The sequence below is a fragment of the Lissotriton vulgaris genome, chromosome 4_1 (genome assembly GCF_964263255.1).
Source record: "Lissotriton vulgaris chromosome 4_1, aLisVul1.2, whole genome shotgun sequence".
NCBI classification, from domain to species: Eukaryota; Metazoa; Chordata; class Amphibia; order Caudata; family Salamandridae; genus Lissotriton; species Lissotriton vulgaris.
Window position 1 is genome coordinate 854,189,391 of NC_141691.1, and position 72,089 is coordinate 854,261,479.

Sequence of the window (72,089 nt, forward strand, 5' to 3'; positions counted from 1 at the left end):
GTATTCTGAGCCACGCATGTACCAATTAGGAACAGCGTCACTGTAAATACAACTTTTTCACTAACAAATTCCTTGATCCTAATTTTAGGTTTTTTAGGAGTGGTATTATACAGGGCTGGCCCCTGTATGGTCCTGACGAAACGCTAGGGGTAGCGTGAAACATGTTGACCATATACTGAACCCACCGACAATATTGGTTGGTATACAGTATAAACCCCATTTTTAACATACCAGTCTAGGAGCAGAATAAAACATTGAGGCCCACTAGCACGGTATTTTTAACACTCACACACTCATCCACTCCACTTTTTCCACACCACACCTAGTCCTTCACTTTAACAGTGCTCCTACGTAGTTCGCAAGTCGCAGCACGCCCCTTTTCGTAGAGAACTGGGATGACCCCAATGATGAAGCATGTCACCGTGAGGAAACTCCGGTGAGTGAGGGGAACACAAGAAAGAAATTTTTCTTTCTTCAAGAGCTACACTAAAACATTATTTGGAGGTAGCCACTACACGAGACAGGTCTCTGAACCCAGATACTGGATTCTTTTTCTACGTACTTGATATCTATGTCAGTGATTCGTATTATAGTACCTCCATTTAATTTTTATCTGTAGTAACACAAAGTAGTCCTCAAACGTTTTATAACTTAATTTCCCACAGTTAAAAAGAGGCATTCATTTCTAACAGCTTGCTGCAGACAATACCCCTAATAGGCTAAATAATGTCTCAGAAACACATAATCCATATATATTTGAACACAATACCACATTTTCTTATCCTAGATTCTCCTTAGAACCTTGGTTCTAGAATTAGCAAATATGAGTTTGGTAACGTTTTGGGTAGTCTTAATTTAAATGTCACTTGTATGTCATTGCACTCTGTCTATCCTGTTTGACATCTAAATATATTGCGTAGTGTCCAGAGGCTATATTAACTCCTTCATGAAATATGATTGCTATAGTTGTGAAAGTTCTTTTTGAAATGGAAATGTGTGCAGCTTTAAAGTTTGTAATTTCAATACCTAGTTCCAGTAGTTCCAGTTCCAGTAATAGTTCTATCCACTCTACATCACTGTAGCATAAGTATGATATATATCCCATACCTTTGTAGAAACAATGTTGACCTAATTTCTGATCTACAATTTGGACAGGTCATATATTGATGGGCGTTTGTAGCTAAATCTTCAAATGCCACAGCTTCACATTCTGATAATGTCAAGTACAGGAATCATTCTGAATTGATTTCAGTGCGAGATGTAAATTCACAATCTTCACAGTTATGGGTCCATTTATAAGTTAAACCAAATAATTAATTGATGTTCACATTTTCTTCATCTAATAGTCCTAGCGTTACCATTTGAAATTCTTGAGCATCCTACTGAAGATTTTGATATAACACTACTGATCCAGTTTGGTCATCTGTGAGTTTTCTTGTTCCAGTAGCAGAATGCAAAATACTTCGATTACTTCTTAATTCTTCAATTAAACTACACAGGTGCGAAGACATTCTTTTATCTACCTTTTCTCTAATAGAATTTGTAAAATGAGGCAAATGATATTGTCCATTTAACACTACATTTGCACAACAGTTCACCTCAGGTTTATTATCAAAGTGATAGCCTTGTATTTCCTCATTGTGCTCTAGTTTTCTTTTCTTTCTTCCTTCTTGATTTTCTTTTTCTTCATCTTTCTGTTATACTCTGATAGACTGTTTTTGTATTTTCCACGTTGGGCACAGTATTGCGTTTTGAACCACAGGATACTGACCTAAATGAGGAGCATATTGAGCTCTTAACCAAATATACTCCATTACACAACTCACATCAGCACTTACTTTCTTCTCATCAAAATCAATCAGAAATAAACCTGACAATGTTCTAATGCGCGACTAAGCAACATATGACATTACCTCTTTAAATATACTATTACCAATATTAACAAAACCTATATCTACACTTAAACCTTGTCAATAGTTACTGCATACGCTAAAGACATTGGGAACTGTTTTTGCTGGACATACAAGCCTTTCACAAGTAAGAAACGTATAACGCATCAACCAATCTGCTTAACTTCAGAAATATTATCAAATGTTATGGGTAAGTATTCCACATCATTTCTATTTGAATAATTAGCAAATTTCATAACTTTACCCATTGCACAATTCACTAGCCCTTCTTCAAAATTTAAATTACGAAGTAGGATTACATGAGAATTTTTACGGATACATAGCTGTTTTTCTATTCCTGAAGTTTTCGACAAAGGCTTTTCTAAACTATCCAATTTTGATTGCAGTTTTTCTGTTAGTAGCACTGGAACTCCTTGATGTTCCAATTTATCATTTTCTCTCATTTCAATGATCTCTTCTTTTTCCATTTGCAATAATTGTTCATTGAATTTACCCCACTCCTCAAGAGATGGCATGAAACAATAGACTTCTCTTCCTTAACAAAACTGTACATTATGTCAGCAGCTGAAACATTACTTGGAATGTTTTGTTGTTAATGAGATGGGTTTGCAATACTGTCTTTCCCTCTTTTGTGAGGCCTCCCACTCTTATATCCTTTAGTATACCTGCATAATGCATGTCTGATGCTTGGTGCATATTTTGGAATAACTCTTTCTATTGAAAGTTTTCCTAAATGTTCACATTTCAAGTACTCCCCAGTGAATTCCTTGATTCAGTACGTAGTCGTTTCTTGAATACAGGTTGTGCTTTTATAGGAGTTAGTTGTAGCCGGTCTCCAAAGACTATTTACTGTTTTCCTCCAAAATGTACACCCTATTCAGTTCTTATTATTTGCTGTATTCTTAAATGTATGAAAATTAGCATTAGGTTAGACACCATGATGACATCATCAATGATTAATAGCTTTAATTTCTTTAATACTCTTGCCACTTCATGACAAGCATCACCAGATAATTTGTTGTATTGTAATTTATTGTCATGTTCAACCGGCAGAATTAATAATTGATGTAGGGTAACTCCTTTAACATTATGAGCAACTAGCCTGTTGGTTCATTGACTACACACAACAAATTGGAATCTATTGTCTTCTGCAGGTAACTTGTTAGTGCTTTAATCAAGAAGCTTCCTCCAGTTCCAGCTTGACCACCTATGTACAACAGAACTGGTTTATATAAAGAACATGCACACTTATTATTCATGTAGAGAAATCCATGTTCTATTTTACCTTTTACCTCTTCAAAAATGGTTTTCTGATCTGCATTCAATTGTAGTATTAGTAGTTTTAGATCCATAGTTTCCTGCCTCACTTGCTGCATAGCATTCTCCGCGTAATTCATAGCTATTGCAGCCTCATTTTCAATGAGTGGCTGTCCAAGAGGATCTTGACTTCCAGGTGCTGGACTTTGACTGCTCTGAGAACTCTATCTTGATATCTCAGCAGCAATTATTTCTTCTTGTTCAATCTCTTCTCTCAACATTTGAAGGTACACTGGAAACACAGACCACTCAATGCTTTCTAGCACAGCGGTGAATGAGTCTTCATAACAGTCAAATTATCCAAGAAGCTCACTTTCAGGTTGCCATGGCTTAAATAACTGTAACAAAGCTAAACAGAAAAACTCTTTTTTGTCTGGAGTTTAGCAAATTAGCTTTTGATGGCTGTTTAAATTTCCTTTAATATGTCTCACCAAACATCCTTCACATCCAGCCACAGCAAATATACCTTCATCTATGTATTCACTGACACTACTTCAGAAAGTATAATGTTGAAGTATTTCATAAATACACATCCTTTCTAGATGATGACTTCTTCTTGGATAGTACTATCCAGCATGTTACTCTTCGGAATATCTGTACAGTGTGGCTCAAATTCTGCAAGAATTTGAATTTCTGGAAAAAACTTCAGTAAGATTATTAGCACACCCTAAACTCAGTGATGGAACTCCTCTAGATTTAGAAAACAAACTAGCTGCTCTTAACCAGTATGCACATTCATAGAAGCATATCTCTGTCTGTGAGAAAGCAACTTCAAACAAAAACTGTACAATTTCCTTGTGAGACTCTTTTCTGCTGAAATCTCCTCGCACATGAGTTTTCTCAGACTTTTCTTTATATAATTATTATTATTATTATGTTTCTTATATAGCGCCAGAATCGACCCCCGAAGGGGTATCTCCGCGCCTGCCTTGGGAACCCGTCCTGGCTTTTCCCTGTGAGATAGCCCCTACAGGGCATCCCCAAGGTGAAAGCCAGGCATCCCGCCACGGGGGGCCGTTGTGGAGATTAAGCAAGCTTAATGCCCAGAGTTGCAGAGTGTGAACCCATGATTAGGTCAGGCACCGAAGTGAGAATTATCGAGTCCATGGACATTTGAGCTCAAGACCCTGCCGCGTCGGGAATTGAACCCTGGTCCCGGGTCTGACCTCTGCTTCAGGGTCTGCCTGCTCTAACCAGTGAGCCACACTTCTCCACTTACAGATTAACAGCAACTGTATATCCATGTTTGCATCCCACATTTTCAGAATCACCGTATTGCAGTCATGACTGTACTTGAAAGCCTCTGTTCTTCTTAGGTAGTATGTATTGTTTGGTGATTTCCTTGTAAATGTATGTCTGCCAGCAGACAAAAAGCTGTTGACGCTTCTTTGTGAGGTGACAGGTTGTGGGAATCCGAAGCCATCTTGTGTAAATGTTCCCTTTTGCTCTGTATTTTCACTGACAGTATTTTCTGCATCAATGAATTTGGAATCATAGAACTTGTTCTCTTAATATGTTGTCACTACTCTCCTTTGGGGTGGACCAAGTTACAGTCTGCTAAATTAAAGATAAGACAGACTCATCAATGTCTGTTCCAAACTTTGGTGCATTTTTTACCCACAAAAGCACGTGAATATGAGGAGCACCTTGGGCTTGGTACTTTTTACCCCCCAAAAAATCAATCACTTCACCAAGAGGAGGTTTTGTTTTTTTCAAGATGAAAGCCATTATTGCTTGAGTGTGATTAATATATCTGCAAACATTTGCAGGGTCTAGTGAGCACAGTTCTCCTGACATTCAGATCAATGTCTTTTATATTTGAACTTGCCTCCTGCAAGAATTCTAGAAGGTCATCCCATGCATATTCAGCACAACTCAGCAACAGGAACCAAGTATGTGCTCCAAGGTTCCTCAATATGCACTTCAGTTCACCATGACGCTAATACCATTATTCATTTGTCCCACACTGACATGCCATTAGGTTTATTAAATTATATTCCAAGTGCTCATCTTTTATATGAACTTTCTCCAAAAGTTTTCTTGCTGATATACTATGCAAATTAACTCCTGTGCATATGAGAGGCCTGACAAGACAGTCTCAAATAATATGGAATACACTGACAAAATCTAGGATCTTCTGAATAAATTCTACTACATCTATTCTCAGCTGCAGGTATTTGCACAGGTCGTTTGTTATTCCTGTCCCCACTCCAGAAGGAAAAAGATATGGGAAACTCTGAACATCCAAACCCTTTTCCCACACATTTAATGGAGCTCCTTCTGCTTTCTTCATTCGAAACAGCTCAATGCCATTACCAATAACCTCTTTAGAATGCAAAGGGTGGATGCTATAATGTTCATACGTTTCAACTCTTCTGGACTGATCCACATTTTTAATCTGACCTGATGATGTAAATGTCTCATCCTCCACATGTATGATATCTTGCAGGCTTTCAGCAATTATATAGTAAACATTGTGTTTTACTTTATATAAAGTTACTTTTTTAAACTTTGGTAACATCTACTAACTCCTGCCATATTTTCTTGTTCATGGTAGGCACGCCTCTTCCAAGAATTTTCTAGCCCTTCCTTTAAATCTCTATCTACCCTACAGTTTCAAAGTTTTTCTTGACATCTAATGGCAAATACACTACTCTACCTTTTAGATCTTTTTTGCAGCTCTTTTGCTGGTAACTTGCCTGCATTTAGTTCCATACGTACTATAGCCTGAAATGGATGTATATTTTGGATAAGAATGGACTCATAAATATTTAAACATTGAAGTGCTTCTGGAACAGGAACTATTTCTAGCTTGTTATGCACAGTTTTAGCAGGCATTTTATTATCCTCTAATTTATTGTAGCAGTACTTTCATATAACTTGTCCTGTGGACAAGCCTTATCGTTCTTCTACAAATAAGCACAGTGGACAATGTTGCCAGTTATCATTATTCTCTATTTCACTTTTTAAATGAAAGAAAACAGTCCAGTTTTATTTTTTGTAGTGAGTGCATCGACAGCATATACAAAAATATTCTGGGTTTTCAGCACATACTGTCCTAGATGTTGTAATCTCTTCTTCAAAACTATCAACTGAAGTACCTGTCTCTTGTTATCAACTCCTTCTATTATCAACTCTTCCTGTTCTGGACCAAACTGGATACAAAGAAACAAAACTGCACATCCTCACAAACCTTTTCTACCTCTGCCACAAAACCATGCAAAAGTGCCCAATTAATTTCTCTTAAACATAAAGCAGGAGTTTTCACATAGTACAGCCTCCCAAATAAAGTTTGCATTAATGAGTTGTGTAGCTAACATCCTAAAATGATGAAAGGTGCTTTGGCACACTTTCTGTGAGAAAGAAGCTACTGATTGTCCTTCCAAATGTGTATGCTTTCACAGCTTGCAAGAATCCAAACCTTGTAAAGTATGTATTTTTTGTATAAACTTTCCTTTAGAAATATATGTAGGAAATGTCTCAATATATCAATGGATTGCTGTCTAATACTATAAACACTACTACAATTCCATTTGTATACAGGGGCCTAACTACACCTCCCTTGTACCTCTTCTGCAATAACTTCTTCTACATTTCCAAGTACCATCATCTCTTTTGTTATAGGACTGCAATTCTTCATTTCAAAACTGCTTTCATAAATAGCATGAACTAATCTGTTATCCTGGAGATAGCTTTCCTCATTAAAGAAAGGCTCTGCACTAGATTTATGCATCCATTCTCCACTAAAAAGTAAACAAATGTTACTTCTATTCACTAATCTTTTCTTCTGGTTTTGTCTCCTCATGCCCAACACTATTTTGTCAAGAGTCTTCATTCTATTTAGAATCAAAACGAAAAGCTTTTCCTCCAAATCAAAGGCCTCTCTCCTTCTTCTATACTTTTTCAAATTTCTCAGTAGATTTATAACCACTCTACTACGAAACATTCTGGCTCTGATTTCTGATTTTGTCTCCTGGTTATGGTGTGTCCATGTTTTTTAACAATCTTTTCTGTTCTCGCAATGTACAGTTAGTCCACTCTTATTGTTTCTCATATTCATAATTGTTATTCTTTTATTTTGCAGTCTTTGCAAATGCCAACATATATTTTTAAGAAATGACTTTGTCCTCTTATCGGTAGCTTGTTTTTCTTGAACTTTGTCCTCTTACCAGTAGTTTTTTTTCTTTAACCATTTTTCTTGCATTTTGCTCCTTTTGTAACTCATTTTTGAAAACATACTTTAGATGCTTCTGTTGCTTTTTCGTATGAGCTTTTAAAAGGCATTGTAACTGTGTGTAGTTATGTAGATATGCTTCTGTAAATAAAAACAAATATATTTGAATTTTTATGCTAGCCAATCTACCAGCTACTTACTACTGATTTAAAATACAACAGCTTTCATGTTATGTTGCAGTTTTAAATCTACAGATGAACCTAGATATGTTAGAACATGCACTTACTTCAATATAACAAATCCAGATCAACACACAAAAACCTTATTTATTAGTTACCTTTTAGCACCCTGTTATACAACACTGCTACAGCCTATCTCACTTCTCACTTATACATGGTGAAGGAACACTTTATACCTTCTGTAATAAATTTTAAAATAAACATCAAGGCAAGGAGGCATATTTACAAGCCCCATGCACTTTTCAGAGTGTAACTTGTTTTGACACAACGGGCGCCGTAATGTGGTGCTCCATATTTACAAAGCCATGTAAAGCAGCTTTCCATGGCCTTATAAATACAGACGCTTTTTAGGCAGCATTTTGCGTGAAAGAAGCATGCCATGGGTGTTGCTGTGGGTGTTCCCACGCAACACACATGGTTTCTACCACATATCCAAGTTTACAACAAGTCGTAAACCAGCAAATGCGTCAGAATCCTACACCTCCACAGGGAAGGTATAGGGATATGCAACGGGGTGAGGTACTTTTCTTTCACCTCCTTTTTTCCTGTTTCTAAGCGTGCTGCATTCTGCAGTACTCATGCAAAGAGGAAAATACCTCTCATATTTGTTATTCTACAGAAAGGTGTCCCTTCCTGCGCAAAAACAATCATCCCCACTACACAGGTACTCTTGCATCATGGTGCAATGGTGTTTCTGTTGGCACAAGGCAGCCCATTGTGCACCAGCACTAATGCACACAAATGGCACCGAAGCACACACAATCCAGTTTTCTTTCCTTAGTTTTTGTCTTATTAAATCCCCACTTAATAGTTGATGATTCCAGTTCAATAATATACAATACATAGTCCTTTTGTTTATTTCTTGAACATTTCCAAGTACATCATTGTTCAATAATGCAGCAGCCGACACGTGTTTCTTCCTCCTGGACTATTTCAAGGCTGTAAAATCATATATAATCATTAATTATACAAACTTAATTGAGACTGTTGAGTAGTGCCATTACCATATGGGTGTACCGTCCCAGATTCAACATGCATGAATATCTAGTGTGCATATAGAATGAGGAAACCCTATAAGGATGAGTACTGATGAAAGCCATCACCCTATCATGATCTTCCACTGTGTGCCTGTACAGTGGCATATGATAGATAAAAACTATTGAGTCACACCAGTATTAAAATAGTGATGTGTCCCTTAGTCTAGTTAAAGTAACCGAGGAGTGCTCCACTTTGTTATGGTGGCATCTTTTAAGACAGCAAAATAAATTACCTGTATTGGTATTCAAACACTCTCAGCGTGTCTAAGACTTCAACCTCCCTAAATGAGCATTTGTAAAAAAAAATTCCATTATAGGAAAACCCTCAAATTACGATCCTGTTGGTAGACCTATCATCTATGAAAAAATCTGAGATAAAACGATAATCTGTGAGTCATGGATTGTTTTAATCGGCAAGGATCCATAAGTGTGTCTTGGAAACGTTGAAACATGCGACAAACAAATATAGGCGGGCTTACACCCCTTTCCCAGCTAGTGTGCCTCATACTAAGGGCCAGATTACAATGTCATCAGGAAAGGCTCCAAACGGCATTCGATTTGTTGGAATCTGATTCGGAAGCCTTGTTCGTGACCGAATCGGTCACCTTTCTGGATGACCGAGCATGACGCAAGGGAGCCATCCGGGTTGTCCTAGTCGGTTCTGAACAGGATTCAGGCAGCCCGAGTCATTCGGAGCCGAGTCGTACAGCCTAATGGAGATGGTTAAAGAACGAGTGAGTACGATGTTCGATTCGGACAGCCGTTCCGAATCAGTTTGGCCAAGACAAAACAGTTGTGGGAATCGGGCTTCGGGGGCCTGTAGTAGGCCCCCTTCCACCCAGAGCCCTCCGAATCCAGCCCCTGGGGGTACCCATGCATGCATAGTGTTGCAGGCACCATGGGGTGCTCGCCACAGGGTGCACAACTTTTGCCAACCCCTTTTTTCAATGGGAGCGTGTGTTTAGGTTCAGAAACATAGGCTCCAATTGAAGTCAATGGGAGTCCGACCGAATCGTGTCCGGATGCATCCAGATGCACCCAATTCACCCGGCCGCACTCCCCTGATCCAAGTAGTTTGGAAAGCATTCTGGAACCGATTCAGTGGGAATGCTTTCCTGACTACATCATAATCGGGCCCTTAGTCTTTACATTGCCGGGGAGTTTAAAACAAATGTTTGTCAAGAGTTCAGAATCCGCCATAACTTGATTTGCAGGACCCCAATAAGCCGGCTGCAAGGGAATGAAAAAATCTCACCGTCATGGGAATGTAGAGGTCACGAGAAAGAGATAGTCATATCTCTAGTGAAAATAACAAAACAAAAGTGATAAGACTTCACTCGCTTACCAGTATCTCAGCACTCTGTTCCAAGATCACCGTGCAGATGAGGGAATCAAACTTCCTGTGCTGTATGCACGTTACATTAAGAGTATATAAAAATGGGCAAAGGACTAGTCCTCAGTCCTAGAAAGAATGATGGTCACCATAATGGCGTGGGTGATACATTTTAATAACCCATATAGTAACACCAGTGAAGCAAGTGAGTATGAGCTGCAAAACAGACTATAGCCTTATTGCTTTTGACATTATAAAATGGTCTTTCATAACATATAAATGGTGACTCAAGGGACACCAAGTAAACCTGTAATCTGCTATTCCAGTGCTTCGGCGAGTAGGAGCAGGGCTCACATGATAATAGAAAATCTGGTTCCCATTTCGAGCGGGATGTAGCCCTAGCATTCTACGGGTTCCCAGCCCAATTATTCCAACATGCAATGTAATGATATTGAAATGTCACCTGCATTAACAAAAAATCCATCTGTTTTGTTACAATCCTAGAAATCTTTTATTACTTCTTTTATTAAATAGTTGATAAGTCAAGTCAAGCGTATGGCCACCAATATGTTATGACCCCAACTGACAATGTGAGTGCAAAAGTGGATTGTCAAGAGTATCAGGCCATTAATATGTATATAGTAGGGTGAGATCAGATATGTTGAAGCATAATATCATCCTCCTCAATTTCGTCTTCAGAGACCCATAATGTGTCATGCATAGGTGTGTCATCGATGTGTCATTGTTAGTATCCCATAGTATTCAAGCAGAGGTGCACAGAATACATGCACATCGATGTAAATACAATGACAGTTTTTAGAATCATATGCCTCTGCAACTTGAAAACAGACACATTTATATGTTTTCATGGCATTTGTAGATGTTGTTTAGCATATTATCTTAACAGTAGCTGCAAGTTCAGAGAAACACATGTAATTCCTTATCTACATTTAATCCCAGTTTCACTGCAATGAGTTTTATAATCCAATTGCATTCCATTTGTCTCAGTCTGAGTGTTCTATCTCCACCTCTTTCTAGAGGACCTGCTTTATCGCTGCTCTGAAAGCTGTTGTTCATCAATTCATTTGTTCTATGCATCGGGTTAAAATGTGAGGCAATAGGCAAATATACAGTATCTCAACACTATAAAGATGAAAACACAACATAAGAGCTGTTGGATGCCTCTCTACTGCTGTGTTAGTGATGCATTTACTACCTCAGTACTGTTGTACTTAAATATATCAGATTTACATTTTAGGAAACGGTGCATATAACAATCTGAACGTTAATCTCTATCAAAGCGTATACCTCACTAATTCTTCCAGCTACATGCAAAGAGTGTGTTACAGCTTGCATATATAATTCACCAAATGTATCTAAAAAATTACATATTCTTCACTAAAACATGTTAAAACATGTGTTTGTGGTTGAGTACATGAATACTCCTGGGATGAATGAATTGGTGCATAGACAGTACCTAGCTGATTCTTTTTGGATACAGGTAATGCCTGGATGATTCCCTTAATATAGCAGTACTCCATGGGTTGTTCCATATCCGCATAGTTACTACCTGCATGTTTTCATGTATATAGCACTACTATCTGGGTGTTTGGATGAGTGCATGAGTAGTTCCAGAATCATTAAATACGTGCATGAACAATGGCTCAATAATTCAATACATGCATAGATAGTGTTTGGATGATTAAATGAGTGCACCTTTAGTTCCTGGATGATTGCAGGAATAGTATATAGGTGAATTTTAGAGTGCATGGATAGTAGTGCAGACATGATTGTTTAAGTACATGCATAGCACCTAGCAGATTGCATGAGTGAATAACTAGTGTTTCAGTGATTGCATATCTACATGGCTGCTGCCCGTGTGTTTTTGGTTCAGTGAACAGGTAGTGTCTGGGTGTTTTACAGGGGTAGTGCCTGGATAATTTAATAAGTGCATCAGTATTGCCTGGCTGATTACATGAGTGCATGACAAGTGTCTGAGTGATTGCATGACTCCATTATTAAAGCTTGAGAGATTGGATGAAAGTAAGTGTACTGCTGGCGTGATTGTATTACTGCAGAAGTATTCTATCAGTAATTATATGATTGCATAGCTACTGGATGTGTAAAAGGTTTACTCTCTGTGTAATTAGATGAGTGCATGAGTAGTTCCTGAGTGTTTGCATGAGTTTATGTGTGTGCTTTAGTATTTCAGTGACTGCATGAGTTGTAAGTGTGTGCTTAGATGACTGGTTAGTTGTCTGGGGGATGAGATGAATGTATAGGTAGTGCCTCCATAGTTCAATGACTACAAAGTTTTTGACTACCAGTGAATTCAGTTTGTAGATTATATTGTTTTTTAAGCTTTTTCTGGGTAGTTTTAACACTGTTAGGATTTATAAAAGCTAAGCACAAGAATGGTACACTACTCTCATACAAAGCAACCATGAGGGAGGCGGAGCCGGGAGCCGAGCGGACGCTGATCGTCTCGGCTCCCGGTCCACGAGATGCTCTGACCCGGCCCTGGGCAGTTACAGCCCTTCATTTTGACCACTCTTTTTTCCAGCACGAAGCGGAGCGAGTGGGGCAGGTGCGGAGCAGCAGCAATCGCTCCGAGGTTGGCGGACAGGCTCTATCTCCCGAGGTGAAGGAGGAGAGGGCGGAGGCGCTCAAGATGGCGGGCGGCACTGCGCCGTGGACTCCGCTGACTGCGGCTGCCGCTGGGAGGTAGGATTGTGTCCTGCGCTACCCCGGCTTGTCGAGACTCTCGCCGCAGCAGCTGGCATAATTTCCACTACCTTAACTTCGGTGGAGACCCCCACCGAGGGAATCCTCCCAGCGGCTGCCTGACTCTAAGATGGCGGCCGGAGGCGACTTTTGGATGGCGATCGCCGCTTCCACTGGCTCGCCCCAACTTCTCCCCCACCTCCTGCTAATCCTGTGGCCCTCTTTTGGACTTTTGGCCTGCCTCCCGACCTGCTGCCAGTTTGGGGCCACTGCCAGTGCCGGAATGCCCTGTGGCCCTGCAACACGGGCCAGATCTCCAGACCACTCACCCCCCCCCCCCATGGCACCAGTGTCCTGAATGTGCCGCTGCTCCCAGAGTCCACACTGCTTGCGGGTGAATCCACACACAACCCACCGGCAGCCGTGCAGCGCCCCATGGCCAACGCATGACCGTACCAACAGCGTCAACATGGCCTTCACCACCTGGCGCACTCTCTCCCCCACTGAGACGGCTGACTGCAAGCTCTCCAAGATGGTGACGCGCCTGCGGCTGGCCTCCAGCTTCATCTCCCACCTTCACTCCTGGACTTCTTGACTTTTTGTTTTGTCCTGACCATCACTTTGTGGCTGTTTTCGGACAGTTTCGCTGGACTCTATCCCTCCTCCCATTCCCTCGTCCATTAACCCTTTTCCCTGTGGATGATCCTCAAATGTTCCCTCCCTTTTCCGCTTCCCCTTCTCTCCATACCCTTGCATCCTTCCCACCCTCCCTTTGTTCTGTGACTGCATCCACACTTATGGAACTCTGCTCTTTGATTTATTGTAATAACTCTAATCAATGGTATTTGCTTTAGACCTTGCACCATATACCTTGCCTATGTGACTCTTTAGTATATCCAGTCTTATCCCCTCCCTATGTATATAGAGATAACTCTAATCAAAAGTGTATGCAGTAGACCTTTGTACTCTCTACCATTCCTATGTGTCCATTAGAATATATCCGGTCTTATCCCTCCCTATGTATATAGAGATAACTCTAATGACTAGTCTCCTATGTGACTTTTAGAGTATATCCATGTGTATCCCTTCCCTATGTATATAGAGATAACTCTAATCACTAGGACATGCAGTAGTCTGCTTTGCTCTCTTCCATTCCTATGTGACTTTTAGAGTATATCCAGTCTTACCCCTTCCCTATGTATATAGAGATAACTCTAATCACTAGTTTATGCAGGAGTCCGCTGTGCTCTCTACCATTCCTCTGTGACTCTTAGAGTATATCCATGTGTATCCCCTCCCTAAGTAGATAGAGATATGACTAGTATATGCCTAGAGTTTATCCATTTGTATCTCCTCCTTGTGTGACTCTATCTCTTGTACATTTGCAATTTTTTCTGTTTGTACCTTTTTTATAACGCATGTAATCCTAAGTCCGTATGCTTTCAACTGGTTCAAAATTTGCAAATCTGTTTTTCCGATTGTAACCATCAGTCCTTATGGTTGAAACTGGGTCCTATGTAAAGCGCTCTGACACCTTCGGGTAAAGTTCGCGCTATATAAAATCGCATAAATAAAAATGAAATGGCAACATCTTCAACTTTGCACTATGTGATCATGACAAAGGCAGCAAAGGAAATCATATCTTTCATTTTAGACTGCACTATCTCCACTTGTGAATGGTTAGTATCTGTTAACCAATTCCCTCCCTTTCAAAAAGAGATTTCTATCTAGGTGTGTTTGCACTGTTTTCACAAAGGTTGTGGAGAAATTGTGAAAAAAACAGTTCTTACCTATATCGAGCTTCATTTTTTTAAATTGAAATACTACACAACAGTTTATTACATAGTCCTGAGTAAGAAATTAAATCTTGCCATTATTTAAATTGTGCTATCACTCCTCAACTTTTTTTTTCAAAATGCTGTCTCTTTAACACCCTTCCCCCAATGCACTCTTAGCTCAGTGAACCTAACAATCCACTAGAACCAGTAAGTCACAAATTCACAGGACATTCTAAAAGGACCTTGCTATGTCCAAATGATATCCAGCACGTGTGTATTACTCCATGGATTCAAAAGCATATCAATATCTGTATTACATTTCTTATTTGAAATAATAGCCAATAATAAGATTTCTTCCTGAGGCATCCAACACACAACCTAATTTTATTCACTTTCATACTGACAGCATCCAATGGAAAAAAATAATTATATATATATATATATATATATATATATATATATATATATATATATATATATATATATATATATATATATATATATTCAGCTCAGCCTCGGAAATATGATATCCAAAGAACCGCACTCGTGGAGACCAAAAGATTGCAGTGCTCACACCAAAAGTTTAATCACACTTGTTGACAGACGCGTTTCAGCAATACGCCTTCCTCAGTGTCAGTTACACTGTGAGGACCTGCCTGGGATATAGCGTCAACACAATCATCAACATGGTAGATGGACTACCTCAGTCTAACGGGCGCGCCATCTTGGAATATGTTAATACAGTTCACAGTAAGGTGCATATTACCCTCTAAGGAAACAAATTAAATCAAGCCGTGGATCGGCATAGAACCCCGTGTATCTACATCCGGGGTGATGCAGGGTGCTCTAAATAAGGCCCCTGGTGAACGTTTCCAAAGTCCATCCCGCCATGTATTGGCAAGTACTCTAGTGCTTAGTATGTACAGAATCCCCATACATCCCTCACCCATCAATTAATAAACTTTATAAACTAAACTATAATAAACATATAATAAACCACTCATAAGTTATATCGCTGTTGATTTCACCAAGTCTCTGTACATCAGTTCGTGAGGGAATATCTGGAAAGTCTCACATTGCTTATTTCCCTAAATGAACTGACAATTCCTCTCCATGATTAAGCCCCCCTGGAGCCTTAGTCATGAGGTCGATTATGTACCTTGATTCTAGGCGTCTCAATGTTTTTAGCCTATCCCCTCCTCTTGGGTTTTCAGGTACAAAATCTATGCCAAAGTACCGTAGTTTAGTCCTATCCCTTCGATGAACCAAATCAAAATGTCTCGCGACTGGATATGCCGGATCCGCCTTGTCTATTGCCCTTTGGTGTTCGAGTACCCTGATTTTGAGTTGGTGGATCGTACTCCCGATGTATCTCAGTCCACACGGACTTTGGAAACGTTCCCCAGGGGCCTTATTTAGAGCACCCTGCATCACCCCGGATGTAGATACACGGGGTTCTATGCCGATCCACGGCTTGATTTAATTTGTTTCCTTAGTGGGTAATATGCACCTTACTGTGAACTGTATTAACATGTTCCAAGATGGCGCGCCCGTTAGACTGAGGTAGTCCATCTACCATGTTGATGATTGTGTTGACGCTATATCCCAGGCAGGTCCTCACAGTGTAACTGACACTGAGGAAGGCGTATTGCTGAAACGCGTCTGTCAACAAGTGTGATTAAACTTTTGGTGTGAGCACTGCAATCTTTTGGTCTCCACGAGTGCGGTTCTTTGGATATCATATTTCCGAGGCTGAGCTGAATACTATTGCGGGTACCCATTACCGCAAACTGCACCCGCTCGCGAGTGCCCTGACTCTTCAGTGGGACAGGGAGCACCATATATATATATATATATATATATATTACCTACTGGCGGTCGCCAGTAGGTAGTTATAGTTAGGACCTAGTTTCCATAGGAAATCCTCAACATTCTATTTGGAATAACTTTGGCCCTGGTTGAAGAATCTTAGCTAATTTCTCAAAGAAATGGCTCGGTGTGCTGCGCTCCTTCCCTGAAAGTTTGGGGGGGATTGGTCAAGTGGGGGCTGAGATAAAAGGGGGGTTCCAAAACGTGTTTTCTCCATGTTATTTTCCAAAGGACCTTTAGACTCGGCTACAGGTCGAACGGCTGAATGGATTTATAAGAAATTTGGCAAAACTGTAGAGTCCGGTTCGCAGATTACGCTTTTTTTGGAATGGTGTAAATCCGTTTAGTAGTTGCTGAGAAAATTAAAGTTAAAGTCAATTATATATCTATAGGCGCGCACGGGTGCGCGCACCCAAGTGGCTGCGCGTGAGCTGGATTTTTTTCTGCTGCGTGACGTCTGTTAACGTTCGATTCGAAGGAAATCAGGAAGTGTTGACCGCCATTTTGTCACTGCGAGTAAATATATTGTTCATTTCAAAGCGTTAAAACATGGAAAGGGGAGAAGGTAGAGATAGTCTTGCTGCGTAGGTTTTCTCGTGGTGTGCAGTAAGGCCCTTAAACGCGAAAAGATATATATTTTTTTTTGTAAAAAGTTGCAGGGTGCGCGCACCCGGTCGCGCACACCTATTTACAAGAGTGTGAAAATGGAGATAAATCAGAAGTTTGAGTGCTTAGATATAAGGTGGCTCTGAAAAGAGCCCTTGTGTTAATTGAGTGTTTTCTGCATTTATAAGTAAGTACCGATGCAGAGCCTGATGTTGCAGAGGAAGATTCTGTTTCCCTCATTCGTGAAATGAACACCGTCTCTCCTATAGACGTCTTGCATGTGGTAACGCAAGTTGTTGTGGTAAATAGAACCCATGCTATAATCTCTGAGGAAAGCAGAAACAGATTTATTTACATGTCTCCTTGCTTTCTCAGTTTGTGCACAATGTTGATTGGACCAATTCCATTTCTGTCTTTGGCATATATTGGAATATACCAAGGCAGTTCGAGGAAAAAGTGTCATCAATTGTCGAAAGGTGTCTTTTAGAAGCATTTCCAGACCTACCCCAGTGATTGTGCCTAGATCGTTCCCACCACAGTGCACAATTATAAGGTCTGGTTCTGGGAGATGCATAAAAGTTTTCACCAATGGAATCAATTGGTGACATTTCAATCCTCTTTTGCCAATCCACGTTATGTGTACATTTGGTAAACCAAGGTTGCAAATTCGTCTGCTTACTGCATATTTTTCACTCCAGTGAATATAACTGTGTCCTATTAGCCAGACCTTCATTTTCAAGGGATTTGTAGTCGTCCTCCGATCGGTTCTGGAAGTGGAATGGTAGTTAGAAGCTGAAAGTCAGGATAAAAAAAAAGGATGAGGCTGGGTGTGGTTAAAAAAATAAAAATGATTGGTTGGTTGTAATATGTGGAGATTGAAGAGTACGTTGCATGTTAATGTTTATGTTAAACGAAAAGTACTATTGGGTGTGAAAAAAAGACATGTAACAGAGCTGTGGATTGGCAGGTGTTTCTGGAGGTAAAACAGTCTTCTTAGTTTGCTGTAGAACGTTGAGACATGAACTTTTGACCTGTGCCTTCAGCCAGGTGCAGAATGAGGTGTTACCATGGCAGTTGGTGATGGGTGACTTTCATGTGACATTGAAAATATTGTGAAGGACAACCAATTGAAATGTAAATTTGATTTTATAATTTTGCGTGAGGAAATGTGATTGGCTGAAGAGAGTTATATGAGATTGTATTGACTGGATATCTGTGCCATTGAATTTTGGTTGCAGTGATAGAAGCTTAATAGACAGTTCCGTCAAACGAATATCTGTTTTGTGTCTGTCACTGTTGTACATCGTACAAAGCATTGGTAAAGGTAAGTCTGTAACAGTTTATTTTGTCATGTACCGTAAAATATAGTTTAATCACAAACAATGATTGATTTTCCTCGTAATAACTAATTTTTGGCTGTCATAATGTGTTGTATTTCTAAAAGTAATTTCTTCCATTTAAATGTTTAATACGCAGTCAAAAATATTTTTAATATAGAGAGAAATTATTTTTGAAATTTTGAAGCGTTTATATATAATCAGAGAAGTTGTTCAGGAAGTGAAGAAATTATATTAGCAGACAGAGAGATAATGCAGAAAGAGAGAGAAATGGTAAATTACTAGAGAGAAATGGTAAATTACTAGTGATACCGTTGTCAAAAAATGCTAATGGTTAATGAATTCGTAAACTTTTTGTCAGTCGACAAAATTTCAGGCTGGTTGGTGGCCGTGGCCTGCACTGGTGGGGGTGGGGCGAGAGGGAGGGGGAAGGGGGCTAAAGTGGTAATGATTAAGGTATTCACAAAGTTTCTGTTAGACGACAAAATTATAGTGCGGTTTCTGGTCGCGGTTTGCACTGGTGGGGTGAGGGAGGTGGTCGAGTGAAATAAAATGAAAAGTTTTGACCATGAGGTTGTACAGAGATTTGTGCAGTAAATGTGTTCATACATTGAGGTAGGAAACGGAGTGTATAAATATCTCTCTCAGTCCTGCTGTTTGACTGCATCTTCATGTCCCTTCTGTTTTCCATTTCCGTTGCCCTGTGTTATCTTATTGTCTGTGTGTCTGTCTGTGTCTGCCTTCAGTCCGGGCTGAGGAAGTTTGCTGTGGAGGCACACACAGATAGTCCTATCAAAGTAATTGGAACGTTTTCCAAAAAATAATTATATAATTGCATTGGTATTTTTAAAGCGCTACTGAATGTTTTCTTTCACAATTACCGCTTGGTTGCTTTCTCAGAGCCGAGGGTATGTCGTATTTCACTTGTTGGTGCCTCTGCATCTGACTCTGTTCTCTGGTGGCTGGCGGAGAACTGTTTGTTATTGTGGAGATGAAAGGGTGATAAGGAGAGAAATACGACATAGCGTCTGGCCTGTAGAAGCGTGGGAGCAGTGATTAACTCTGAGTGAAGCGGAACTGTGGCGGTGCTTGGTAACAGTAATACATTTTTTTTAACAGAGGTACAACTGTCTGTACGGTGCGCGACCTACTAAGAAAGAGTTCACGGGCCGTTATAGGCTTGCAGGTTCTAGTATCAGTAAGTGAGGTCGAGAAAAGAAAACATTCAGGGCTTTATTTATGAAGGCCTTGCGCCACCGGTGCGTCACTTTTTCCCATTTTAAAAAATGACGCACCGGCGGCGCAAGGTCTTCATAAATAAGGTCCTCAGCTAATACAGTTGAGGTTACGTGGAACACATGAATAGTTTTTCAATATATAATCATTTCAGTTGAGATTATGGATTAAAAGAGAAAACGTGAATATTTGAAATGTTTATTCAGAAATGCACTGTTTTGAAGGCAAATCATTATGTAATATGAGTACAGAAATTGCAAAAAACACAGTAATTTGTATTGTCAGTAGTACATGGAATACAAACGCTATAGTTGAAGAAAAATGAATATAGTTTGGAAAAAAAATTGTACACTCTTATAAGGAAGTATATTATATTTTAATAAATGGAAGAAGGTCTCTGGCCTTTCAGTTTAGGAACTATATATGAAAATGCTAGTGGTTATACATCATCAGTTTATCAATCAGCTGTGTACATGCGAAGCACTATTAAGTTTTTGTTATGTTACTGTGTGAGGGGAAAAAAAGGCGCCAAAAGCGACAAAATGGTGAGAGGTGCATGTATGTAATCTGTTGGATGGTGCGCAAATCACTATTGAGGAGAACTACTGTATTGAGATATCTTTGGAAGGTTGCAGTATTGCATTTGAAATACAGCACAAGTAACAATGGAAATATTGTTGAAAGAACATATTTTTCTGTAAAGTATTTTAAAAAAATAATTTTATAGAAATTAATGGAGCAGAGGCGTGTGAGGCGGAAATAAGCAGTTGAGAGGCGAAATGGCGTTTACAGTTATAAAAAACTCGTTTAAAATTTACACATTAATTAGGGCACATGTAGCATATATTAGCGAGTTTTGCATCGAGTACATTTGAAATAACCTTAGATAAGATATGCAATAGAATTGTTGAGATTAGAGTGTAAAAAAATAAAGTTGAAAATCGAGTAGCTGAAGAAAAAAATGTAGTCCACATAAAAGACCAAAATTTAAGCAGCACGAAATCATAATGTCCACTGTTAGTAAAGCCAATAGGTCTGTTCTTCATAAGAAAATATGGAAAAGAACGTGAAGAATATAGGGAAGCAAAAGGAAATGAGAACGTCAATGGCTTGCATAAGAGTTATCGAAGCATTGTTTAGGCAAAGTAGGTAGCTTCTGCTTGTAACAGGAAATCATTGTTATCATTTGAAAGTATGTCAGCTATCCAATGGAAAAGAGTAAAGCAGTATTCATGATCTGTTATTATCGGAGCTTCTTTTACCATCAGAGGACAGCTCGGTGGGTTTTCGATGTAGCTCTCTGTTAGGAAAGAGTTAACCATCCATTGTGTAGGCAAAGTAGGCAGCAAGTGCTTCTAACAGGAAATCACTGTTATCATCTGAAAACATGTCAGCCATCCAATTGAGAAGAGGAAAGGAACATTCATGATCTGTCATTATCGGAGCGTCTTTTACCATCAGAGGACAGCTCGGTGGGTTTTCGATGTAGCTCCCTGTTAGGAAATCTTGCGCCGCTACGAATATATTCCAATGACCCAGAACTCCTTGTATCGCTGCAAAGGCCATAAACCCTCCGTTGTAACAAAGCTGTTCATGATCAATTAACAGATTCATGAGGTGATTGAAATTCACTTCAGGAGGTACCAAATTGCAGAGACATAAATCCAGGGCCCACGTGAAATCACAGCTCAGGCAATGAAATACAGGCTGCACACAGGTGAAATACGAATATCGAAATGATAATCGATATGAAGTATTCAAAGTTGAGAGTGCTAAGGTGCCGTAGTAGAGAAGCATTCTCTGTCGAAATAGTTCTAAGTGGTCTGGCTCGTTTGCGAAGGCAGGAGGGACATCCATTTTGAATTCACCAAGATGGTAAAGGAAACGGCGCAGCACTGCCGGTTCTATAGCAACTCCACACCAATAGGTCGCCGGCTATGCAGTGGAGAGGAGCAGAATGACTTGATAAATTTTCTAGGAGTCTAGTCACTTAAATATTGCTTAGTAGTTATCAAAAAAATAGCCTGTCTTGAAGTGGAGGATGCGTTAAAAAATAAGGGAGTCATTTGAGAAAATTGTAAAGGAAGGTCAATTTTTTTTTACACCAATGCTGTTTTCTGTGAATGTTAGCTAAGTGAAAGATATGTGTGTGAGCAGATGCTACGTTCAGTTTTAAATGTGACAATGGAGCTCTTGTTCATGTCTTCCGATTCAAGGTCGGTATTCGCTGCCAAATGCAAATATCAAGGAACGCATGCGTGGGGTACATAATCTACATTCTTAAATGAAAGCAAATGGAGAGTTATTTTTACCGCGTTAGCATTGTTGTTTGAAACGTTACAGTGATTTTCATTATTTGTTAAGAAAGTATCACTGATGAAGAATGAAAATAAATCCTTATAAATAGCAGGGACTGGTGTATTTTAGAAAAGGTGTGTAACATTACACGAATTGTAAATAAATAAATAATGTAATTGAAAGTGTATGGTTTAAAAATGAAATGTAAAGGTTTATAGTTGACGTTTTGAAAGCGGTTCTAGAGGGCCAGTTGCATGATAGATTTAAAAAAATACTACGTTTTTCAAAAGTATTATGTAAAAAATATGTGTCTTTATGTACTATTTAGTTTATCTGCCTGTTGCCTATTCTTTGAGTTTTAGTAATGCTGTGTCTTATAACTTTACCAGGGGCGGTTTGAGGCTCATGGTGGCCTTGGGCAGGGAGGGTAGGTAGGGGGTTTGTAATAGGGGGTCCGGGTGGGGTGGAGTGCGGAGTTTAGTGAAGAGGGAGGGGGGGGGTTAGGGTGTTTGGTAGTGGATCAGAGTCAGAGGACGCCAAATTTTTGTTATGGGCTGCCACGTAAATATGTATCCATTCTCAGAGGTTTATTATATTAAGGATATATATTAACATGGTGGCCCTTGGTGTTTTGTGGAAAGGGGCGACCACTCGGTCCCCCCGAACGTATGGCAGAGTGCCTCGATCCCCCCGGGAAGCCATTTTTGGGCGGGAGGCGCGTCTCGGCTGGTATGCCCGAAGCGGCGTAGCCGGGGCGCGCTTTTTCCCGCCCTAGAGTGGGCTGGCCTAGACACTGACGCGGCCGGCCACGCCCTCGGGGCAGGCAGGGGCGGGTTTACGCCCGCCCTGAAGATGGATAAAAAGGGACGCAAGACCAGAAGACATCCTCTTGTTCCTGTGCTCTGAAGCTGCACCTCCTCGCTGCACGTGAGCTCGAGACGGAACGAAGAGCCAATTTTGACCCACCCACCAGCCCCTGAGGACAGCCAGTTGTTTTAATGAAATTGATCAATTATTCTATTTCGTTTACAGGCTGTTTTAGTGTTGTGTTGATGTCGAATGTGTAATAAAGATTGGTCTAATTTTACAAGTTTGTGATTAAAGAACTTCGGATTTAAGGTCCATTTATAAACAGGCTTTTTCGGTCATAGTGGCCAATGTAGTTTCGTTTAGTTAGCATTTGTCGTATTTATTTTGGTCGGGCGGTAAGGTCATGATCGGTGAGCACTAATTGGAAGATCCCTATGAGTGGGCGTCACCCAACACGGATGGGAGCGCTCGGGGGAGGTGGCCTTTGGCCCCTCAACGGGGAGGCGGTCCCTTCTAAGGATGGGTCGCCGAAAGAAGAGGAAAGGCGGTCAAGGCCCCTTCCTGTGTAGGAGGGGTTACAGCCCCCTCCTGGGGAATTTCCCGGGGCCAGTGACATCTGCGACGGCAGATGCGGTAAGTTGTGTGGGGTTGGGGGGAGGTCTACGATACCTTCTAGATACCTCACACGAGTCTTCGAACGACCTTTAACTGGCGTCGAGTTGATAAGTGCCCCCGTCAAGTCAAGGGAAATTGGTAGTAGTTGCACTTGAGTACGCCTCAGTGCTGTCGCCCCTCCCAAGTGGGGGGGGTATGTCTGGTTAGGGATCTTGACACCGGTTACGACCTTGCCGTTGGCCCTTAAACGTTAGGATGTATAATTTCAATATTTCAAGTAAATGTTTTGTAGGATGTTAGTTCGGCTAGGAGAACCTCTGTATTAGAGAATCTGTTAAGGTTAGCCAAACATCGCAATGTGGTATGAAATTGTACATTAATGTTTAAATGTTTTAATTTTTTGTTTTAATAAATACGGCCGGGAGGGTCACTCCCTCCCACTTCCAAAAACTTCAAGAACTGTTTCCGGTTTCCCTCCTTTGGGGATTGTGTTGAGAGGGGGTGGCGGGTATCTCAGCCATATGGTTCTGTGCAAGTGTACTGCTTGCATGTGTATAATGCTGGCCCTGTAGTTTTTGTCTATGGACATGGGGCCTTATTTATGACGGCCTTGCGCCACCCGTGCGTCACTTTTCCCATGCTAAAAGTGACGCACTGGCGGCGCAAGGCTTTCATAAATAAGGCTTTTGTTTTTTTGTGACTTGGCCTTTTAGTTATGAAAGCCTACTGTTGTAGGTGCATGAATTTTAACATGGGGAAAAGTGACATATCTGTGGCACAATGCTTTTATAAATGAGAAATTTTGTATTTATTTTTAATGGAGAGGATTTTGGGGAACTGATTAGTTATGCTTGTTCAATGCTATAATGATTGTATATTGTGTAGGAAATAAGTTTGTAATAAGTTAATAACATTTTATTATTTCCATTTTTAGAGTGTTTGGTGCCTGAAAGGAACAACCTGCCATTTGAATTGATAAATTGAGAGTATATATTCTTTTTTTCAGGTGAGTTCCTTTTTTTGCTTTGGCAATTTCTGTGGGTGGTGATGAAAATAATAAAGAATATTTTTTGAAATGTTTAGAACATGATTTTATCTTAAATTTTTCACATGTGGTTCTATCTGCTTATACTACATATGTTTTTTGAGATGTTCTCCATTGACAGTTCAAATTATCTTTTAATGAGCTTGGTACATGTGTTCTTTTGCAAGGAGTTCAGATTTAGAAATCATTGGAGTATAATCATTTCAGGTTTCTTTTAATTAATACTTGTGAAGTGCTCATTATTTTTGAAATCTTGTTGTATTATGTTTGGCAGTGTTCCACCTTTATTTACAGAGAGGTATTATGATATAGATCTAAATGTAATGCTCATGTTTCCTGCATATCTGTGAATATACTATGTATAGGCACTTTTTTACATATTAATGTAGAGCTTTATTATGAGGTGGTTGTTCATGGTTAGTATGACATTTTGCATATGCTAAGACATTGACATGGTGAGTATGCTGTTGTAACATAAATGGAACTGTCTCTGTGGGAAGTAGTAATCTGTTAAGTGAATTAAATGGTTTGTATAGTGTGATCCTTTTCTTCAGAGTGCATAAATTTATATTGCACTTTGTAGTGATGAAATAAAAAAATGGGTCTCTAAAAATTATTGTACAGGTAATAAATATTTCAAATATCTAGAAAATCTAAAAATAAATTTTACAGTGAAATGTCTTTTATCAACAGTAATTATTTAATTGAAAAAAAAGCTCAGTGTCAATGTTTAGAGTTATATTGCCAATTTCTTTTTCAAAACAAGAGGAATGTGGTATCTTACAATATATAGAGTTAATAAGTTAGAGATTATAAAATTATATGAAGTTTAAAAATTAGTAAAGGTAGTTTTCAGTTCTACACTTATGGACAAAGATATAATTTAGTCTCTATATTTTTTTAAAAGGATAAAGAAGAATTTAATCAAAATAACTATGGAGAATTGTTCAGAAGACAATGAAGTTCATTTTGATATCATAAATGAACTGATGGAGGAAATTTTAGACGCGGTTGTTGAAGAGGAAGCTGATGAAAATTATTATTTTATGGACATATCCTTAGATTCAGCCTATTTAGAGCTGATAGAAGAAGATGAGGACAATGGACTTGAAGAAGTCCCAGATGAACTAATGTTGGAAGTTCTTTTAAATTATGAACTTTTGAATAAATAAAAAAAAAATGATAGCAAAGCATTCGTGATGATAGTTTTCTTGATATATTCGTCGATGAAGTGCTTCATGAGAGTGATAAGATATGTTCTCATGAAGTGTAAAAGAGATTGTAGAAAAAAAGATTAAAACACTTATAATGACCGATAGTTCTTGAAAAAAGTGTACTGTTTGTATGCTTTAAATTTTTTTTAAAAAAAATTGTCTATAAAGTTAAAAGAAATATAGAGTGTGATAAATTTACAAGGAACATTCACTACAGGATTTACTACTTTGTTCAGAGATTTTCTGTTATTATCTGTATTTCATTAGAAAATGAATGTGTGGTTTTAATTTGTACGGTATATGCTAGTAGTGAACTATAATATTTGTTATTTTTGTGTTTTACAGATTCACAATTTCATCAAAATTTTAAATTAAGATGCCGACCAGAATTGAAAAAAAGAAACTCTACAAACGGACTTACAGTTTGAAGAAGAAAAGTATAGAATTATTTTCAAAGAAGGAGAGGACGGATACAAAGAAGAGTGCTCCTGGTAAGCAAACTAAAAAGTTTTTTAAAAGAATTTTGGGAAGGAAAAATGTAAATATTGAAGTTCAGAAGGAGAAAACGATATCATTATCTAAAAGGAGATCTGGAGTCAAAGATAATAATGTTTCTGGAATTAGGAAAGATGAAAGTCTGTACAGTAAAACCCGGAGTAATCAATTCAGCCAAATCAGGAAGCGTATGTTTTACAACAGAGTTGTTTCGAATTTATTACAAAAGGAGAAAGTTTCTAAAAGAAGATCTGCTTTTTTTTAAAAAGAAACAATATATAGAGGGTATCGTTGAGCGCGCATTTGAGACAAAAAGAAAATTATTTATTTTAATACTTAATAGAATAAATATTTTAAATAAGGCGATTCGAGTTTTCAAAGGTAAAAGTAAATGGAAGAGACACATAAATAGGAGTAATTTTTGTAAAGTGTTTTCTGGGAAGTGGATGCATACTTCAACTTCTGAGCCATTTTTTAATGAAGAGAGTTACTTTCAAAGTAACGATCTGTTGCATGCAGTTGTCACTAGTGGTCGAGCGTATGAGGTGAAGGATGGTTGTGTTATTGAGAAAGAGAAAATTGTGGTTAGAAATGCAGAAGATGTTATGGCTAGAGAAGCTTTAGAGGGACGTCCTAATGCTCCTGTTTACAGTTGGAATTGTAGTAGCATTTGTAGTGTACGACAGGATTCAATTGATTTCTTTCGCAATTTCTTACGTAAGTACACTAAAGAAAGTCTAAAAAAAAAAATTAAAATGTTGCAAGAATTAGATCAATGCAGAGTGCGCGAGAAAATAGGTCTGCAAGGCCATTCTCTGGCTTGTCTCTCTAAAAAAATATGCCAGAGTGTTAGTGAGAAAGTTGTACTATGCAAAAAGTCCAGCACTTAAACTTAAACAGTTAAATAGTGCTCTTTTGTATGGATGTGAATTAGATGTTAAGAAGATTTGTGCAGAAATTGAGGTAAGTTATTTTGGTCCAGAGGAAGATAATGCAGAAACTGATATAATTATAGAAGGAAATGTGTTAGAAAATGTTGGAAATGTAAATATTGAAAATTTTGAACAGGAAATAATAAAGTTTAAGGTAATTGCAGGTGAGAAACCAAATTTGTCTTGTGTCTGTTGTCGACGCATTCATTACAAAAGTCAAACGAGGTTAGTTGATTTATATTTAAAAAGTGAAGATGAAAGTAATGGTCAATGGAAAGATTTTGCAACTTATTTGTTGGTGGAAAACTATTTTGATTTGGGTTTTGAGCAACGTGTTTGTAAATATTGTTATAATAAATTAAATGAAAATAAAATGCCTGCTAGAGCTGTTCATAATAATCTAGAGTTGGTAAATATTCCACCAGAATTGATGGATTTAAATACTTATGAGACGATTCTGATTCAATGTGTACATCCTTTTCAGGCTATTGTTCGAATGGAGCCTAAGACTGGTAAATTAAATCCTTCAGACTTACTAAGAGGATTAAAGGGTAGAGTTGTGTATTTGCCTCTTGATCTAAAAAAAATATGGAAACAATTGGTGTTGAAAATGTAGAAGAGGAACCTCTAGTTATTCTAGTTAATGGTGTACCTACAAAGAGTAAGAAAATCTGGCAAGATTTAGTGGATGTTAGGAAAGTGAAAAAGGCAACGTTGTATTTAGTGCAAAATAATAAGTATTACAAAGATGTATACGTAGAACAAGAAGATGTAAGTGAAGAAGAGGATAGTGATTTGTCTAGTGGACAAATTGAAAAAGTTGATGTATCCAGATCTGAAGAAATTTATGAACATTACAGTGTTCATCCACTGTATTCCAAAGAAGCAATAGGGAATGCTATTGAATTATTTCAGATGAAAAAGGCGAAAGGAAATCCTATTAGTGTCTGGGAAGAAAGTTTGGAAGGTTGTTGTTTTCCACAGTTATTTCCTACAGGTGAAGGTACACGATATGATGATCGACCTATGCAGATTCCTGCATCTGAGTACCGGACAACAAGATTATATGCAGAAGATCCAAGGTTTCGCCAATGCATTCCATATTTGTTCTTCTGTTTGAGAGTGACTTATCTGGTCTGTCTTATGCAGTAAATCATATCTTAAAAAGTGGTGTGCATCTGCAAAATATTTCAGCAAAGGAATTTATGGATAAAGTGCAACAGAAACATAGTGTTTTGGATTCACATCTAATTAATTTAATGGCTTGTCAGCGGGGTACTAATGAGTATTGGTACCGTCGTCATGGAGATTTGAAGTGCATGCTTAGAAACTTAGGAGCACCAAAATGGTTTTTAACTCTAAGCTGTGCAGAGTATACTTGGGAAGATTTAATTGAATTTCTTCGGGAGGCGAATGCAAACATAGAAAACATAAACTACAAGACACCTGGGGAACTGTGTTCATTAGATCCAGTTAATGTTTGCAGTTATTTTAATCATAGATTTGAAGCTATGGTGTCTTTCATTACAAACAAGAAAAATCCGCCTCTTGGTGAAGTACTGGATTTCTTTTGGAGAAAAGAATATCAAGCAAGAGGTGCTCCTCATATTCATATGCTGCTATGGATCAAGGATGCTCCTAAATTTGGAATAGACTCGGATGAGACTGTACTGTCTTTTATTGAACAGTATGCCACTTGTGACATACCTAATAGTACAACTGATAAGGACTTAAGAGGAAAAGTGTTACGTTTTTAAAGTCATCGCTGTGGAAAATATTGTCGGCGAAAATTCAAATCAAAGAGCAAATTTTACACCAAATGTCGCTTTGGATTTGCACGACCGGTACTTTCAAAAGGAAGAGTCAATAATTTGATGTCATGTTTGCGACATAATATCAGAAGGAGGTCACCTAAAAATACGTACAATTTAAGAAGAGGTGAAGAATCGAAATATATTAATGACTATAACCCAGTCATTTTGTCCATGTGGAATGCTAACATGGACATACAATATGTTGCAGACAACTCTATTGCTGTGGCTCGATATGTAACGTCTTACGTCACGAAATCTGAAAAGACAGAACTGGAGGAGATGTGGGAAGACATTTCTCATGAAAAGACCTGAGCAAGAAATTGTATACGTACAGTTTGAAGATGCTGTCTCATCGAGAAATTGGAGCATATGAAGGTTGTGACAGATTATCATCAGCAAGTCTTTATGCGAAATCAAGGACTATTCTCTGGGTGAGTTTGGGCCTAGCAGAAACACGAAACCGTGTTCTGAAACCTGTGCAAGAAATTTAGTATTTAGCCCAGAAAGAACCAAACAGTACAGACATTTTGAAAACAAATATGTTGGATACATACTATCCAAATAGAAGTACTCTGCTTGAAAACATTTGTCTGTATGAAATACTTCAAAATTATACTTTTAAAAGAAATGTTACGGAGAATATTGATAAAGGTGTACATGCTGTAATTGGACATGAAGGATGTCTGGTGAAACAAAAAAAAGGACACTTGATAAATCATCGGAAACTGAGTTGCAAAATACCTGATAAAAGAGAATTTTACTATTTTGCTCTTTTGCAACTCTTTAAACCGTGGCGTAGAGAAGAGGAACTACTTGGAGACTTTGATAGTTATGAAGATTCATTCAACGCATCTAAAAGTAATATTGAATGTCCTGTTTTTAGTAATTATCTCCAAATGTTGAATGATGAAATAGAGCAAGAAGCAACAATTGCAGCGGAGATTGCTAGAGATAGTTCACAAGGTAGTCAAAGTTCGGCTTCATTAAGTCAAGATCCACTGGGACAACCAATTATCCAAAATGAAGCAGCCACCGCCATGGATGAGGTGGAAAGCGCAATGCAGCAAGGTCAAGAGGAAGTAATCGACTTAGAAGAATTAAAGAAGCAGTTTAATGTTGAGCAAAGACAGATATATGATGAAGTGACAGAGCACATTGAGCATGGCTTTCGTCATGAGAGAAAAGATTGCTCATGTATGTCATTTGAACCTATTCGATTATATGTAAGTGGAGAAGCTGGGACTGGTAAAAGTTTCCTAATTAAAGGAATTACTACATATTTACAGCAAACAACTCAGTCAACACTGTCATGTGTTGTTACTGCTCCAACTGGATTGGCAGCACATAATATTAAAGGTGTTACTTTACATCGTTTACTGATGCTGCCAGTTGAACATGAAAATAAATTACAATATCAGAAGCTATCTGGAGAAGCTTGTTTTGAAGTTTCTAGAGTCCTTAAAAAAATGAAACTTCTTATTATTGATGAAGTAAGCATGGTCTCCAATTTAATGCTTGCTTTTGTGCATTTAAGAATGCAACAGGCACTTAAGACAGAGTATGATGTGTTATTTGGAGGTAAACATGTCATAGTTTTTGGAGATCTACTGCAGCTAACTCCTGTGAAAGGACAACCTGTATTTGAAACTGTTACACATGAGGAGACCAGAAAGTGCCTAGGCAGTATTGGAAATGTAAATATATGGTCACATTTCAAATATACTGAACTGATTCAAAATATGCGACAGGCAAAGGATACTAAATATGGAAGTATTCTTCAAGATATTAGGATTGGAAAATTAAATGAAGATGCGAAACACACTCTACGAACCCGATTACTTTCCAAGCTGTTTCCTAATGAAGATAATGTACCTGAGAAAATATATAGTAAAGAGGTAGCAGATAAGTCAGTGATATGCTTGATGCCAACTCTGAAAGAATGTTCAGTTTTTAATGAGAAAATGTTGAATTTAGAAAATCAAGAAATTAAGAAACTGGAAGCTAAAGATAGAATAGAGCATGAAGGTAGTACTATTGTTTTGTCTGAAAAGTTGAAATTAAAATTGGATTCTCTTCAAAAAACTATATCTAAAACTGCTGGTTTAGAGAAAAATCTGTATGTATGTTTAAATTGTCGGATAATTTTAAGGAGAAATTTACATGTAGAAAGAGGATTGGTAAATGGAGCAATGGGTAATGTTGTTGGTTTTGTCAATTATACAAATAGAGATGAGATTGAATTTTTGAGGATAAAATTTGATGGGATTGAGGAAGTTCAACAAATTAGTCGATGTTCAACTCGTTTTTTGCTTGTGAAAGACTTATATGTCCGTCGTAAGCATTTTCCAATTTGTTTGGCATATGCAGTGACTATACATAAATCTCAATGTTTAAGTGTAGATTGTGCTTTGGTAAATATTGGAAGCACTGTATTCAAAGAGGGTATGGCGTATGTTGCTCTATCGCGAGTTAGAACTGTATGTGGACTTTATCTAATTGAATATGATGAGACAAAGATTAGTGCAGATTTAAATTGTGTGAAGGAGTATAATAGGTTAAGAAGAGAATATGCTCCAAGTTTACCTCAATATCCTTTAATTGAAAGGCGTATAGTTGGTCAGAAAAGGAAAAATGAGGACAAGTGTGCTGAAGTAGCCGAGAAACGGCGAAAAAAAGATGTAGCTGTTGTTGGTAGCCGTAGCAAAACTGTTAGTATTGAAGAGATTGTTGGATTTAAGTTTGAAAATAGGTCTGGTGTCAACTGCTATGCAAATGTAGTAGTTAATGTTGTTTTCTTTCTGAAAAATGTTAAGGAACAGATTATAAAAAATCAGGAGCATACATGTTGCTATTCTTTAAATTCTATATTTGAAATGTGTAGTAGTGGTGATAGTGAAGTAGCAAGTGTTTCAGAACTAAGGAATGTTTTAGACATATGTGCAGGAGTAAATCAATTTTCTCAGAATATTCAGCAAGATTGTCAGGAATTTATCATGTATATGTTTACAGTTTTGGAAGATGAAGGTGTAGATATTGATAGTCTTTTTGGCCTTTCTTATAAATGGGAACATAAGTGTGATAATTGCTCATTTTTAAGTAGTACTGAGATACCCAGTGAAAGATTTTTATATTTGACATTACCAGACTGCAAAGAAGTGCCTTTTAATAAACTAGTTAAAGATGCGCATCAGAACATGGTCTGTCCTCAATGCAAGTCTGAAATGTTATCAACTTTATTTATCCATAGATACGGACAATATGTAATTTTAATGTTTCAACGATGCAGAGCTGATGGGAGTAAATTGTCAACTTTAATTACAAATTTTGTGGCTTCTCAAGTTTCTATTTCTAGAAGAACATTTTTAACTGTAGCCATTATTCTTCATGAAGGGCCTTCTACATCATCAGGACATTATACAGCTTATTTGAAGTGTGATAGTGGCTGGACGCTTTGCAATGATAGCCAATTGACTTTTAAAAAACGTTTGCCTTTTGCCTTAACTAACTCTTATTTGTTATTTTTGGAACCCAAATTTCAATAGAATGACTTGCTGTAGGAAGATGTACACTGTAAAGATCTGAAACTTACTAGTTTACAAATATCATGTAAATGAGGGTGTACAAATCTATAAATAAAATTTGTGTTTGGCATAGTGATAACATCAGGTACAAATTTACTTAATGTTTGATGGTATAAAACATGTTACAAATTTGAATTGTGAAGGTTCAGAAAACAATAGATAAGACTAAGATTAAATAATTTCAGAAAAAAACTACTTAACTCATAGTATTTGGCCACGTGGCAAAATATGAGAGAAGAAAATGAGTACTTTTGAAAATTATTTTAAAACTTATATGGACGCAAGTTTTTGGGAGAGGTATTTAAAAGATAATGAGTTAGCTTATACAATTTGGCCACGCGGAAAGGTATGAGAGAAGAAACTGTGTCTTTCAAATACATTTTTTATAGGAGATCCCTGCACGGGGCTTTGTTGAGATATCTTGAAAAATAAGTGGTATACTTTAATTAGTTTGTAACTGTGGAAGATGTAGTGTGCTTACTCAATATATTGCGAATTTGAGGAAAACATTTAAGACATGTTTTTTTCAGGTATTTATAATATGTATGCAGATTTTGTATGGGTTTTTTAAACACAATCATTTTGATTGTGTTTTTTTTTCCCCGCTGTTATATGATGATTAATATTGAAATCACTCTTGATAGTGAAAATCAATGTATTCTGAGGACAGCAAAAATAAATCATTTAATATGTTGTTTCACTTATTTTGTTGCATTGCATTCAGAAATATGTATTGTAACAGATTTTTCTTTACTCTCCTCCACAGATATTATATTTATAAGGTAAGTTTAATTAATGATATCTGAGAGTTGCCTCTGCATCTCTCTTATTGTCTCCTATTGTTTTTTCTTTAATAAATATACTTTATAATCTTATTTTTAATTTTCTTCCACAGGTGCTACGTTTTAATAAGAAATTTCTTTTTTTTTCTTTTTTTTAGGTAAGTATATATAATAAAGAAATGTTTACATCATTGTGTTATTTATCTGTCTATCCTTGTTAAAGCAATGTCATCTTTTATATTAAACACTTCCACATAGGATTGGGTGCATTGTTAGAAGGCATGCTTTAAAAGTGATTTATTAAAATGAGCGACATTTCACTGAGTGAGTTTAGCAATAGTGATATATGAAAACAATGGTGGATATGATATTAAATGTTACATGGTGTTCTTTGCAGGACTTTAAATCCTGTTTTGCAGTGCTAATTCTGCCTCAAGATTAGGGGGCTGGGGGTCTTAGTGGTAGTTGTATGGTCATGATAGAGCTACTCCTTTCTGAGCCATGGTTGAGGTGTGTTCATGATAGAGTGGTTCCGTCATGGTTCTGCTTAGTGAATAGAACGTGTCAAGGAAGCGCAATGTTAGTGTTGCGCAAGCACAGCGGCAAGTTCATCACAAATGTTGTCCGTCCTCAGGACAGCTGAGGCAATGCTCGTGATGGAGCGGCTTTGTGATGAGTATGGAAGGATTTAACAGCTGTTAAAAAAACCTGAGGGGTGTCTATAAAGAGGATATATGTGTCATTCTAAAACCCTGTATCATAAAGAAGTGTTCCTCTGAAGTAATGCGTCTTGAAAGTGGCTGACTGTAATTTATGAGATTTTACTCAGTGACTTTCAGGCCCATGCTGTTTCAAAACTGTGCATGTGATTGAAGCAGGCGTAGGTCTTGATGCAGCAATTTGAATATAGGGGTATATTATCAAGGGGCTTTATCTGTGTATTTTGGCTTTAAAAGCCAAGAAAGCAGAGATAAAATTATCTCTCTATTACCTAGCTGCCGCTAACACCAGTTAGCGACAGCTAGTAGGAGATAGCGACCATTTTGGGCCCCACTTTGCATGTCAGTTATATTTCTATCTAATGAGATGCAAAGTGGGCGTGCCAAGATGTTAGCGACTTAAAATAGTCTCTAACATCGCTATCTCCTATTACTAGCTTTTGGAGATATTTGCGCTAAGCGGGAATATCTCTAAAAACTAACACCTGCCCTGAGCAGTTCTTAGCCATGTTATCCAATGGGAGGTGGATAACATGGCTAATAGCATTAGGTCGCTATGCATGAATAATGCTGACTTTTCTGTGATATTCATGCTTTGCAACGATTTTTACCACATTTGCGTTAAACCTTATTAATACCAAGGTTTATTTGCGGTAGAAATCGCCGCAGCGCTGCAGTAAATTTTTAGTCTCTAACCAAGCAGGAGGACTACTACATACTTGAATATTGTTTAGTGCTTATTTTCATTGAGACCGTCACAGAAGTTCAATGGATCCGAGACGCTGTTCTTGTGGATCTTGGTGACTGCCAAGCCGTTGTAGCAGTGGGAGTGAGGCCTCTCCGAGGGGCGCAGCGTAGCTCCTTTTGATGTTTACAATTGCAGATAGCAGGGTAGAGATGTCCGTGGAATTTATGGATGCTTAGTCACAGTAGAGTGTGCGTGGTGCTCTTAGCACCTCATTACGACACACAGGGGAGTCGCGTTGCACAGTTGGAGATCAGAGACTTAGGAAATAAAACTTTATGATAGCAAGGGCTCTAAGCGATACAAATCGCCCGTTCTCGGTGTAAAATATATCACCGCTATTGGTGGTATTTTCTACGGTGTTAGTGCTTGAAGGAGAATGGTAACATATATGTGAAAGAAAATTTTGTAACAGGCTCAGTATTTCACATTATCGCGTGAAAACAAAAGTTGTTTTCACATAGCAATATGTCCCTTGTAATTAAGGGACGGAGTGCATCTAGTGTTATTTACTACACTGCTATGTGAACGATGTCGAATGTTTGATAAGAGGAGGGTTTAAAAGTTTTTCGATAAACTTTTTCTCCAGGGAAGTGGGTGGAGTGATCCGTGTAAATTGGAGAATAGAAACTACTAAGAACCAATTGGAAGTGTTGTTTTGAAGTCACATGACTTCACATGCGTGTCTCGATGCCTTTACGCGATAGGTGGGTGCGCGCACCCGGTCGCGCACTAAAAGAAAGCAGCGAAAAAACATCTCATAATATGCTCTTGGAGCTCGTTTTGGTAAAGAGTTAGTTCTGAAAAGAACTTTTTTTTTTTTTTGGAAACAAGTGTTATGATGCTTTCGATTTCTTAAAGTTGCTACGACATTTTCAGTATGTCATACTATCAAAATAAAGTGAAGAAATTTAACTTTTCTCAGAGCATTTATGACTCTCAATTTTGAGTTTAATTAGAATAAGGCTTTGCTCTCTGTATAGAAGAAGTTTTCCACCGTCCTTGCATTTCATGTGCACGTTCGCAAGATATGGTCTCAAGTCCATCTTAGCACTCGATGGAGATACAGGTCGTCCTGCAGAAGATGACTTCTTATGGTAATAGCGTGGCCTCCTTTTTTCTTCTCAAAGGTGGTCGCTCATTTCCTTCAGATTCGGAAGATGAATGCGGAACGGCAGCCATTTCAGCAAAGTCTTCGGGAAGATGTTCGACGTTGTTCTCTCTTGAGAGTAGAAAAGAAAGTGATGGAAGTGGGTGGAGTGCTGCGTGTAAATTCCAGAATAGAAACTACCAAGAACCAATTGGAAGTGTTGTTTTGAAGTCACATGACTTCACATGCGAGTCTCAGGTCCTGTACGCGATAGGTGGGTGCGCGCACTAAAAGAAAGCGGTGAAAAACATCTCATAATATGCTCTTGGAGTTCGTTTTGGTAGAAAGAGTTAGTTCTGAAAAGAACTTTTTTTTTTTTGTGGAAACAAGTGTTATGATGCTTTGAAACAATGATACACAATGAAGTTGAAATGAGCCCAACATCTGAAGTAGTGAATGTGAGTGATGGGAGCATCATTGCAAGTCCGGCAGGTTGTGCGGGTGAACTAGCCATCCCAACCACTATTTGCATCAAGGAGGGAATAGATGCAAACTGTATAAATATTGTTCTAGGAAAGGATTGTGATTGTGGGAAGCTGGACGATTTCTTGCCCATGGCATCTAACGAAAAGGGGACTTGTATAGAAAATACCCTGGAGAGACTTTTGTCATGGAATATAGCGGGGCTGGGGGTCAGATTGTTGTCACAGCATTGGATTGATTTTGTAAGTGGGTTTGAAATGTGCCTATTCCAAGAGACGTGGGCTTGCGACCCAATATATTTCCCAGGATATTTAAATTTTTGTATACCAGCTACGAGAGGCCCCAGGGGTAGACCTATGGGAGGCCTCGCAATTTGGATCAAGCAAAACTCTAATGTCAAAGTAAAAATTATTGATCTAGGTTGCAAGGATATACAATTATTGAGATTATCTGCAGGAAAGGGTGGCTTGATAGACATCTATAACATATATGCTAGGGGCAAGAGTCTTGGGAATTCTGCTACCCTAGAGGTCTTATCTGCCTCCCTCGAATCCCGGTCACTTGGAAACAGAGTAATCTTGGCTGGTGATTTGAATAGGACATTTGAGCCTTTAGAAAATACTGCATACCCAATAGGAATAGAGGAAGATGCCCTTTGGGGCATCCCAAATCTAAACCTCATACCTGTGAAGCGGTGGACAAAAGATATTCTGTTGTTGAATGCGTTATGTCTGGAGTATGGTTTGAGGGCCCTTAATGGCAGGACAAAAAGCGACCAAGGTGGCAATTGTACATTCGACAATGGACATAATAAAAGTAGGATTGACTATGTCATCTGTAGTCTTGAGTTATGGTGTGGCGTGGGTGACATGGAAATTGTAGGGAGAGTAGAAAGTGACCATAACCCCCTCTGTGTCTCCCACTCATGGTGGAAGGCCGCACGAACCAACTTAGTGTCAGGTAGTGGGAGTGTACCTGTTATGGCTAATGACTCAAGACGGGTGAGATGGCCATATGTCCTGGCCAATTTGTCCACTATGGAGTCCATTAATATGGAGACAGTCAATGCTATTGATGCCATGGCAAAAGTAGACCCGGTAACACCAGACTCTGTCCAATTAACTGATATACATGACACATTCTTCTCTTTGATAAAACCACACTTTACCAAGCCTTCAAAGACTAGCAGAAAAGTACCAAGCACAATGGCGACCTGGTTCAACAAACAGTGCAGGGTAGCCAGACTGGAGTTGGGCAGAGCACTCAAAAGCAGGGACAAGGCCTCGATTAGCGCCACTAGGAAATATTATAATGACAGTATCCGCAAGGCCAAGAAGCTGTGGGACGAGGAGTACTGGGAGGAGCTACTCGAGGCTTCCGGGCAAAAGGATTCCAGACTTTTCTGGAAAATTGTGAAATGGGGAAGAGGGGGCGCCCCCAACAATCCCGACAACAATGTCGATGAGGCGTTGTGGGTCGAATATTTTAAACCCCAGTATGCTGAGAGTAGGGATATAATGGCCATTGAACCAATCCCTATGGTATTTTGCAAGGGTGATTTATTTTCCACTAAGGACGCGGAACACGTAATAGCAAGTTTGCAGGGGGGGAAAGCCCCTGGGCTAGATGGAATCCCTTCAGACATTTTTAAACACGACAAGGTCCAGTGGGCAAAATACGCGACCTTGTTGGGAAACGGCCTAGCGAAAGGGGCAAAAATCCCAAATATATGGAAGGGGGCAATAATAATACCGATCTTTAAGAAAGGCGATCGGTCACTCCCGGCAAATTATAGACCAATAAGTTTGCTGGCCACCATGCAAAAAGTAGTGGGGAAGATGCTGGTCGACAAACTCATGGCCTGGGTAGATGACAACAATGCTTTATCCCCCTTCCAGGCAGGATTCAGACGTGCAACTAGTACGGTCGATCAAATTTTTCGTTTCACCATGCTGCGGTGGGGGACTGTACTCCTGGGCAAAGGCAGCCTCTATGTAGCATTTGTAGATCTAAGGGCTGCCTTTGATCTGGTGCCCAGGTGCACGCTGTGGGAGGTTCTGTCCAAAATAGGGGTCCCACCTGATTTGCTTACGCTGATAATGCGTCTGCATGAAAGCAACTATGCAAAGGTCCAGTGGGGGAGGAATGGGGAATCCACCACCAACTTCCCAGTCGAGCGGGGGGTCCGGCAGGGATGTGCAATGGCACCCCTGCTGTTCTCCCTGTTCATTAATGGCATTGTAGACAGGATGATGGACGCAATGGTTGACGCACCTTCGTTAGCGGGCATCAGAGTTCCAATTCTGATGTTCGCTGACGACACTTTGATCGTGTCCAAAACCCCGTCGGGTCTCCAGCGAGCCTTGAATATTTTTGACTCATTCTGTAAAGAACGGGGTCTCGAGGTTAATGTAAATAAAACCAAGTTGATGGCCTTTGGGCAAAAGCGTCAATCTCAACCCAATGTATTTTTGAACAATATCAAATTAGAGTTGGTAAATGTTTTTACATACCTTGGGGTCGAGATCTCAAGTAAACTTGGTTGGTCAAGACACATAGAGAAGGCGGTGTTGAAACACCAGCAGATTTCAGGAGCCCTCAGGGTCGAGCAAGTAAAATCCAAAATCAGGCCTATAAAACCTGTTCTCATGGTTTACGACGCAAAAGCCTTGGGCGCAACCCTTTACGGGGCTGAAGTCTGGGGCTTTGAGAGTCTTACCGCCCTTCAAAGATCTGAGAACAGGTTTGTGAGAGGGATAACTAGCCTCCCCCAAAGTACCCCACTGATACCGCTTGGTTTGGATCTAGGTAGAAGATCGCTTAGTGACCGTGCCCGACTGAGGCCTATCCTCTATTGGAGACGGCTATGGACAATCGTGGAAATAAGACACTATGCTGAGGGGTTCTTAGCATTAGCCAAATTAGATGTTTTTCGCAAAATCACGTGGTTAAAAATGCTAAGGGATATCCTTGCTGAGCTTGGGCTCTCCAAATTATGGGAAAACCCCCTTGGGGAAGTATTCCCTAGTAAATCCAGTATTAAAGAACTATATTGGAACCACATCGATCAGAAACTTTGGAGGAGCGTAACCTCGGAATCCATGTGGGGTAGATTCATGGAAATTAAACAAAGACCTTCCCTAGAAAAGTATTGGGACAGCATAACTGTTCCATTAGACAGGAAATTATTTTTCCAGTTAAGGGCAGGTTCTCTCCCCTTGAGGTGTATGACGTCCAGATGGAGAACTAATAGTGGCTCGTGTTGTCCATCATGTGGGGCCCCTAATGAAAGCATCGCACACTTTCTTTTTTTATGCGATGCTTATGTAAATCCAAGAAAATCTTGGTTGGCTCCAGTTTGTAGGAACCTCGGTGTCCAAAGTGGTGTTGAGGGGTTGAGAATTATTTGTTCCTCCACTGAAATGTCAATCGTAGTTGGAACTGCTAAATATCTGGGGTGGGATTGGTCCATAAGGAGGAGGGCTCTATCCTCTAATGTGTTCTGAATTTTACATTTTCCTATGTATGATTTATCCTTGCAGACAACAACTGGGAGATATATATGAATTTTAACTTTAAAATGCGGCTAATATGTATGGTATGAGTTTTTATTGTATAAACTCGGGAATGGTCCGTAACGCGGAGGTTTCTATATTGTAACATGCATTTAGTTTCCGCATATCATGAAAAAGCTATTTTAATTCTAATTGATAACAATTTTTATGCTATGTATTATGTATTCTTAATTATAAATTTATTGTTATAGAATGTTTGAAGTTTTTTAGAAATGTATGTATTTACATGTGTGTGCTTTTATGAGTGTATAACTCGAATAAAGCTTTTTCTACTACTGCTTTCGATTTCTTGAAGTTGCTACGACATTTTTCAGTATGTAATACTATGAAAATGAAGTGAAGAAATGTATCTTTTCTTGGGGCATTTATGACTTTCAATTTTGAGTTTAATAAGAATGAGGCTCTGCTCTCCGTACAAAAGAATTTCTCCACACTCGTTGCATTTCATGTGCACCTTCGCAAGATATGGTCTCAAGTCCATCTCAGCACTCGATGGAGATACAGGTCGTCCACCAGAAGATGTGCTGGCTACCTCTGATGGTAATAGCGTGGCCAGGGCTCTTGTCGATGCTTTTGCATAATGCTCAGGGTGCCTTTGTTTAACAGGCCGCTGCATGGTATGTATAGAAAAGGAATATTTTCTATTTGGATTTCCCTTTGAGAGCTCCGAATTGCATATCGTGCAGGTTACTTTTGGCGCATTCACTTTCTTTTGATCTTCAGGATAAGTGAAAAATTTCCAAATGAAAGATTCCTTTTTTCTTCTTAAAGGTGGTCGCTCATTTCCTTCAGATTCGGAAGATGAATGCGGAACGGCAGCCATTTCAGCAAAGTCTTCCGGAAGATGTTCGACGTTGTTGTCTCTTGAGAGTAGAAAAGATAGTGAGGAAAGTGGGTGGAGTGCTGCGTGTAAATTCCAGAATAGAAACTACTAAGAACCAATTGGAAGTGTTGTTTTCAAGTCAAATGACTTTACATGCGCTTCTCAGGACGTGTAGGCAGTGACACTATCTAGTTACGAACGTGATTTGGAAGTAGCAATGTTCTTCAGCGAAGTTTAAAAACGTGAAAAGAAGTGAATTCAAACACATACGGATTTCACATATTTTTAGAGCTCGATTTAAGTATACAATTGTTAAATTATAAAACCTTTTATATTTTTTTAAAGAAATATTAAGGTGTGTACAACCAGTCACGCACGAACGATTAAAAAGAAATTCGGCTCCATTTAATTAAAAGGTTTATATGACAAAAAAAAAGCCTAGGTTCAGTGTCTTTAACGTACTGTAAGTTCTTTCATTGGTCTATGAAGAAATTCATTAGGTTTAAATTGCAAAGCTTTCATGAAATAAATAGGTGGGTGCGTGCACTCGGTTGTGCACGTAAGATTGGTATGTCGATATTTATTTTAGGTATATCCTTCATACTTAGGAACTAGCATTCAAAAAACCTATGAAATTCACTGAAAAAAACATAGGTTTTACACACGTTATAGTTAGGAAGTAGCATTTGAAAAACCTATGAAATTCACTGAAAAAACCATAGGTTTTACACACGTTATAGTTAGGAAGAAGCATTTGAAAAACCTATGAAATTCACTGAAAAAACCATAGGTTTGACACATGTTATAGTTAGCTGGACATTTCACTCATATAAAACCAATGAAATTCCCCGTTATAGTTACTTCAGCTAACTATAACTCGCACGCCCGCAATGCACTGCTGATGATGTTACATATTACATCACTCATCACATGGTTAGTGACATTACTCTTGATATCACTGATAATATCTAGTATCTCACATATGCTGCCTACAACATATAGGAATAGTATGTCACTGACTCTTGCATGAATGGAATATGTAAAATCTCCTAATGTAGCATATTAACACTTAGACACTGAGATACTTTTGGTAATAATAAAGAAACAATAACCTATATAGATATAATGTATCAGTGATAAAGCTACTTATCAACACATTTAGCTACTAAAAAAGAAACTGATAGACAGACACAGATAGCTATATATTTAAATATTACACAGTAACACATGTACTTATTAAGATATTTTTAATCAGTCAGTTATAGATCTATTTTTCACCCAGATAGCAACCAATTATACACTTATATACTACAATTTTTTTTCAACCAACTTTCAGATCTACATATATAAAATATATGTAATTTTCAAAACTAACCCATTTAATAGATGATCTAATGAGTTATGTGATGTGTGACATCATCAGCAGTGCATTGCGGGCGCGCGAGTTATAGTTAGCTGAAGTAACTATAACGGGGAATTTCATTGGTTTTATATGAGTGAAATGTCCAGCTAACTATAACATGTGTCAAACCTATGGTTTTTTCAGTGAATTTCATAGGTTTTTCAAATGCTTCTTCCTAACTATAACGTGTGTAAAACCTATGGTTTTTTCATTGAATATATATATATAATATATATATATATATATATATATATATATATATATATATATATATATATATATATATATATATATATATATATATATATATATATATATATATATATATATATATATATATATATATATATATATTCACTGAAAAAACCATAGGTTTCACACCAGTTAAAGTTAGCTGTAAATTTTACTGACATTAAACCATTGAAATTCCCACGTTATAGTGAGTTGGACTCACTATAACTTGCGTGCCTGCAATGCACTGCTGATGACGTCACATATTACATCACTCATGACATGGTCAGTGACATCACTCATGACATCACTGATGACCCCATCCTTGTGACAGAGTGACAGACCTCCTTTCAGTGTAATGTAACCCTTGAAACACATATTCAAAAATAGAAACTAAAATTTTCAAAAAAATAGAGATACCCATACCAGTTACAACAACCAATTCAGTAATACCACCATCTGTATACACATCCACTCATTCACCAACAGTTCTAACACTTTTAATTGGTGCAGAACAGTTTTGGTTTCCCTAAAATCCCTGAAATCCCTAGTCTTTTGGCCTGAAAATAACACTTCTGATTGGTTCAGGACATTTTTTTTTCCAAATGATGAAAGACCCCACCTTTTTTCCTTATTCTGACTTTGTCCTTTGACTGAGGAAGACCTGTTTTGAAATCTTTTACGTATATTTTGTACTTTGAAATGGCTACAGTTGCAGCATCAGCTGGAGCATCTGCACCACCACCACCACCAAGAGGACCACCACAACATCACATTGGTGGTCAAGAAGAAGAGGAGGGGGAGGAAGAGGAGGAGGGGATGAGGAGGAGGTGGCTGGAAGAACACAATACCCCATACCAACCCAAACCACACATTGTATGGGAGTTTTTTTCCATCCCTGAAGGAAAAAATAAAGTGAATGCGGCAAAGGTGACTTGCCTTATCTGTGACACGGAACTCTCAAGGGGTAACCCAAATAAAAAATATTCATTTGGGAACAATACCATGATAAGGCACATGCAGCGCAAGCACCCTAACAACTATGCTGCCGCAGAAATGAGAGAACTGGCCAGCAACCCTCCCCAATCTACACCCAGCACCTCCAAACAAAAACAACCCACTCCATCGGGACCAGAGACAAGGGAGACAATCCCTTGCATTCAACCACGATTTGGAGAATTTAGGGTCACCTGTCTTTTTTGTGGTAAGACCATCTCCTATGGTGAGCAGAGCCTAAAGCTCATCCTCCTTGCTGGTAACAACCACAATTGCCCCAAAAAACCCTATTTTTTTCCAGATTTTTTTTGCATCTGTTGAGCCATTTCCATTCCCTGTTTTTTGTTTCTCCCCATAAAAATAACCAAAAAAAATACAAAATAGTTCATAAAAGCCAAAAAAAGTACAAAATGTTCAAAAAGCATTAAAAATATATAAAACAACAAAAAGAAGAAAAAAATCCAGTTCTTTTTAGAACTACCTCCAATTTCTAAAAAAAAGCCTACATTTTTTTAAAATCTATCATTCATTTTTCCCCATGGCACGCTCCCCGGTACGCTCCGCGGTGCGCATACCGGGCGCTCCCCCCGCAAATAAAAAAAAAATATTTTTTTTTGCCCCGCGGAGCCCTTTTATATCCCCCACATCAAACCTAGGGGGTCAAGGGGGGGTCTACTCTGCCCCCTTATGGTCATTTCCCCCTTTGTTTTTCCCACCTCTTGTGTCTCGATCCTACCGAGACACAAGGTGGCGGCCGCTCCGGACTGTTTGGAATGTTTACAGACACCCGAGAGCCAATCAGCTTTCCGTGCGCACCTCGCGTGGCGCGCCCAGAGCGCTCCCCGGAGCGCGTACCCGGGCGCTGCCATAGATATATATATTTTTTTTAACCTAAATTACTCAAAAACCACTGGATCACATATCTTGAGACATAGCAGAGGCACATCGGGCTACCAGTCCCTACAATTTTGCCAAGTTTGGTGGAAATCCATTCAGCCGTTCGGGCTAAAAGTGAGGTCGACCGCCCTATGGAAATTAACATGGGGAAAACACGTTTTGGGACCCCCCTTTTTTCTCCGCCCCCGCTTGACGAATCCCCCCCAAACTTTCTAGGAAGGACCAGAGCTCAGCGAGGCAAATTTGAGGAAATTTTCAGGCAGATTTGTCAACCGGCGCCAAAGTTATTCACAATAGAATTTTGAGATTTTGCATTGAAAAAAATCCTAACTATAACTACCTACTGGCGACTACCAAGAGGTAATAGATAGATAGATAGATAGATAGATAGATAGATAGATAGATAGATAGATAGATAGATAGATAGATAGATAGATAGATAGATAGATAGATAGATAGATAGATAGATAGATAGATAGATAGATAGATAGATAGATAGATAGATAGATACGGACATATATATATAGATAGAGAGTGAGAGAGAGAGAGATATATATATATACATCTCGGATGTGGAATTCTGATAGTCCAACACACAGGACATATTGTCTGGGGTCAAGGGCAACAAGTTTCCCTGTGTATTTTGTCCTTGGGACAAGTAGGCCCAACCCCATTTAGCACAAACCCTTTGGCTGCCAGTTTGCAGTACCACATTATGGATCAGGGAAGGACACTGTCTGCAGTTAAGGTAATTTTTTTGTCCGTATGATAATGCTGTTCAAATTTGTATTGATGGTTTATTAATTGAAAACCTTTATTATTAGGTTGATCACTCTAAGTAAATATTGCAAGCTCTGACTGCACTACTGACAGTGGTTGCCGTAAAAAAAATGTGTACACACGTTTTCAAAGTTTAGCAATATGAGGCTATGTATAATGCTCCTGTAATGCTCTCTCATTTGATGCAAATATTTGCAGAAGCATGAAAGCAACATTGAGGATTCTTTGCTTTCAAAAATAAAAAAGTTCAATTAAAAAAATAAAAGCAGGAAAAAAACATTTTACTAAACTACTTTAAAATTCCAGATACCAGTGTAACCAGATTCAATAAGATTATGGGAAACAAAAATAAACAGGCATTGGCAAAGCCAGTAGGTCTGAATTTGGTGGTCAGCTATTTGTCAGTGTATGACTTGTTTTGGCATGGTTTTTGTAAAACCGTATTGGTGTGGGAGCTGCAAAAATAGTTTTTTGGTCTCAAAAAGCACACACTGCCACAGTAGTTACTAGCATTGAACAAAACTACTTTGTGTGCCGATATGCTCCTTCAGAAAGTGAAGAATGCTCACAGTGAAGCCAGCGATACAGAGAGAGAGACAGAATCTTAATAAACACTAAAGGTCATGGTCAACGGCAGACCAGACCTTGAATTAAGTGCTGCTCTATGGATTTTGTGAATTCCAACAAAGTAGGACAAGAAATAGTTTTCCTAGAAAATATTTGTGAACTGTATTTTAGTATTAGGAAATATGCATTTGTAGATGTGCTCATGCAAAAATGTGAGTGTTTGCAAGTTACTTTCCCTCCAACCACTTTTTTCCAACTATGGAAGGAGGTTTGTGTTGACATTGTCAGGAGTAGATTTCCAGCATTTCTCAGTATGGGAAAAGATGAGATAGGAGTTGTTGAAACCCCTTAAAACATGCAAGTTAGTAGTTTTGCACAGACTCAAAAAGGCATTCTAACCCTAGAACTATTGCTTCCCACTACCATCAGCCCCAGTATGTAGATCTGTGGAAATGTGGCAACATAGGGGGATTGCAAGTTTTCAAACACTACTATGGTATGAGCCCTAGCATAATCAGAGAGGCTTTATCAGAGCTCTTATATAATGATATTGCTACCATAACTTGTCGCTGCATAACATGGCACCAAAGGGTGAACTGGATTTTGTTACAGGACAAGATTTATGAAGCAAACTGCCCCATGGACAAGTAGATATTTTATTAAATTCCACAACCGGTGTGTGTGTGTTTATATATATTCACAGAAAAAAACATAAGTTTCAAGGTTGTTATAGTTAGCTGGGCATTTCACTTATACAAAACCATAGAAATTCCACCGTCCTAGTTAGTTGAGGTAACTATAACTTGCGCCCCGCAATGCACTGCTGATGACATCACATATTAATCATTCATGACATCGTCAGTGAAATCACTGATGACATCTCAAACGACATCACTGATGACATCATTATGACATCATCCAGTGAATGTGTGTTTCTGTAAATTTTAAATATGTTTTATATATAGGCTAAGGTCCATTGAAGAATAACTGGATGTATAAGTATCTGGATGAAGGATTTAGTAGGTATGTGACTGACTGCATAATTGAGTAATTAAATGTGTCTTACTGAATGCATGGGTTACCGACTAAACTGTCTGAATGTCTGTATCAGTATGTCTGTTTTTGTGCAAGCTGCTGCATGTGTTGGTCAGGAGCAACGTGAGTGTCTATATGGGTAATTGATTGGTTGCCTGAGTATTTGTATGGACAACTGAGTGTGTGTGTGCATGGGTGGGAGGTGTGTGACTCCGTGCATAGATATGTGAGTGGTTGATTTACTGGCTGTATGAGTTTTAGAGTGCATGTGGAAATAGCTGCATGGCGGGTGAGTGTGTGTTTGGATGTGTTGGTGAAAGGTTGGCTGTCTCAGTGGTACATGTCCAAGTAACTACATATGCAAAAGGCAGTGTATGTGAGAGTTGGAGTATATAAATGTGAGAGTCAGTGATTGTGAGAGTGGCTGTATGAATCAGTGTATACTTGTATTAGTGATCATATAGGAGAGTAAGTATGCGTTAGTATCTGTACGTATAACTGAGGTGGTGTGTGTATAACTGTGTAGGTGAGTAAATGGAACTATGATTCATTTTTTCCATGACTGACTACGATGAGTGCATGAGTGAGTATGATGAATGGTGGTGTGTCAGTGTCTGTATAGCTGCATGAGTGTATATGATAGTGTTGTATTGATCAGTGACTATATGTATGAATGGTTGTGTGGGTGAATGAGTGCATGTGTCTGTAGACCTAGGAATTAGTGAGTGCGTTTGTAGTAACTGGGTTTGGTGTCTCGATGGTTTTGAAAATGTTACTCTGTATTTTACAGGGGGTGTATCAAAGGTTATCTTAGGGTGTGAGGGGGTGCATCAGATTGTCACATGGATGATGTCATCAGTGATGTCATCAGTGATGTTATTTGAGATGTCATCAGTGATGTCACTGACCATGTCATTAATGATGTAATGTGTGACGTCATCAGCAGTGCATTGCGGGGGTGTGAGTTATAGTTAGCTCAACTAACTATAACGGTAGCATTTCTATGGTTTTATATGAGTGAAATGTCCAGCTGACTATAAAGTCCCTGAAACCTATGATTTTTTCAGTGAATTTCAATGTTTTTTAAAATGCTAATTTATAACTATAATGTCCCTGAAACCTATGGTTTTTTCAGTGAATTTCAAAGGTTTTTTAAATGCTAATTTCTAATTATTTTCTTCTTTAAACCTATAGTTTTTAAGTGATTTTAAATTATCATTTTATTGTTCGCGTAGTGAAAGCAGCCAATATCTCCAGTTTTCCAGCAATAGCTTCCACATAAAAGAATTTGTCACAAATGAGAACAACAACTAACGATAATGATATACTGAGTAGACGTCCCTGTACAAAAATTAACACAAAAGGTCCAGTTCCCGATATTTTCAAATAGCAGCTAAATCTGGGGTGTGATCCAAAAACTGGGAATAAGCCACGTTTGCAGTAGGAATCTAACATCTGTATTTTACTGGTGTATCACAATTCAAACGACTACCTACAATGGGATAGGGATCGTAGCCCAGAATCACATCTGAAGCGCAAGATATGTCATAAAGTTACTGATCACACAGCTCAAACACCCATGAAGGACACAACAGGCACTGCCACCAGCCTCAGGATGTCCCCCGGACCACCCCATTCCCTACTACCACTGAGGCAGCGCAGAACAGGAGAGCAGACCTTCTAAAAATGGCATGGTCCCTCAGCCATACAATACTTGACTGTTGCCAGATAGGGCAACAAAGTATGTGTGAAGGATGCAACTCACCCATCAATAATAATAATGCACACAACACCAAGTGTAGTGGTGATCAGCTGGACTATACAGATCATAAACCTCCCCATCTGTATACATACTGCTAGTACTTGTAGGGTTGTGCACAATAGACGCAACCATGTTACCTCAGGCAGTGGCGAAGATCTCGGACATGTAGCTGTGTTGTCCTCCCCTGGAAACTGAAGTGCAGTGGGTTCTTCCAGCATAAGCCAGTCCAGCGTAGAAGTATACATGAATAAGCCAGGCTCTGTGGCGTGGTTCACTTGTGAAATATCAAGGCCAAAGCATCTGCCAGAGTGGCGGGCCTCACCCTGCCAAGTGGCTGCCGCCATGACTGTGGGCCCCCTTGACACAGGCCCCCGGCGAACCCAGCGGCACAGCACATAAGACTTATGTCTGTACAGACTACTGCCTTCAATCTATACTGCGGAAAGCAGGTCTCACAATTGAGATGGAGTAGATATTGCAGATGACTCAGTGCAGTACGCAAGATACATTAGTCCCAGTGCAACCCTTTCGGACCACGCGTCATCGAAGGGTGCGGACACGTTAAGTACTACGGGTGCCACTAACTCAGTGCACCACAAGTCATCAGCACATGGCCTTATTAAGGCAAAATTCAAAAGACATTGCTCAGAGTGCAGCCCCGTCGGATAACGCATCATCGCAGGGTATTTACACGCTGAGCACCAAAGGTACTACTAACTCAGTGCACCATAACTCATTGCCACATGGCCTTATTAAAGCAGAATTCAATAGACAAAAGACATTGCTTTGAATGTGTCCCCCCTGGACCATGAATCATCGCAGGTTACATACACGCTCAGTACCAAAGGTACTACTAACTCAGTGCACGATAAGTCATCGCCAGGTGGCTATATTGAGGCAGAATTCAATAGACAACAGACATTGGTCCGAATGCCGCCTCCCCTGGACCACGTATCATCGCAGGGTACATACACGCTGAGCACCAAAGGTACTACTAACTCAATGCACCTTGAATAATCTCAAGGAAGAGTGAACAGTTTTATGTCAGCAGTGAGGCGTACTATCACTCGAAAATCAAATTGAGGCTGAATTCAATAGACAAAAGACATTGCTCTGAGTGCGGCCCCCCCCTGGACCACGCATCATCGCAGGGTACATACACGCTGAGCACCAAAGGTACTACTAACTCAGTGCACCATAAGTCATCGCAAGGAAGAGTGAACAGTTTTATGTCAGCAGTGAGGTATAGTATCACTCAAAAATCCCCCCAAAATACTTTGATTATAAAAGGAACAGAACAATCGGAGTACATTAATGATTACAATCCGGTGATTTTGAAGATGTGGAATGCAAATATGGACATACAATATGTTGCAGATAACTGAATTGCTGTGTCTCACTATGTCACGTCATATATTACCAAGTCTGAGAAGACAGAATTGAAAGAAATGTGGGTAGAAATTTCACAGGAGAAGACACTTAGCAAAAAATTCTACAGCTTCAGCTTGAAGATGCTTTCACATCGAGAAATTAGATCAGAGCTTTCCAAACTCTGTGTGGGGACACAGTACTGTGTCCCCTGCCATGTGTGGGTGTGTCACGTGATGATGCATAGCTGCCAAGGTTTCAGATTGCTATCATGGTTTCCTCTACAATCAGCGAGCACTACAAAGGATTCCACTGCATTCAGTAAATACTTCAGTGGAGCATATGAAGTGCGGCTGATGGTGATGCTGCTGCGCTTTCAAATGCATTTCTAAAGACGTGTTTTTCTTCTTTAGAAAAGTTAATGGGGGACATTTAAAAACCTATAGTACTGTCATTAAACAGCAGGAGACAATTCCCAGAGCTTTCTCTGCAGCCCAAGTCCTTTTTGCCAAGTCCACAGACCTCTGGCTCCTCCACCTTTTGTTTTCTCCTTCTCTGCCTGGCTGTGGTGTTGTCACAAATGCTTATCTGAGGTCTTACCGGTCGGTATGCTGGTTGGTCTCATTTCAGCAGCCTCTGCTATTTTTGCTGGCCATTCACCTCTGCAGTACTTGTTAAACTTTTCTGTACTAGACTTTTGTATCTCGTTTATAAAATGCAAATAAAATATTTGGAATCAAAATAGAGTAAAAGGCACAGCTAGAAGTCTGTGCTGATCTTGGAGTCTGGTGCTTTTTACCTGAAATGGTAGCTTTAGAAAAAAGAAGACTAAAAGGGTAACCTGTTTCAGTCCTTACTAGACTGTTCCTCACCCCTGTAACATCTGTACTTTGAGAACCCCCCACCCCCCCAAACACCCTTGGGTGGTTTGAGCTCAATCGCTATGATCGCTACACTGCTTTACCGTGTCATGAAATGATACATGTCTCGAAAGTGTGTCACCAACATGAAATGTTTGGAAAGCCGTGAATTAGATCCTACGAATTTTCGGATCAATAGACATCTGCAAGTTTATATTCCAACTCAAGAGGAATCATCTGGATAAATCTAGACCTTGCTGCGGCATGAAATAGAGTTTTAATAAAAATGATATAAAACAAGTTTGTGATGAATTAGAGTTTCGTTTCTTTGGGAGTCAAGAGAAGTGAACAGAAAATAACAGTTTGATAAGTGTACGTGTTGAAGAGGAGATGGAAGATAATAGTGATGTGAAGATCAAAAAAGAAATAACAAAGTTTAAAGTAGTTTCTGGTGAGAATCCTAACTAAGTATAACATCCCTCAAATCTACACAATATACTTTTAGTATCCTTGCTTCAAGAACTTGTTTTATGTCAGTTGTAGCTTTACTATAATGACCAAATTCATCTTGCAAGTCCAAACGAACACTGAATGGCAGTCTACACTGCGGACAGCAGAGATAACAATTTGAACTATAACGTCCCTGAAACCTACATATTTCTACAGTGTATTTCATAAATGTTTCATCTTTTGTTCCATCCACATACACTGCGAACAAACCTACATATTTCTACAGTGTATTTCATAAATGTTTCATCTTTTGTTCCATCCACATACACTGCGAACAATTCACATTGAGTCACAATAGCAGATGACACAGTCAAATAGGCAAGAGACATTGCGCCCAGTGTGGCCCCCCGGACAACGCATCATCACTGACTGCACATATGCTGAATGCTTCTGATGCCCTTACCTCAGTGCAGCAGAACTCATGCACCGTTTCTGATACAATATTTTGTGTATAATTTCACATCTGCTGTCCTACCTCAGTGTATCACAATTCATGAACCCTTTACGATAGAATCTTTTCTGTATGATTTCATATCTGGTACTTGTACCTTAGTGCAGCACAAATCATTGACCCTTTATGATTGAATCTCTGTGTCTGATCCAATGATTACTGTTGTACTTGTTGCCACCACCGACCATACATGGAGAGTTGGCTTACAATCACCCCACATGCATCCACATCACTGGGCATGTGACCCTATTAATAAAAAGGAGTCAAGCGCACATGCCTGTACCCAGTTTCACTATCTATCTGTGTCTGTGTGTTCATTATGTATGCAACATGCTGCCCCTAGGCCCTACCACATTACATAGTGCTCTGGACAGCATATGCAACCATTTTACCTTTGACAGTAGGGGAAAACTTTAGTTATGTAACTTTGTCTCGGTCATTGTACAAGTACGTAAGTAGAGACTGCATCATTAGAAAACTGCAAGGCGAGTGTATAGTGAATTTATAAGTGAGTGGGGGTTGGCAGAATGATTGTATATGTACATATGTTGGCGCAGCCTAACTCCGACAACGACCTTGTCTTTAATTGGCTGCCCTCCATGTGCCAAAAACTGAAACTTCAACTTTCCATGGCGCTGTATTGTTACAGCTGCAGCACTCTACTGAATGTGCAATAAACATTCATATCTACACAGAGATCTCATGTACACCATCTTTCTTGTGTGGAAATATGGATGAATATAGGGTCAGTAATTCCCTGTACCTTCCATGTAAATGTAAATGTAAATGTAGGTGTATTTATATAGCGCAACCTGTCACCCAAAGGGCCTCCTGGCGCTTGCCTAGGGAACCCGTCCTGGTATTCCCCTGTGAGAGGCCCCGGCAGGGTGTCGACAGGGTGAAAGCCAGGCATCCCGCTGCGAGGGGCCGTCGTGGAGATTAAGCAAGCTATTGCCCAGAGTTGCAGAGTGAGACCCCGTGAGTCGAGTAGGCACCGGAGCGAGAATTGTCGAGGCCGTGGAATTTTTGAGCCCGAGACCCGCTGAGGCGGGGAATCGAACCCTGGTCCACGGTCGATCCCAGCTTCCGGGTCTGCCGCCTCTAACCACTGAGCCACACTTCTCCATGATGGCCATATTGTGGGACTTGGCTCACAGAGTGACACTTTGGCTTTTGCACCCTGGGTGACGGCAGTACTCCAACACGGGCACCCGCATCCAGTGTTGTCAGATTTTTTAAGCTTTCTATAGCCCAAAGCCAACTAAAGTAGCCCAAACTAGCGCAATATTGCTACTTTAGGGAAGGAGGGGCAAGGACGGCATCAAGCAGGCAGTGAATGCATTGGAATTGATGTTGCAGTAGTATGCCAACTAAATATTTGTCTAATAAAGCGCTTTAACATACTAGCACAAACCAAAATTTTACAACACAACCAGAAAAATATAGCCTGATTGTGCGTGATCTAGCCCAATCTGGCAACACTGATGTCACAGCCACTCCCTCACAGCTGGTATACCCCTACACCCATCCAACACAGGCGTCACAGGACACACGATACTGCTAATATAAAAGACCAGACATACGTGCACTATGCCATTTTAGAGTTTAGAGTACGTGGCCTCACATCTCACTGAGTTAGTAGCACTGCAGGCACTGAGAGGGTGTACAACCTGTGATGATGATAGGTGCACTAGTATGTCTTCTGCCATGGCCATATCAAGACTCAGTACCCAATGTGAGACCTAGCACCTTGCAGAATGGAGCTACATGATGTAGAGGGTGCCGTGCCCGCGAAAAGGTGAGCAGTGAGGCCTGGGAGCACAGCGACGGGCAGATACCTCTGGGCGGCAAGAGTTGATGGGGTGCAGCAGCCTGGATGCAGAAAGGCTGCACAGCGATGTAGGCATAGGCAGTCGTATATACCCTGCCATTAACCTTTCCTATTGAAACAGGTTTTCCAATAGCAGGACAGTATTGGAACAAGTTTTCCAAGTTTTACAATAGCAGGACAGTTTTTACAGTCGGACAAATGTCCGTTGCTCCCACATCTGTAGCAAAGTATTTAAGTATTTCTCTTTTCATACTTGGTACCCATACATTTACCATCACATTTTGACAAAATTTCCTCTCTCTGATTTTTTTTAAAGAGGTAGGGTGTGTTAGGAGCATCAAAGCATGCAGACACCAGCATGACATTCCTCTCACAGCTTGTGGCTGCCTCGCTGCACTTTGGGAATGTTATGTTTTGAATGTGAGAAGGTTGGGAGGTAGAAGTTAACGGGGTTCAGTCATTCTTGCTTTATACTTGCTACTTACAAAGAATGTTCTAAGGATTAAATCACATCAAGAGAATTACTGCGTCTGTCTTTTCATTCCTGCATAATGGTGTTTCCTACAATTACTAATTGTGTACTATCTTTAAAATTGGGCCCTTGAGGGTGCACTATGTCCCGGCATGTGGTTGGAGACACACTGGTGACACAAAGGTGAGCAGCGAAGATTTTCTCCAGTGTCACTCTCTCACTCTTTCTCTCTCTTCCTCTCTCCTTTGATGAATGCATGACACACAATCTTATCTTGCTTTTTATCTTACAGGCTCTGATTCACAAGTTGACATTATTCCCCAAACACCATCAGAACTGAACATGTGTAGACCCTGGGATGATTCGTGGCCATGCTGGCAATGAACACCCAGATTGAATTGTGAGCTCCGTTGACCGCGTGTACTGAGGCTAAGGAGGTTCCTACGGCACGTGGACGACTCTCTTTGACACAGGCCGGTGGCGGAAGGTGAGCAGAGAGGCTTGTTTGCGCAGCAGTGGGCACTCACCTCCGGCCAGTGGGAGTGGATGGGGTGCTGCAGCCTGGGTGCGCAGCGACTGTTATACACCTCTGGGCAGTGTATGTGTAAGGGCTACAGCAGACTAGGGTCCATAATATCAAGAACGACGTTAACATGGTCAGCATTTTAGCAGCAGGAAACTTCTGCTAAAGCGGCTATAAGTGGCTTGATAAAATGCCCTTCAGAATTACCATAGAAGCCCAGGTTCAGGTGTGAAGGACATCAAACCGAGGCTTCTTTGATAATTCACAAAGGTATATTATCAAGCCCCTTATCGCCAATTTTGCGGCCGTTTCCTGCCACTAAAGCGGTTCTTGATAATTTGGCCCTGGGTGCACAGTAGCTGTTAGACACCTTTGGGCAGTGGAAGTGGATGGGATGCAGCAGCCTGGGTGAGCAGAGCCGAAACAGAGAATTACTCATGTGCTGTTGTATATAGTCTGCAATGACGCATTCTATACTATCTTTCAGATAACTAAACTTGAGGGTGCAGTATGTCCCGGCAAGTGGTTGAAAACACACAGGTGACACAAAGGTGTGCTGCGAAGATTTTCTCCAGTGTCAACACTCCCTTTCCATCTCTTCCTTTATCTCTCTCTCACACTTTCTCTCTCTCTGTCTCTGTCTCTTCCTTTCACTCTCATTCTTTCTTTTTCTCACTTCCTCTCTCTCTCTCTTCCTCCCTCTCACACTGTTTGTCTCTCATTTTCCTCTCACTCACATTGTTTCTTTCTCTCTTCCTTGCATCTCACTCTTTCTTTCTTTCTTAATATTTCTCTTTTCCTCTATCTCATTCTTTGTCTCTCTCTCTCTTCCTCTCACCCTTTTTCTCCCTTTCTCTCTCTTACTCTCTCCCTCTTCCTCTCTCTCACACCTTTTCACTCTTTATCTCTTCCTCTCTCTTACTCTTTCTCTCTCTCCTCTCTTTCTCTGTCTTCTCTCTCTTTCTCTCCCTCTATTCTCTCTTACACTGTTTCTCTTTTATCTCTTCCTTGCATGTCTCTTTCTCTATCACTCTTTCTCTGTCTTCCTCTCTATCTTACTCTTTCTTTCTGCCTTCCTCTCTCTCTTTCTCTTTTGCTCTCTCTCACACTTTCTCTCTCTTCTTCTCTCTCACACTGTTTCTCTCTTTCTATCTTCCTTGTATCTCACTCTTCCTCTCTTTTTCTCTCCTTTGCTGGCCGCATAATGCACCATCTTTTTTTTCTTTTTGACTTGCAGGCTGTGATTCACAATTTGTCGAGGGATGACACGTCATGGCTAAACATAGTTTTATTAGTTATTGTTTTCTTTTAGTAAAACATTTTACACACATAGTTTTATTTGTTGTTGTTTTGTTTTAATAAAATGTTTTATATGTAAATCCATACATGACAAAGATTCTTATATGTCCAACACATGCATTTTTTTTATTAAAACTACAACACCAAGCCAATCAGAGTACACTTCCTGCTTTGAAGAGTTAGCAGCCAATCAGAGGCAAGCTCCTGCTCGAGAGCAAGGCACCAACCAGATATATATATATATTTGTTCCCTTTAATATAATCAAAAACTACTAAACAGATTTACACCATTTCAACAAAACCGCGCTTTCTGGACCAAGACCTTTCTCCCTGCCAAACTTGGCATAATTCTGTTCAGCAGTTTGACCTGTAGTCTTGTCTAAAGTTTCCTAAGGAAAATCCATTGAGAAAACATGTTTTTCTCAGTGCCCCCTTGACCAAACACCCCTAAACTTTCAAGATAAGAGCTGATCAAAAAAGAGACATTTTTGAGAAAAATTTGTAAAGAATCGTCCAACGACGCCAAAGTTATGAGCAGATGGAGAGCTCCAGGAGGGGGCCGCGCAACCCCCTCCCAACATGAGTGAACCCCTGAGACTATGGGGACCCCAGCGTGCCACGGCAGCCCCAGCGATTCCCGCTATTATTTTTTAAGAGATGCCCCGGGACCTACCCACCCCAGGGTCTCATTAAATTAAAACATGGGAACCCGCGATCCCAGTGCGAATTACACCGATTTAAAAATAAATAAATATATATATATATATGGTGGAGGGGCTGGGTGTAAAAATACAATAAAATATTTCAGCACGACATTGGGTACGCTTCGTCTCTGTGGAGATTGAATTCCTGTTGGTGAGACGAGTACAAGGATATATATATATATCGCTCCAAACTCCACAGTGCTCGTTCCCAGCAAAGAAAACGAAGAAAACGGACACCACAAATTTCTTCAGTTGCAGGTTAAATGTTTATTTCCTTTTTCTTGTTTTAAAGTGCAAAGTGCTGTGCCATCCAGAAAAACACCATATGCGTTTTGGCGGGCTCCCCCGCCTTGCTCACCGGTATTAATTATTGAGTTCCCCTCTTACATTTTAAAAAACTCACCCACCAATCAGCATTCAACTAGGTCGTCACATTTGTTTAGTCGAAATAGAAGAGGGCATTTAAAATTACACAGCCTCGATAGTTTCGAGAAAACAGACTCTGTTTGTTCAACGCCCTACATTTTAAACAGCAAACAACAAAATATAACATGCATTGGCGAAAATAATAATATAACATTTAATTTCTTTTTAATTTCTGCACAAATGCTGGAAAGAGTTTGAAACCGCTCATTCGAAATTGTCAATCTGTTGGTCTGATCCATTCCAAAGCAACTTTATAAAATCTCTAAATATTGCTATTGCCCTTTCTGAATCCTCACAAGGGTCTGACGATTTAACTGTTTCTCTTTCTTTTTTTCTCGGGTTTTTGCCTCTCTAAGAACTTTTTCCTATTCCTATTGATGACCAATAAAGTGCTTGTGCTAAAGTGCATAAAGTGAATAGTGCAAAAACAGAAGAAGCCCCTGACAGGGGTTTCATTCTATTGAAGGATTAAATATAATTATCGGGCAGAGTACAGGGCAGGGCTGGTCAACAACAAAATAATTTTTTTCTTTCTCATGATTGCTGACCTGATGTTAACAGTTCAAATACTTCATAAGGGCATGATGTAGGTGAAATGCTCGTATTGTGATTGTTACATCTGAGCAGGCTATATCCATAATCTTAATCGGTTCTAGTGGTTAAAATAGTCCATGCTATGGCATCAACCAACTGAATAAAATCACAAATCAAAATTTATGATAAAATACAATTAATATAACACCAGACAAAGAGCTAAAAAAAAAACTAAAACCACTAAATTAGTGTGTAACTATAAATATCTGTAGTTAAAAATATATATAAATACTTCATTTCGGATAGCAGTCAAATCATTTCATTGAAATCCTATTTTTTACACTAAAAATCTGATTCCATGATCGCTTATATTAGTGATAATGATGTAAATCTTCACAAATATTCATCCCTCTTGGGCTCTTTGTGTCCAATTCAAGGATGTATTTAGTTTCTAATTGGCGTAGGAGTTTTTCTCTATAGCCTCCCCTTTTGTTCGGTAGCACACTGTCTATCACATCATATTGTAGCACGTTAAGATTATTTCCGTGTTGTGACTTGACATGTCTGGCCACCGGATAAGTTGGATCAGAATTCACGGTGGCCCTAAGGTGCTGCAAAATTCTGGCATGCACTTGTAGCTTTGTGCTGCCTACATACTGAAGCCCGCACACGCATTTCAAAACATACACGGCGTAATCTGTTCGTCACGTGTAATGTCCCTTGATTTTAATAGGTGTGTTTGAAAATGCATTAGTATAGCATTTAGTGTTAATACCTAATTTGCATGCCCTACAAGTGCTACATTTCATAAAACCGTTCTTCGTTGTAAGCCAATTGTCTTTGTGAAACATCTCCTTGACTAGATTTCACTAAATCACTACTCATGGAATAAGCTTTCCGAAAAGTGAAGTTTGGTTTAGAGCTTAATACACTATTCAAAACAGTGTCAGTCAATACTATAGGCCATTGTGCGTTAATGATCTTTCTTATTTTCGGAGATTGTCTGCTGTATGTAGTAATAAATCTACATGGGTTCTCTGTTTTTGATGATTGAGTACTCTCATCTGATACTTGTAAAAGAGAACTGGAGCCACAAGTGGAAATCAAATTGGACTTGATCAAAACAGATCTATCTTTTGAATTGGCCTTGCTCATAGCCAGGTCCAGTTTTTTCACATCATAACTACGCTCCATTAATCTACATTTAGTGGATGCTTGGGCTTCCTTCAATGCAATTTCCGTACTACACGCTCTGCGAGCCTGCAGAAATTCGCAATATGTTAGACTGGCTATTGTGTGGTGTGGATGGAAACTGCTGGCATGCAATAATGTATTGCCAGCAGTTGGTTTTTGGTATAGACATGTTTCTATTTTCCCTTGCTCAATGTATACTTCAATATCAAGGAAATTCGTTGTTAAAGTATTGATTTGAGAGGTAAATCTGAGATTTAAACTATTGGTGTTAATGATGTCAACAAAATTGGTATCTTCATCCACAGACCCCTTCCATATAATAAAAAACGTCGTCAATATACCTCCACAATTCTACCACATGGTGTTCAAACAGTGTCTGGTGTTCCTGCTTGAGGACATGCTCCTCCCACCAGCCTTCATTCAAGCATGCATAACTGGGGGAGAAGCATGCCCCCATAGCCACCCCTTGTTTTTGTCAATATATTTTACCATCAAATAAAAATAGGTTATTATATAGACACCAATGTATCATGCTTTAAAGCATTTTGTTGTGTTGATACAGTTCGATGTTCCTGCTTTTCAAGTAGAATTCTATGGCATTGAGTCCATCTTGATGCCTAATACATGTAAATAGGGAAGCAATATCTAATGTTAAAACTAAGTATCCTACACACAATTGCATGTTTTCCAATTTGGATAGAAAGTCTCGTGAATCATGTAGGTAAGATGATAATTTGACTACAAATTCTTGGAGAAAATAGTCTACATACCTAGAGGTATTTTCAAACATACTATTGATGGCTGAGATAATTGGCCTTCCTTGCAATGGTTCCGTACCTTTGTGCCCCTTAGGTATTAAGTAAACCGTTGGGAGGGTAGGATGTTCTTTGAATAAAAATTTGTACTCATCTTTCGAAAGCAATCCTTCCCATTGCCATTTCAGAAGATCATTTTTATAATCTCCATTCGTTTTGCGCACATTAACTCCATTGCTGGTCTCATAGCAGTTTATATCATTAAGATGTCTAAATGCTTCTGTTCCATAAGTTCTTTTTTCCCATAGGACGATATTTCCTCCTTTATCCGCTCTATTTATCACCACAGAATCATTGTTTTTTAGTCTGTTCGTAAGTTGAAAATACGCCTTGTCTTTGTTTTTGATTATCGTTTTACTGTTGCAAGTGTGTCTATGTAGAGCTTTCAATTTATCCGTTATTCTTTCATGGAATACATCTATAGCATCCCTAGGCATGGTCGGGACAAACGTTGAGGGAGTTTTAAATGTACTGTTACCTGATGCACTGATATTGATCTCTTCTTGTTCTGCCAATGTCTGTGTGCTCAGGGTTTCACTTTGTGCAGCATTGTCCCGTAAATTGTATACGGTTTTATATAATGGAATTTCCCCTACCTTCAGCCCCCCTTCACCTTGTTGTTTCATTGTGGCTGCTGTTGTTTTATTTTGACCATGATTTTTAATTGTATAATATTTCCTTAGTTTTAACTTCCAGATGAATTTATACACATCTACCCTTGTTTGCACAAAGCTAAAATTGCTTTCTGGGCAAAAACTCAATCCCAACGCAAGCAGTTGTTTCTCCGCTTCATTGAGTTCAATATTAGTAAGATTGACTATAGTTTGATTGTTGCTGGTAGTTACTTTCTCCAGTTGCATTTCCATGAATGCCCTCTGCCTCTTACGCTTGGAGTATTTCCTCCATTCCCGCCGACGTTTGTTCCTTTCACTGTTTGTGATTCTTGGTGATACCGCGGTCGAAGAGATTGAATTTGTTGTTCTCTGATGAAGTCCATCTCTTCCGCGTAAGATACAGGGCCCATTATAACTGACCTATTGCTCGAGTCACTGCCTTGATCTGAATTGTTATCACTTGAGAATATACTTGATTTTGAACCCGAGATTCCACCTTGCATGTCATTTCGCTGACTATTTGAACTTGGTCCGCTGGGGACGCCTTGCGTAACTTTGCCCGCCTTTTGTTTTTTCACCATATCATACTTGCGTGAGAAGGTAAACACTTGTCCCAGTTCGTAATCATTTTTATCCCTGGCGAACTTCCACATTTTACGAGTTTTAATCGTTTCTTCATGTTTCTTTTGTCTTTCGTGCATTTACTTTATTGTTTTATCTATCATATATTTGTTGCTATCATTTTTGAGTGCATCAATTTCACCTTGAATGCGGGTAATTTCCTTGAGGTCGGTTTCACGATCTATGTTGGCATATTTGATCAACAGGCAAACTAATCGTATAGATGCCTCCAAGTTACTCTCTGCCTAGTCCTTTAACAGTGAGGGGTTTGGTTTATCAAAACTTGGCGCCAACATGATCCTTAAACCCCGTGGCACTCTTCCTGCCCCATGGTATTTCTCCAGTGACTTGACCTCCCACCACTTTGTCAATTCACTTTTGTGGTGTTTTTCCAGCAGTTTAAGTACGCTTCTGATATTGGGATGCTGTTCCACTTTTTCAGCATTCTTGCCCGTTTTTCTGTCAATAGTAGGTAAAATTTTGAAATAATTCCTCTGCCACTTTTTTCCCTGTCTTTGAAAGATTCTTCCATACTGGTGGCACAGCACAATAACAATATCCACTTTAATTGGTTTCATTTTCTGCCTTTGTACTTGGCGAAAATGTCCTTTGAGCAGCTGAATTTACCTCCCCACCAGTGATACTCGTTTGAAAAATAACGTATATCAAGAGGTTTCTGACTTACTGTTGTGAGCGCCAGCGCCGTCCGATCAGTCCTCCGACTAACTCAGCTACGCCTGCAGTCACAACGCCGAGTTCCTCTTCATTCACCGTTCACAACCGTAGAGGGGGCTGAGACCAAAAGAGCTCACGTAAACACAAATTCCCAGGTCGGCTTGTCGTGCGAATCTAAGCCTCAAAATGGGGAGGAGTCCGTTGTCGGGAAACCAAGCCGAGCTTCCCCAATACACATCTCGCTCCAAACTCCACAGTGCTCGTTCCCAGCAAAGAAAACAGAGAAAACGGACTCCACGAATGTTTTCAGTTGCATATATATATATACTCCGTTCAGGGAACAAGCACAAGCAATTAGAGGAAACTTTGATTGCCGTACAGATTATGCGGTGTACGTCCTCACGTGCACTTGTGGGCTCAGATACGTGGGCAGCACCATCAAACAAGTGCACGTGAGAATCTTGCAGCACATAAGGGTAATCATCAATTGTGATCCTGCTTATCTGGTAGCTAGGCATTTCAAGGCCATGCACAATAAAGACATCAATTGTTTATAATACTATGTGATTGATCATGTCCCGACACCCAGAAAGGGAGGAGACAGGGAATTACTGTTAAGACAATTAGAGACTAAATATATCCTGAATCTCAACAGTAAATTCCCTTATGGACTCAATAATACAGAGGACTTACATACATTTTTGTAGTAGAATAGCCGCATATTGTTGTCTGGATGTTTATGATCTACAGCCTTTAAATTCACTACCTATTCCTCTTTAATTTGCCTCCCCTTTCTGTAGCCTATTGATAAGAAATTAACAAGCATAAAGGAAATAGAAATAAGAAAGAAAAGAAATGAACTCTTCAGGGGTCATCTCGGCCAACACTATGGAGAACTCTGCAGGATTGTAGAATGGATTCCAGATTTGGCCTTTGGGAAACAATCTGCATATAAATTGAATTTAATTATATGGATACAAACTATGTGGGTTGAACAGCAAAATCTGTCTGATATTGAAGTCCTATTGATCACTTATGAAAGTAACTGTGACACACTGTATACTTGGAAAAGAAACAGAAAAAGAGACTAAACAGTAACAACGAAAAAGAGATAAAAAGTAAATTCATCTGTAAAAAGCCTCCTTGCATATATATATATAGACATATATATATATTTTTTAACATAGTTATGTAGTATTCACCATTATGAGCACCATATATTTTTTTATATACACAAAAAAACTGTTCCTTTTTCAGGAGTTGAAGTGAGCTGGGTGTCTGACAACTGGGACCAGTTGTTAAAGGGTTAAACGTGAATTAATTGAATATTATTGGCACATGGATATATAAAAACCTGGGATAGTGTTTACAGATAGCTATTTTGCACATATGCGACTGCACTGAAGCAGTAAATTTGCACAAAGGGTCATACCCTACAAAACTGGATAACGGTAATTAGAAATAGAGTAATCATGTTTACAGATTGGCATCTTTTGCACATACATTCTAAGCATTAAAGCTGTAATAACTTTTGAATTGGATGTATTGTAAATTAATTGAATGCATTGTGTATATAGTAATTAGTGTTTTTAAAGAAACTTAATTGGTTTGAAAACTTTTTTACATTACAATTTTTTCATATGCCATATTTATTGATCTTTGTAAATTTGCACAAATTCAGTCTATGTTTACCATTAACACATTTATGCTGCTATAAACTGTAAATACTATGAAGAAAATACTTAAAAGGTTAAATGCTTTTTAATGTGCCTTACCAGCAATGTACAAGCCACTGATCCTGTATTACACAAGTATTTTTTCACTTTCTATGAATCACGTGGTGTGCTTGATAAAAGGTCTCTGGTACCAATGATCCGTTATGTGAACAAGGGTAGTCCATACCCAAAACGCGTCAGGCCAGTGAGAAACAAGGGGATAATAAACTTGAACCTTTGTACTGGACGAGCTGTGTGGTGGTCCTTGTGTTCTGCGTGCCGTGCGAGCAGCGTGGAGAAGCAGGAGGAGAATAATATATATATATATATATATATATATATATATATATATATATATATATATATATATATATATATATATATATTTCTTGCTCCAAAGTACACCAGTCTGCTGCACTCACAAGCGGGTGCTCTCCGAGGCGGGGGTGTACCCGCCAAACCAATTTCTGCTCCTGAAATCCCTTCACAATCCAATGCGAATAAGAGACAGCACTCACAGGGGGGTTATCCAAGCCAACATATCTTTATTTGGCCAACCAGCACGGATATGTTGGCTTGGATAACCCCCCTGTGAGTGCTGTCTCTTATTCGCATTGGATTGTGAAGGGATTTCAGGAGCAGAAATATATATATATATATATATATATATATATATATATATATATATATATATATATATATATATATATATATATATATATATATATATATATATATATATATATATATTACCTACTGGTGGTCGCCAGTAGGTATATATAGTTAGGATTTTTTCTCTATGGGATTTTTGAAAATTCTATGTCTAATAACTTTGGGGTTTGTGGACGGAATTGGCTGAAATTTTCAGGAAAATGGAACATTTTGTTTCTGAGCAGCCCCTGACAATTTGGGGGGGTTTCATCAAGGGGGGGCCGAGAAAAAAGGGGGGTCCCAAAACACGTTTTTCCCATGTTAATTTCCATAGGGCGGTTGGCCTCACTTTTAGCTCGAATGGCTGAATGGATTTGCACGAATCCTAGCAAAATTGTAGGGACTGTTAGCCCGATGTGCCTTTGCTAGGTCTCAATATATGTGCTCCAGTGGATTTTGAGTAATTTAGGTTCAAAAAAAGATATATATCTGGGCGGAGCCTAACCACACATCTGATCTGATTGGCTGTCAGCACTTCATCCAAGAAGTGTTGGCAGCCATCTTGGGACCAATATACATGATAGCACCTCATTAAAAAGCATTGTAGTTAATAGAGGGTTTTAGGACTTTAGTTACATTATAAATCATTTGTTGATGGTACCATACTCGTTTTAGGAATTGTGGTGGGTTCTAAGGTGATTTTACCATGTGAAAAAACCTTCTGCTGTGATATCATGAATATTGTTTGAAAGAAAACTAATATCTCATGATTTTCCCACAGTGGTTTGGAAGTAAGCATGAGCGAATTTTGCGGATCTCGCGTTCGCGAATTTTGCGGATTTGCGGATTCGCAATCCGCAAAATCCGCGAATTCCCGCGAATTTGCGGATTTTTTTTTTTTTGTGTTCGCCCGTGTTTCTGCCAGTTCGCGAGGGTTTTGTACACTTTCGCAAATTGCGAACTTACCTGTCGGGTCGCAAGTTTCGCGAACTTGTTGTTTCTACGTGTCCAGCCTGTTTGGGACACTCTTCTTCATCACTGCCACTCTCTGTCACCACTGCCACTCTCTGACTACTCATGCTACCCTCTGGCCCACCCATGCCACCCTCTGTTTCATCACCACACCCTCTGGTTGTCCAGTGTACATTATTTTCGGCAAAGCAAAGCACACCTTCCCTGCCTCAAGTGACCTGAATTAATTTGGGGCTGATTAATGTGTCACAGAATATTTTTTTAGCTGGCACCTGCTTCCTTAGTGCGCCCTGATTAGTGATCTTTTGCACTTGCTAAGTGCTTTCATTGTTGCAAAATTAGTTACAACACCTGCCCTGCCCCAACTGACAATAATGAATTAGGGGCTGATTAATGGATTTTAACTTCCAGCCTGGCTCCTGCTTGTCTCCCTTAGCTGTAATTCAGGACCTTTGTGGCATATGTGTAACTATTCTGAGGTTCAGAGCAGGGTCACATAATAGTTTCAACTGGCAACTGAACTCTGGAGGGGCCCCTCAGGAAGCACTACAGGAAATGGCTACTAATGATGAGCCTGAACTTTTGAACCTGGTAAGTAGTTACTTTCAGTTTTGCTAAGATCGTATTTCTGCAATTTTGCACTTATTCGCGGGGCGCGAACTCACGCGAACTCACGCGAACAGTGCGAGCAGTGCGAGCAAAATCCGCTGCTCGCGGATTTGCGGATTTTGCGGGAGATTCGCGAATCTCGCGGATTGCGGATTTCCCGAAAATCCGCAAAATCCGCGAGCGGAACGGATTTTCCGCCCATGCCTATTTGGAAGGGGGTCTATAAGCTAAACTGAAAGCATATTTTCTGTAAATTCACATTATCTTTCTCAGTCATGTGAAAATGAAGTCTGACATTCTCAGTAAAACATGTACATCCAACAAGGACAGAGACTGTCAGTTGATTCCTTTGTGTTCTACTGCAGCCTCCTAGAGTGTTCTAAAGAACAACTAGAGCGCTAACAGTCCTACTTATTACAAAGGTATGGCACACCTGAAGCCATCTTGATTGGAATAAAGTGGTAACTCTTAAAACATTTAATTTAAAAAGAAACAGCATGAGGGGGTATATTTTGCCATAGAAAGTATGATTAGTGCTGCAGAATGAAAAATTAGGGCACATTTTGAGTGACTTCTCAAATCCTTTTCTATTTCATTAAAACATTCTGACATGCAGTCTCCCAAAATGGCCACCAGAGACAAAAGAGCCCAAATGTAGCCCAAATATCACCCAGATGTAGCCCAAGTATAGCCCAATGACAGAATGTCCCAGAGTGTTCTAAAGAACAACTAGAGCGCTAACAGTCCTACTTATTACAAAGGTATGGCACACCTGAAGCCATCTTGATTGGAATAAAGTGGTAACTCTTAAAACATTTAATTTAAAAAGAAACAACATGAGGGATTATATTTTGCCATAGAAAGTATGATTAGTGCTGCAGAATGAAAAATTAGGGCACATTTTGAGTGACTTCTCAAATCCTTTTCTATTTCATTAAAACATTCTGACATGCAGTCTCCCAAAATGGCCACCAGAGACAAAAGAGCCCAAATGTAGCCAAAATATCACCCAGATGTAGCCCAAGTATAGCCCAATGACAGAATGTCCCAGAGTGTTCTAAAGAACAACTAGAGCGCTAACAGTCCTACTTATTACAAAGGTATAGCACACCTGGAGCCATCGTGATGGGAATAAAGTGGTAACTCTTAAAACATTTAATTTAAAAAGGAACAAAATGAGGGGGTATATTATGCAATAGAAGGTATTATTAGTGCTGCAGAAAGAAAAATTAGGGCACATTTTGAGTGACTTTTCAAATCCTCTCCTATTTCATTAAAAAATTCTGACATGCAGTCTCCCAAAATGGCCACCAGAGACAAAAGAGCCCAAATGTAGCCCAAATATCACCCAGATGTAGCCCAAGTATAGCCCAATGACAGAATGTCCCAGAGTGTTCTAAAGAACAACTAGAGCGCTAACAGTCCTACTTATTACAAAGGTATGGCACACCTGAAGCCATCTTGATTGGAATAAAGTGGTAACTTTTAAAACATTTAATTTAAAAAGGAACAAAATGAGGGGGTATATTTTGCCATATGAATTATGATTAGTGCCGCAGAAAGAAAAATTAGGGCACATTTTGAGTGACTTCTCAAGCCCTCTTCAATTTCATTAAAAAATTCTAACATACAGTCTCCCAAGATGGCCACCAGAGACAAAAGAGCCTAAATGTAGACCAAATATCACCCAGATGTACCCCAAGTATAGCCCAATGACAGAATGTCCCAGAGTGTTCTAAAGAACAACTAGAGCGCTAACAGTCTTACTTATGACAAAAGTATGACACACCAGAAGCCATCTTGATTGGAATGAAGTGGTAAGTCTGAAAACGCTCAATTTAAAAAGGAACAACATGAGGGGGTTAATTTTGCCATAGAAAGTATGATCAGTGCTTCAGAAAGAAAAATTAGGGATCATTTTGAGTGACTTCTCAAATCCTCTTCTATTTCATTAAAAAAATTCTAACATGCAGACTGAAACATGCACTTTGAATACCAGCAGCAGACGTCCCTGGTGAGCAGTAGCTTTACTACAGTGATATAATGTGCAACTAGAGTGCTAACATTCAGAATTTATGGCAAATGTGTGACACATCTGAATGCCTTCTTGATGGAACCAAAGTAAACAAGCATTGAAAATGCAATAGATCTCGCCCTCGTTTAAGGTAAAGCCATTCTGTTTGTAATGAGGTGGCTTTTTAGCTTTGCTTTTATTAGTGTTTTTTCAACTTTCATGTAAATAACATGCATCTGTATGCATATAAGTATATGTATGCATGCATTTATGTTTGTATTTATATAGATATACAGATGATATATGTTTATATATGTATGTATATATATATATTCACTGAAAAAAACATAGGCTATAGACCATATATAGTTAGGAATTAGCATTTACAAAACCTTGAAAATTCACTGAAAAAACCATAGGTTATAGACCATATATAGTTAGGAATTAGCATTTACAAAACCTTGAAAATTCACTGAAAAAACCATAGGTTATAGACCATATATAGTTAGGAATTCGCATTTACAAAACCTTATTTTACTCACACAAAACCATTGAAATTCCATATATAGTTAGTTGCACTAACTATATATCGCGCACCCGCAATCCACTGCTGATGATGTCACATATTACATCATTCATGACATGGTCAGTGACATCACTGATGACATCACTGATGACATCTCAAATGACATCACTGATGACAACATCCAGTGACTGTATTTTTCTGTAAAGTTAAAATATGTCTTACATATTGAAGAATGAGTGGATGTATAAGTGTCTGGATGAAGGATTTAGTAGGTGCATGACTGACTGTATGAGTGAGTGATTAAATGTGTCTCACTGAGTGCATGGGTTAGTGACTAAACTGTCTTAATTCGTGCATCATTATGTCTGTTGTTCTGTAAACTGTTGCATGTGTTGATAAGTAGCTATATGAGTAACTATATGGGTTATTGATTGGTTGCCCAAGTATTTGTATGGGAGACTGAGTGTGTGTGTGGGTGGCTGGGAGGTGTATGACTCTGTGCATAGATGTGTGAGCAGTTGATTCACTAGATGTATGGTTTCAAAAGTGCATGTGGAAACAGCTGTATGGGCGGTTGACTGTGTGCATGAGTGTATTGGTGAGTGAATGGATATCTCAGTGCTACATGTCAAAGTAAGTACATATGTAAAACACAGTACATGTGAGAGTTGACATATATAAATAACTGTGCATAAGAGCCAGTGAATGTGTGAGTGGCTGTATGGATCATTGTGAACTTGTATCAGGGATTGTATAAGAGAGTAAATATGTGTTAGTATATGTTTGAATAAGTAAAGTTTGTATAACTGTATAGTTGAGGAAATGGAGGTGTGATTGATTCTTTGCATGACTGACTAGGTGTGTGAGTAACTCCATGGATGAGTGACAGTCTGTGAGTGTCTGTTTATACTGATTGTATCTAAGGTTATATTAGAGTCTGAAGAGGTTCATCGTATTATCACATGAATGATATCATCAGTGATGTGATCAGTAATGTCAAATGAGATGTCATCAGTGATGTCATCAGTGATGTCATTTGAGATGTCATCAGTGATGTCATTTGAGATGTCATCAGTGATGTCATCAGTGATGTCACTGACCATGTCATGAATGATGTAATATGTGACATCATCAGCAGTGGATTGCGGGTGCGCGATATATAGTTAGTGCAACTAACTATATATGGAATTTCAATGGTTTTGTGTGAGTAAAATAAGGTTTTGTAAATGCGAATTCCTAACTATATATGGTCTATAACCTATGGTTTTTTCAGTGAATATATATATATATATATATATATATATATATATATATATATATATATATTCCCTACTGGCGCTCGCCAGTAGGTGGTTATAGTTAGGATTTTTTTCAATGCAAAATGTCAAAATTCTATTTAAAATAACTATAACTTTGGCGCCGGTGGACGAATCTGCCTGAAAATTTCCTCAAATTTCCCTCGCCGAGCTCCGGTCCTTCCTTGAAAGTTTGGGGGGGATTTGTGAAGCGGGGGCCGAGATAAAAGGGGGGTCCCAAAACGTGTTTTCCCCATGTTTATTTCCATAGGGCGGTCAAACTCACTTTTAGCCCGAATGGCTGAATGGATTTCCACCAAACTTTGCAAAATTGTAGGGACTGGTAGCCCGATGTGCCTTTGCTATGCCTCAAGATATGTGCTCCAGTGGTTTTTGAGTAATTTAGGTTAAAAAATATATATATGTCTATGGCAGCGCCCCGGTACGCGCACTGGGGCGCGTACCGGGCGCGCTACGCGACCTGCGTGCAGAAAGTTGATTGGCTCTCGGGTGTCTGTAAACATTCCAAGCAGTCCGGAGTGGCCGCCATCTTTTGTCTCGGTAGGATCGAGACACAAGAGGTGGCTAAAACAAAGGGGGAATTGACCATAATGGGGCAGAGTAGACCCCCCCTTGACCCCCTAGGTTTGATGTGGGGGCCATAAAAGGGCCCCGTGGGGCAAAAAAAAATATATTTTTTTTATTTTTGCGGGGGGAGCGCCCGGTACGCGCACCGGGGAGCGTACCGGGGAGCGTACCATGGGGAAAAAGAATGACAATTTTAAAAAAAAGTAGCTGTTTTAAAAAAAAAATCTTTTTTTTTATATATACATACACATACATATATATAAATGCATATGTATATGTGTGCATGTAGAGAGAGGTAGAGAGGTAGAGGTGTAGAGGTGTAGAGGTAGAGAGGTAGAGATAGAGAGGTAGAGAGGTAGCGGTAGAGAGGTAGAGACTAGTAGAGAGAGAAGTAGAGAGAGGTAGAGAGGTAGAGAGTAGAGAGTGAGTAATAGAGAGTAGAGAGTGAGTAGTAGAGAGTAGTAGAGAGCAGTAGAGAGAGTAGCAGAGAGTGAGTAGTAGAGAGTAGTAGAGTGAACAGTAGAGAGAGTAGTAGAGAGTAGTAGAGAGTGAGTAGTAGAGAGTGAGTAGTAAAGAGTAGTAGAGAGTAAGTAGTAGAGTGAGTAGTAGAGAGCAGTAGAGTGAGTAGTAGAGAGTAGTAAAGAGTGAGTAGTAGAGAGTAGTAGAGAGTGAGTAGTAGAGAGTGAGTAGTAGAGAGTGAGTAGCAGAGAGAATAGTAGAGAGTAGTAGAGAGTGAGTAGTAGAGTGAGTAGTAGAGACTAGTAGAGAGAGAGTAGTAGAGAGTGAGTAGTAGAGAGTAGTAGAGAGTGAGTAGTAGAGAGTGAGTACTAGAGAGAGAGTAGTAGAGAGTGAGTAGTAGAGAGTGAGTAGTAGAGAGTGAAAAGTAGAGAGTGAGTAGTAGAGAGTAGTAGGGAGTAGTAAAGAGTGAGTAGTAGAGAGAGAGTAGTAGAGAGTGAGTAGTAGAGAGTAGTAGATAGTGAGTAGTAGGGAGTAGTGAGTAGCGAGTAGTAGGGAGTGAGTAGTAGAGAGAGAGTAGTAGAGAGTAGTAGAGTAGTAGAGAATGAGTAGTAGAGAGTGAGTATTTGAGAGTAGTGGAGTAGGAGAGAGTAAGTAGTAGAGAGTAGTGGAGAATATTCCAAAGTTTGGCACAGCACCACTTGCACAATGAGTCCAATCAAATCATATCACTTAGAGTCCTTACAGTCCTTATTGAAGCGCTGAATCTTGGTGTATATTCAAATGCTTTTATTTTCCTTAAGTTTATGTACCACAGCCAGCCGAAACGTTTCGTTCTGTACAACAGAACTTCTTCAGGGCGTTCTTATTTCCTTCAAGTTATGTTGGTATCCTGTTGTCATATAACTAGATATTTCTTCCAAATGTTAGACGAGACGTAAGTACATTCTTATTCAAAGTGACTAGGTATCAATTTTACCCACACAATTCGAGCAGACTTGAGTAATTTATAGCATCCTCAAAGCCAGTCTTTCAAAAATTCCAAAGTATAGGACATGATAATCCAAATCCAAATGTTTCTCAAGAAAAGTCATTTTCAATCGTTCGGAATATCGGTGTTTGGGCAGATATGACCCAGGGACCCCCAGTATGCAAGGGGAATTAGTCCCCCCTCTGAAAACGCGGCAGGGGGCTGCATTGCAGAGAGGTGTAACATGGGGCATAGCCTCATTACACCTCTGCAATGCAGCCCCCTGGCGCATACTGGAGGTTCCAGGTGGGCTAGTTGGCCCCCAGGGGCCCCCAGTATGCAAGGGGAATTAGTTCTCCCTCTTCAAACATACACGGGGGCTGCGTTGCAGAGAGGTGTAAAAAGGGTTGTGGCTTCATTACACCTCTCTGCAATGCAGTCCCCTGGCGCATACTGGAGATTCCTGGTGGGCTTTCAGGTCTTATATAGTTAGGAATTAGCATTAAAAATACCTTTGAAATTCACTGAAAAAACCATAGGTTTCACACCAGTTGTAGTTAGGAATTAGCATTTAAAAAGCCTATGAAATTCACTGAAAAAAACATAGGTTTCACACCAGCTATAGTTAGGAATTCGCATTTAAAAAACCTATTAAATTCACTGAAAAAACCATAGGTTTCACACCAGTTATAGTTAGCTGGAAATTTTACTGCCATAAAACCATTGAAATTCCCACGTTGTAGTTAGTTGGTCTCACTATAACTTGCGCGTGCAATGCACTGCTGATGACGTCACATATTACATCACTCATGACATGGTCAGTGACATCACTCATGACATCAGTGATGACACCATCCTTGTGACAGAGTGACAGACCTCCTTTCAGTGTAATGTAACCCTTGAAACACATATTCAAAAATAGAAACTAACATTTTCATAAAAATGGAGATACCCATACCAGTTACAACAACCAATTCAGTAATTCCACCATCTAGATACACATCCACTCATTCACCAACAGTTCTATATAGTCACTCATACCTATACTCACTCATCATATGTAGTGATACACCTATACATCCTGTTACACACCGACAGTCATCCAAAAGTTACTCACACACATAATCACACATGCAAATAAACTA